This window comes from Enhydra lutris, unplaced genomic scaffold (genome assembly GCF_002288905.1).
Source record: "Enhydra lutris kenyoni isolate GAN:26980312 unplaced genomic scaffold, ASM228890v2 scaffoldscaffold81, whole genome shotgun sequence".
In the NCBI taxonomy this organism is placed as follows: domain Eukaryota; kingdom Metazoa; phylum Chordata; class Mammalia; order Carnivora; family Mustelidae; genus Enhydra; species Enhydra lutris.
In genome coordinates this window covers 3,593,667-3,663,990 of record NW_019154165.1, presented here as the reverse complement: position 1 = coordinate 3,663,990, position 70,324 = coordinate 3,593,667, and the positions used below count along the sequence as shown (strand labels likewise).

Below are 70,324 nucleotides of genomic sequence, written 5' to 3'. Positions count from 1 at the left end.
TCTCAGCTCTCTGTCTCTGGGAGGTTGGTTCTATCTTGTTTCCCAACCGCAATTACCAAAAGAGCCAATGCAAAAAGCCTTTTAGAAAAAAATCTCCCACCCTTCCTCCATGCTCCTCTGTTTTGATTCTTAAATTCCACATATGAGTGAGATCATCTGATAATTGTCTTTCTCAGACTGACTTATTTTGCTTAGCCTAATACCCACTAGTTCCATCCATGTTGTTGCAAATGGCAAGAGTTCATTTTTGACAGCTGAGTAGTAGTCCATTGTATATATTAAAACAAGATGAAATCAGAAAGGGAGACAAACCAGAAGAGACTCTTAACCATAGGAAACAAACCGTGGGTTGCTGGAGTGGGGAGATGGGGTCATTGGGTGATGGGCATTAAGGAGGGCATGTGATGTAATGAGCACTGGGTGTTATATGCAACTGATGAATCACTGACCTCTACCTCTTAAACTAATTACGCATTATATGTTAATTAATTGAATGTAAAAAAAAAAATTAAAAAAAAGAAAAAAGAAAATGAAAAAGCCTTCCAGAACCCCTTAGGTCCTTTCCAGTTCTGGTGTTTGCATCTAGGAACATGATTAGTTCACAGGTAGTCAGCAGGGTAAAAGTGTGGATCATCTGGATGCCAAAGGAACATGGTCCTACAAAGAAACAGTGCTGGTCACCTCTGGAGCTTCCACAAGCACACACAACCACGTGTTACACGCATCTATGTGCACACACACACAGCATCTTTACCAAAAATCTTAGTTTTGCAGAGTAACAGCTCCTTTAAAACACAAAAATGTACTCCTGTCTCTTGCCTCTCAAAGGGGACTATATGTCCCCTTGGGCCAGGGATAAGCAGAGCCTCTTCCTGGAAGATGCATCCAAGACCATCTGCTTGGAATGGCTCATTCTCCTTAAAAGATCCAGGTTGGAGGGAGCATTACTTTTATATTAAAACAAGCACAGATATATGTTATGGAATAGCATGCAAAATTCACATGAATTTGTGAGCTAAAAGTGGAGACTTCAAAGGAAGTTTATGCCTGTGGCTGACTACATGGGCTTCTCCATCTCCTTGGGGCCAGGTGCAGAATGGGTCTTTTTCAGTTCAACCATTTGGTATTTGGGTGCAAAAGTTTGAGAAGCACTCACTGGAATGGTGGGTTTCCTGAAAGTGGAAACTTCATTTCGCCTCTCTCTGTATCTTCATGCCCAATACAGAGCAAGCCACAGACAGGGTGTGTTCAAGAACTATTTGCTTCATCTTTCCATCTACCCATCAGCCCATTCGTCCTTGTCAAGGAACAAGCAAAAAAAAAAAAAAAAAAAAAAAGATAGCCTTAAAGTGGTGGAAATAACTCAGTTTCTGGAGAATCCAGACAGCTCTGGGTTGGATTCTGACTCTGTCACTTATTAGCTATGTAATGACCTCTCTGAGCCTCGGTTTTAAAATGAGGATCGAAATACCCATCTCCTGGGTTGTTATAGGAACGAAGTGTGGTAGTGGGTGTAATAGTGCTCTATGAGGCTCCCAGGCAATATGCAAATCATAGTGATTAGGATTATAAAATGACCACCATGCCTAGCCCAGGGAGGGGAGAGATGTTTTCTGAAGCCCAGAAGTCTGATTTGAGATTAAGAAGACAGGATTTGAGGCCTCAGGAATGAGTCCCTGGGCCTCTGGGATGGGGAGGGTGGATGTTGAAACATGGCTCTAGAGCCCCACCCGCCCCCTTCAGGGAAGCAGTGTGCAGGCCAGAGGGCAACTTCTTCCACTGGAGTGACGGAAGGGTCAGATGTACCGGATAGACCTCAGCTCTCCAAAGGCCAGATGCGCTTGTTTCTCATGCCTGCCAAAGAGCTCCTAGGTGGCCCAGCTCACAGCAATGGTCATTTGTCAGTAGGGGCTAAAGTATAACCAGGCACGATGAATTGACTACTAACAAATTCTGTGACCTTGGGCAAGTCTTCTTCAACATTAAAATGAGGAGATTGGAGAGGGTGGAGTTCGAAGGCCCTCGATGGCCTACACACAGTGGTTATGTGACCTCTAACTGAAAAGGTGTTTGACTTTCATTCTCAAAAAAAAAAAAAGAAGTTATCAATCTGATCACCTGATAGTTTGATACTGGACCCCAGTTTAAAAAAAAAAAAAAAGAAAGTGAAAAGTGCTGTGGGGAGGTCTTGCTGGAACCTTTTTCTGTTTCTAAAGCTGCTGGTCCTTCTGCCTGTGTCAGGCTGAACTGGCACTCTAGGATAGCAGCCCAGGTGAGGGGTGAGTGGATAAAGCAGGTGTTTCCCAAGCCCTGGGCTCTGACCCAGGTACCCCACAATGTAAAATGAGGAAAGGGAAGAAAACAGGAAATCCTGTCCACTATACGCACCTAATTGTTCAGGAAGAATGCCTTCTAAGCCGGCGTGTTGTCTCAGAAGTCAGCAACAGCTGCTGAGCTGTAAAGCTGACTGCTGTGGTCTCTGGGATTCTGGGACTCCCCACCCCCATCTCAGCCTGTTTAGAGCTTTGCCATAATTCCAAGTTCATTTCAAATACTGTTCCCCGCCCCCCCTTCAAATCCCTAGCATACTGTGTGTGTGTCTTCTAGCATGGATCATATTCTGCCTCACATTGGAGCTATTTCCTTTCACATGTGGATAAGAAATAAAATACATTCCCCAAGGAAAGATTTCAACCTGTAATCTAGATACAAAATGGAGAACCCTAGTCCTATAAACCCTCACTCCCACTTTCCAGAACTAACCACTGTTTGGAGGTTTCCTCGCAGCTTCACAGAAAGCTCCTATTGTTGAAGTGACTGAAAAGGCCAGAGCCTGATGCTTTGGACAGAGTGCTGGCTCTGAAGACTAAACACTTGGTTTGTGCCTCAGCTCTCCATTTGCTGATCAGATAAGCTTGGGTAAATTCGGTCTCCTCTTGAGTCTGTCTTCCACTATGTGAAATGGGATAACAATTCATCTCCTGCTATCTCCCAGGACTGTTGTAAAGACCAAATGAGACAAAAGAAATAAAAGCATTTTGGGAAACTATAAGGGGTGCTCTATTTCTCTCCATGCTTGTGTCTGCAGCTTGAATGTAAGCACCTTGAGCACAGAAGTCTTTGTCACTCTGGGGCTGGCTTTCCATTGCCCTTAGCCCAGATGACTTGTCTATAACATGCAGGTAGTGAATAATGGGAGATAGGGAACTGAATCCTGGAGGATGTGCTATACCTAGATGGGTTGGTGCTTTGTTCCTATCCTGCTTCCGGGCACATAGTTCTTGACCTTCCTTTAGAGATCAACCCAGCCGAGAGGACCATTATTTTGTAAAGTTTACTTGGCTTTACTTTGAAAATCCTGCAACTGTTATTTCCAGCCTCTACCTCCCTCAGCTCCCAGTTCCTCAGATTCTGGCCCAGCTAAAGCTTTTGGAGTTCCGTGTGTGTGTGTGTGTGTGTGTGTGTGTGTGTAGATATAGATACAAATATAGGTGAGTGATAGAGAGAGCTAAGAAGATTCAATTCTTTATTTTTTACGACTTTTAAAATTTTTTTAAAGATTTTATTTATTTATTTGACAGAGAGAGGCAGTGAGAGAGAGAATAAAAGCAGAGGGAGTGGGGGAGGGAGAAGCAGGCTTCCTGCTGAGCAGAGGAGCCCAACTTCAGGCTTCATCCCAGGACCCAGGGATCATGACCTGAGCTCAAAGGCAGAAGCTTAACAGACTGAGCCACCCAGGCTCCCCAAGAAGATTCAATTTTTTAAATGGACCGCCTGTAAATGGTTAGAAACAAGAGATGGAAAGCTCCTCAGGTGTCATTTAGTCCAATCACTAACCTGTAACCTCTATGAAAACTGAGGCCCAGAAAATGGAGGGATTTTCCTAGGAGGCTAGTGGCTCTGACAGCCAAGTTACAGAGGAAAAAGGGAAGGCTCTGGGCTGAGGGCACTCAAGTTAGGGAACTGGTCTGGAGAGAGTGTGTGGGGCCCAAAAAGAGATGAATGTGGGCAGGGGGTGGGGCATCAATCAGGGGAAGCAGATGGGACCATCTGCAAAATTCCCCTGTAAAGTGGAAATATAAGAAACATGAGGGGCGTGGTTTAGCAAGTTATTAGGAGTCTGGCTGAGCAAGGAGAAGGAGGAGAAAGGGAGAGAAAAATAGAGTCAGAAGGGGGTGGGGAAGGAGAAGAAGGAAGCCTAAACCAGGCAGATGGAAAATATTTAGCGTAGTAGGCTCAGTAAGGGCTGAACATAGCATGTCAGTAGTGTTTTGTGGTGTATGGAACATCTAGCTACCTTCTAAGTTCCCACCAGCTCGGCTGCCTGACTTCTTTTAGAGTCTCAACATGCAAACTAGTCCTTATTTTCTTAGCGGATGCAGGAGTTTCCCATGGCACTGCTTGCAGAAATGGTCCCACACTGTAGGTGTGGCCTCAGATGTGGCAGGTGAGGGCACTACATGTACAGCCTGGACCAGTCATCAGAGCAGGACTGCACCAGCTCTGGGGCTGCAATCCCATTTTAGGCACACAGTCACATTGTGAGGTGAACTCAGCCCATTTTTCCAGATGAGGGGTAACACCATTTGCCAGTGAAAATTATAACCAAAAGAACAATACAGATAGCTACGTATGTATTGAGAACCCATAGTTCATCATAGCTGATGAACAATGAGGGCCCCAGAAGCCCCACCGCCTGTATTCTAATGCCCAATGTGCCTCTCATCCGTGGTGTGAGCTTGGAAAATTTGCTTAACCTCTCTGCCTCAGTGTCCTTTTCTGTAAAGTGAGGATAATGATAATGCCTTCTTGAGAAGATTTGTAAGGATTAGGTGAGTTGACCCAGGTACAGCTTTGGCACAATTCCTGGCACCTAGTTTTCTGCAAATGAGGGTTACAGTTGACATCCTCATTATGGCTGGGCATGGTGCTAAGTGTTTTACTTATATCATGGTGTATAATGGTCACTCGGGAGGTAACTGAGGCCCAGGTGCAGGAGGAACATATCAAGTCCACTGGCCTTTAAATTTTCCTTAGAGGCAGACTCTTTTCCCTGGCCCAGACTGAATTCTGTGTAGAACTCTGATATATAGAATAGATTAAAAAAGCAGCACGGCTCTGACTGATGCAGTCGGGTAGGGGTGGGAGTTAGAGCCTCCACCCTCAACCTTCCCATGTTTTCCCCTCCCCCAACATCCCCAAGGCTGGCCTTGAGGGTCTTCTCTGGTCACTGTGAGGAACAATCTGCAAGCCCACCGATGTAGTCCATCCCACCTTGTTATACTCAGATGAAGATATCATGAACCCTGAAAGGGTGGCACAGCTAGCCAAAGGCATAGGGGGGCACAGGTGGCCCCACTGGGCATGGAGCAAATAATTTAGTTGAGGAGAAAAGCCTCCTTGGTTAAGCTAGAACACAGAGACTGCTAGGCCTGGGCAGAGAAGGTGAGCAGTCGGGAATGGGAGGCTGAGCCAGAGGCCTTGCCCCTGAGTTCTGGGTGTGAGCAGACCCTGGGAACCCTCATATCCTATGGGAGCCACCCTAGATCTCAAGACAATAAGACAGCACCCTACCATCATGGGACCTCTCACAGGCTTTGGGGATCTGTTTGGCAAGGTGCATAGTCCCCTGTCCCTGAGGTCTCTAGTCTGTGGGATGCATCTGCCATGGGGCTAACTTTTACCATTCCAGCTGGACTCTTGGCCTTAGCAAGGCATTTTTATAAGGCTCCTTTGCCTCCAGGAGTCTGGGAAGGCAGCCTGGCTTCCAATGCACTGATGTCAGGGAAGCTCGGGGAATGGCCCGATGCTCCGCCCCTCTTACAGCTGTGCGTGCGGGTGCCCGTCTGTATTCAAGGTGTGATGCTCCTGAATCTAAGAACCTGTGTGTTGCCAACTTTTATTTCCAGACTTCAGCACGGGTTACCTGAGGACACCACATGGAGGAGAAATTACAGAATTTCCTCCCAGAGAACCTTGGGACTTCTCTGGAAATCCCTTCTTCTGACCTAATCTCTTGAGCAACTCAGGCCCCATGAGAGCTCTGGAAGACTGAATCTTCCAGAGGCAAAAACTGGAGGGCAAAGCCTGAGGGAGGGGCCCTGAGTCATTTGCCCTCCCTGGATAGGCCTCAAGATCTTCATCTGGACCACGAAGGAGTGGAGCAGATGTGCTCTGTGGGCCCACCAGCTCCAGGCTGGTCTTCTGTGGAAGCCCCCCCCCCCCACACACACTTGTTTGCTTCCTCATGTGCTGGTCTAGAATCCCCGGGGAACCCACCAGGCAGTAAATGCATAAATAAATCTTGCTCCCTGCCATGGTTTGCTGGCCCTTTGGACCATTCATAAGAAGGCATGGATGCAGGAGGCAGATTAACGATCCCTGACTCGAAGACTACTCCTCTGACATAAAGGCAAGGCCGGCTGCTAAATGGACAGAGCCCTCAACCCCTGAGCCATAGTGCAAGATATGCATTACCATGGGGCTGGTGGTGCACCCCGCCAGAGGATGGGAAGAGGAGGAGAGGACTCTGTGAGTTTTGACCAGGATAAATGTGTAGGTACTAAGGCTGGGGAGTGGGGGTGGGAGGGTGGCCGGGGGTGGACCCAGATAAAGGCAGAAAGAATCGTTGAAGTTTCAAATCTGCAGCCTACATGATTCAAGGGCAGGAAGAAAGACACGAAGCAGGGTGAAGGGCTAAGGGGCAATCCTGTCACTCATAAAGGCATATCACTGACACTTGCACTTTTGATCCCCATAACATTTTAGGGAGGTAGGTGTTATTGTCTCCATATAACAAGTGAGGAAACTGAGCCCAGAGAGGTGATATAACATGTCATCAAGTGTTCAGGCTGGCATTCAGGGGAGCCCAAGGGTCTCAGTTGGTTAAGCTTCTGCCATTGGCTCAGGTCATGATCCCGGGGTTCTGGGCTTGAGCCCCGTGTGCATCAGGCTCCCTGCTCACCGAAGAGTCTGCTTCTTCCTCTCCTTGTGCCTCTCCCCCTGCTCATGCACTTTCTCTCTCTTTCTCTCCCTCCCTCCCCCTCTCTCATGCTCTCAAATGAATAAAATCTTTAAAAAAAAAAGCAGCTGTTTTCAAACCCAAGGGTGCTTTGAGAGTTGCAAAGCAGAGTTGCTTCCCATCCAGCAACCTGCTAAGACTTGGCCTCAGGGGCCTGGGAATTATCTTTCCCATTTTACAAAGGCCTGGAAAAGGTTGATGGTCATACCGGAGTCATACTGAAGCAGGGCGAGAGAGGGGAGAGGCTGAGGCTCAGGTCCCTCACCTACCTGCCTTCAACTGGAAAACTGCAGAAAGCTGCTAGAAGCAGTCCTCCTACTGTCATTTTCTCCACGTCTGGTCATGTTTCCCTTACAGAGGCCCTCAGATCCATTATCTCAAGTTTTGTTTGCAGGGCAGAAAAAATTATTTCCATTTTCTAAGTTCGGTAACTTGCCAAAGGTCACAGAGCTACTGAGTGGTGGAACCAGGACTTGAGACCAGAGCTGTGCCCAGACTCCCCTCTGCTTTCCCACAAAGTGCATTTGGCCAGCAAGAGACAGACAGAGATATGTTCACTGAAGCATAATGTCTGAGACCCAAAGCAGCAAACTGGGGTGACAATTCAGCCCTTTGCACTTTTCCATCTGAACCTCTGAAGTGCCAAGGCAGTCCTGGGGCCTCTGAGGGAGAAACACAGAATCCAGTGAGCTCAGCTCTCCAGAGCAGACCCCAGAGTGCCAGCTTCTGTGGTATACTCAATGCCCTGTCAGCCCAAAGTCAGTCCAACCACACAAATGGCAGGATGGTGGACGGGCGTGAGGGGGAGGGGGGCAGTTCTCTCTTCCCGTCTCCCTACCCGTGGTTGCATTTCATGCTCCGTCACCTTTACACTCCTCTATCCCGGTGACATTGGGGAAAGAAAACCCCAAATGTCTCAGCCAGCATTTGATTTGGTCAATGCCGCTTTGGGGCCAGTCACTCATTCATCCTCTCAACTGTCATCAGTCCTTTAGCCAATATCCCCTAAGTGCCAACTCAGTGCCAAACTCCTTCCTGAGCAGCGGATATGCCGTAAGTAATAAAACACAGTCCTGGCCCTCAGAGAATTCACACTCTTATTGGAAAGGATAACTGACCTCAATATAGAATGACTGCTGAATAAACTGAGCTGTGGGAACACCCAGGTAGGGAAGGGCCTACGGTATTCACAGGAAGGGCTGCAGGAATATGTAGGACTTTGCCAGGTGCAGGAGATAGGGCAAATACCTTAGCCTCTTTGTGCCTCAGTTATCTCATCTGTAGAATGGGAGAGTAACTACCTGCAGGGTTTCTGTAAGAGTCCATGAGTGAAAATGTGTAAACAGCTGACAGCAGGACCAGGCACACAGAAAGCACCAATATAAGTGTTTGTTAAAAAAAAAAAAAAGAGAGGGGGGGGGGGGGCAAAAAAAAAAAAAGAAGAATGAGCATTCTTGTGAGAGAGAAGATCCCATGTAACAAACACATCTGGAGGGGTAATGAAGTAGAGAGTATTCTGGGAATGCTTGCTGATTTGGCTGGGTGAGCTTGGGTGGCAGTTTGAATGTCAATATCAGAGGCACGGACTTGTCCCCTGTAGCTGAGTGGCAGCCATTTCCAAAGCTGGATCTTTGCCACGGAGAGTGGCAGAGGAGTCCTATGTGAATCGTTAGCACTCCGTCTATCAGCCCAGTAGGTGCTAGGTCCGAGAGACTGCCACAGGCCAGAGCGCAGTCAGTTGCCACACATGAGAGGAGGACAAGCCCTGTGCTTGGCCCCAGACCCTGGTTCAGCATCATCCGGGACAGGGTGGCTAGGTAGGGGAGAGGCTATGTATCTGCCCTCAAGGAGCTGCTCCTCTAATGGGAATGTGTCTTGCTTCTGCCAAGAATCAACTCAATCATCCTGGTGGCAAGTGGCGGAGATGGGTGGGGAAGAGAGGCTCTGTTGTGGCCCAAAAGGCCATCCACAGAGCGGTGACAAGCCAAGGCTGTCAGTCTGTAGGAGTTTAAAGCCTAGGGGTTACTTACTTACAAGCTGTGTGACCTGGGGCTCATTGCTTAACCCCTCTGTGCTGTGGTTTTCCCACTAGAAAATAAGGGCAATAATAATCATTTTCCCTCCTTGTAGAATTGTCACGATGATTAAGTCATATGTGGAAAGTGCTCAGAATGTTGGTTCATATAATAAGCTCTTCATTAATGTCAGCTCTTCTCAGTGACGAAGGGCCCACCATGTGCCAGGTGTGTGGTACCCATGGGGTAAAAGGCAGTTGCCTGGAGCACACAAATGCACAGGACCGCTGAAGTGTCAACTTTCCTCAAAGGCTTAAAGGAGAAAAGCCCCTTTTTTCTAAGAAAACAACATGGATGTGCACCAGAGTTAACCAGGAAATTCAAGTAGATGTTTAAGATAAGACCGGGGACTTCAAAGACATCCTCTGCATGGAGCCAAAGCTTCCGGTTATGTCTTTGGCTCCCCCAGCGTTTCTAGGCATTCTTCCCCCTGAGCTGTTAGGATTGTTGGGTATAAAAATTCTAGCCACACAGACGCATGTGAGCTCACAGGACTTCAACGAATGATCATTCTCCGGGATAATTCCGTCATGATACAGGTGAAAACTGAGGATCAGGGTTCAAATTCTGACATCATCACTTATTAGCTGCGGGAACCTAGCAAGTCACGTTACCTTGGTCATCCCTCAGTTTCTCCATCTGTGCAAAGAGGGTGATGACAATCGTAACAGTAACCTACTTTAGAGGGTTGTGGTAAAAATTAAATAGACGAATACCCAAAAGACACCTGGAACCAGGCTGGGTATGTAGTTAGTGCTCAGTACATGATAGCTTTTACTAAATCTGTTCTCACATTCCGTCCCACAACACTGGCAGGTAGACGTCTTCCCGTCCATTTCTTCAAGGAGGAAATTGAAGCCGGAAGTGGTTAGGTCACATGCCCCCCTCCTCTCTGCTCCAGAAGGCATTCCTGCTGCGGGGAGAAGGTGGGAATAAATGAGCTCTGAGGTCCTTTCCAGTTCCAAGTTTCTATGACTCAAGGAAAACTTTGGAGTCCCTTTCATACCACTGTTCCGGCTGGGGCTAAAGCAGCAGAACACAGGAAACGGGAGGGACTAGCCAGGGAGGGAGATGCCTTAGCAGGGTAGGAAACGGCTGCTGCCGCCCTTCCTTCAAGGCCACTGCTCCGAGAGGCTGTGTCCTGCACTCCCGCCCCACAAGAGAGCAAAAGGGAAACTCCTGTGCTTGGAGGAAGCTGACTGGGGCCTCCTTTTCCTCAGAGGGGAACTTGGCCCCTGGGGCAGAGGCAGTGCCAGGACTTCGAGAAACTCAGAAGTCAAAGGCTTAGAAGTACCAAGCTGGGCACAGACGGGGGCCTCCCTGTGGCTGCTTCTCCTGGCTGAGCTCGTCCAGAATGGGAATTGCCAATAGGCCAGAGGGTTCTGGGGGAGAGGAATGAGTTCCCCACTGATTTAGGATCGAATGGGAGAAAAAAATTCTATCAAGGAACAGGGCCTAGTAGAAGGAGGAGTAGATGTGAGATCTCTCTTGACTGTGAAAGAGACTCACTGTGTGATTTTGGGCAAGTTTTCTTCCCCAGGGGGGAAGAATACGTTCATTCAATACTTTGTGAACCCCTACTGTGTGCCAACACTGCCCTGGGGCAAAGGGAGACTGGTGTGGAGATCAACATGTTCATTTCTCATTCCTTTCCAGCTCTGACATGGCATCTATGAAAAGTGAGTGCAAATCTCATGCAAATAAGCACATACCAAGTCACAAACTCCTCTTCTGTTTCCTAGCCTGTCCCTCACAAATGGCGTTGCTTGGCCCTAGCCTAGCGGCACAAGGTATGGAGATGGGAAAGGGAAGAAGCTGTGACCTTCACCTGCGTATCCCTTTATCATTATTCTGATTGAGTCATGGGATTATTATCCTCATGTTACAGACAAGGAAAGGGAGGCTCAGAGAGGCACACGGGTTTCGCCCAGTTAGTGCAGAGCCACTATAAGATCTTGCCTTCTTGTTGGCCACCACAAGAAGTGGAGCAGAAATAGCCAGGTCTGTGAGCTACTACATCATAAACAAAGGCGGACAGAACTCCCCACCATCCCCAAATCAGGGCATGCAAATTTGCCTGCCCTGGGTGGGTGGAGGTGGGGGTAAGGGAAAGAGTCATGGAATTTAGGGTCCTGGTCCAGGTTTTCTTCGTGGCAGATCCTCAGCACTGATATCTTTGAGAATAGAAGTTAATCTTTCTTTAGAGCCTCGAAAGAGCGCTGCAACAGAGATAATTGTCCCACTGAGATGATGACCAAGTCATTTGCATTTTAGGGCGTCAGTTTTGCTTTCTCTAAAGCAAGAGAGCCTATAAGAAAGGAATGTTTCTGCTCCTAAGGTCCAGGATATTCTGGGTGCTAGCAGGATTTCAGGGCATCCTTGTTGGAACCTAGGGTCCTGTTGCTCTGGTCAGACAGACAGAAAATGGGGCTGGGAGGGTGGTAAGAAGCAGGGCGTGGAGGGGGCTGAGGAGCGAGTGAGTCAGTCAGTCCACCAAGTGGGCTAGAGCCACTGTTCCCCTCTCCATCCGGCTATTGCACAAGGTCTTCTGCCACGTAACGTGGTCGGCGAGGTGTGGGGGAGACGGGAGGTGGAGCGGCAAACCTAGTGATGAGATTTGGGGGAGGCGGGAGGTGGAGGGGCTGACCCTCACTATCTTGCACTGGCAGAGGACAGCAAAAAGGACTGGGATCGGTGGTGAGATACCCCTCAAATTAGGGGCCAGTATGGGAAAGGCCAGACGCCAACCCGGGAGAGGAGACCTGATTGCGAGGCGCGAGGCAGCGTGGCAGAGCTCAATAAATAACTTGAGGCCAGTGGAGGCTAGAGGAAGGGGGGTTTTCTGTTCAAGGTGGGGGCGTGGAACTTTCTAGTCGTCGCTGAGGGGGCGGGGCAACCTGGGCAGTCATTCCCTCAGCCCCTCCCTACCTCCACTCGGCGCAGTCCTCGCCCCAGGCTCAGTGCGGGGGCGACCACCCGAGGGACCAGCGCTCCGCTTGGGAGTCGCCCGGTGGACTCATGGCTGAAGCCCCGGGCAGGGGGCCCAGCTTGCGGCTCCCAAAGCCCCGGACGAGGATGCCGTGGAAGCCGCGGGGTGCGAAGGGCGCTCGGTGGGACCCGCCGCACTGGAAGCCAGGTGAACAGAGCTGGGCGGACCCCTGTGGGAGGTCAGGGCTAGGCTTGCAACTCGCTGGGAGCCTTGGCGCTGCCCTCTGGCTAGGCAGAACTCCAGTCCCCCTCGCCTCCGAATCTTTGGTTCCAGTCCCGCTTTCATCTATTTAGTTCTGCGTCTGTTTGTCTGAATCCCATCCCGGGCTGGCACTCTCCTTTTTTCAGACCTAGCGTCCCCGCGCTCCTGCTTTCTTCTAATTCTTAGGCAGTTCTTGCTGTTTCTCAAGGTGCCCCCATACTTTTATCCCAGCTGTCCATCGGGCTGCGTCCCTACCTGCCTCTCTCCCTCTGCCTTTATCCGCTACTCCAAAAAGAGCAACATTTTAGTTGTTAACACATAGTAGGGATTTAATGAATTGTATGTCCCTTATCACTAGTCCTCCAGCACTTTCTTTGTCCCCGCCACTGGCGTCACACTTCCACCCTCCTGTCTGTCTTCCTGTCCCACTATATGTCTGACTTGCTTATGTTTTGACTTCATCCCTTCATCCCTCTGTGCTTCTATCCCTCTTTTTGTCTCTGGATTCTTGGGTCTCACTACCTACCCAGTAGCTCCACACAGCCCCTGTCACTCCAGGGGACCCTTACTGCCTCACTCTGTCCCCTAGTTGCATGACGTGGGCCAGCCAACCTGGCAGCACCTTGATTGCCTAAAAGCTCCATCCCAAGGCCTGTTTCCACTCCAGCGGGTCTCCCAGTCTACCTGGCACTTTGTCTTTTTAAAAATTGAAAAAAGTACATATTTTTCTGAGCTGTAAAAAAAACTCCAGGCTCTGCTGCTTCCTTTTCCCCCAGTAAGTTCTCCCTTGCTCCTGCCCAAATGGCAGGGAGGAAATAGCAAACTGGGTTGGCTTTCTCAACACGGGTTTGTCATGGAACATGAACACTCTTGAAGGACAGGGCCCGCAGAAATCCTTAGAGCAGACTCTCTGATTGTACATATGTGGAGCCCAAGGCCCAGAGAGGGCAAGATTCTCAGCCAGGTCACACAGCTCCTCAGTGGTAAAAGGAGGGTAGAAGCCAGAGTTGCAGTGTCCTGGGCCCTGATCCAAGAGCCTTGATGGGGCCCAGGAGCCACTTTCCTGGTGCTTCCTGTGGGGTCTGTTGATCCAGAGATACCAAGTGTGCAACGTGGGGGCCTTGCTGTCCCCTCTCTCCCTGTCCTCTGGGACCTGATCTGGCTGCCCACTTGCCTGGGTTGGGTATTCTTTATCTGGGGACCACTGTTGCCCTTCCAGTGGTGTCGGAGCTCCATAAGGCAGAGACCCTGGCTGTTGGACCTACCTGCTTTGTTTTCTCCTCCCACCCACCCCACCCCAATGCCTGGGTGCCCATGTTGACTGATGCATTGATACATATGTACAGGGAATATATATATATTCTTCATATGGGAATACACATATTCCTTCAGCCAGGAATGCCTGGCTGAAGATCAGCTCAGAATTTTTATTTAGTGAGTATGCGTGTTTGTGTGTTGGGGTGTGTGTGGAGGGGGTAGCTATGCTTGGAGAAGAGCACATTGAGAGGGGCTTCAAGAGCTCAGAGCCTTAGATGAGTGGCCCTTGAGCATCACCATACATCCTATGCCTTCTCTGATGTCACCCACAGGCCTCTGCAGGCTATTCTTCAGGGGAAATAGACAAGGTGGGTGGCCCAGGGATCGTTCTGTCTGCTTGAATTGAGAATACCAAGCCCTGGAGGCTGGTAATCACAGGGTTGGACTGGGCCAGACTCTGGGCAGGCCTGTGAAAGTGAATCCCCTCTCCCCCACCAGCCACCCTCCAACTTCATAGACACCATATCTGGTTGCAGCATGATGTCAGACCACAGTGCGTTGATGGAACAGCCTGTTGGGTAGGAAGGAAGAGCCCACTCATCCTCCTCCATTTCCTCCTCATCCTTTCTGTTTTGTCCCAGGAGCTGCTTCCCTTGAGGGAAAAGTGGCTAGGTCCCAGGCAAGGGGGCAGGATCCTGAGCTCTGTTCAGAGGCCGTGGGTGTCCATTGCTTCCAGGTGAGCTGGAGGCAGTGCTGGAGGCAGGGATCAGGTCTCTAGACTTCTGGGCTCATTCGGCCCCAGCATCTGCCCTGCCTCTTTCTCTCCCTTTTATCTCAGCCTTCTCCTCCTTCCTTTTTCTCACTTTCCTCAACTTTTCCTCCTCATCCTCAGAGGACTCTTACACCCCCAAGTACTTCCAGTCCTCTGCAAAAGCTCCAGAGATGTTGGGTTTCTGGGATCCTCACCCCTCCACAGGAACGAACACACAGAGAAGCTCACAGAAGCAGGGAATGTTATGGAAAGAAGGTCCCCGGGGCATCTGGGTGGCTCAGCTGGTTAAGCATCTGACTGTCAATTTTGCTCAGGTCACCATCTCAGGGGTGTGAGATTGAGCCCCTCATTGGGCTCTAGACCCTCTGCCCCTCCCCCTGCCCTTCCCTCCCCCTCTCTCAAAAAGAAGAAAATAAAAGAAAGAAAGCACCCGAGAAACCAGGACCCAGCTCTGTTTTTCCAGATGAGGAAACTGAGCCTGGCCAGGAAGGAGTGAGCTCAAGGGCTGAAACTAAGTCAGGCAGAGGGGAATGTTGTTGAGGGGGCACCAGGAGGGTTCCTCTGGTCTCAGCTGCTTGTGGGTGTGCCTGAGGATGGAGTGGGGCAGGGAGAAAGCTTCGTGTTAGAAGTTGACTTGCTTTCACTCATCTCACTGCACGATGACTATCCTCTGAAGGGCAGGAATGAGGCGGGGGGTGGGGTGGGTGTGGACATCCTGCTCTGGGTATCTGTGGCAGGTTCACCAAGGGCTTAGCCCCTCTATTTGTTGGAGAGGAGGCAGGCAGACCTCCCTGAGGGAATGGAGGGGTGCTCCATTTGCTTGCAGCAGAAAACCTCTGGCCTCTTTGAGACTGGTCAGTAAAGCCAAGTCAGGGGCCCATCCTGGATGTGAAATGGTGCCTACCACACTGTCATGGCTCAGTTGGGTTTGTTGCGTGGATGCTGGGGGCTGGCTTTCCAGCTGCTGTCCCTTTGCCTAGTATCTGTTGGAATGATGCGGGCAGGCTCTTGGGTGTCTGGGGAATAGTGGGAGGCAGAGACTGAGGGGGCCTGGGTTCTCCCTTTCCAGCTGCTTAGTCCAAGTGCTTGGAGGTTCATCATGAGCTGCCCCATACATTCCTTTCAATAGTTCCAGGAGGCAGGTGAGAGGGAATAAATGCATCTGAGTCCTAGCTTGGAGCTGGGGGGAGGAGATGTCCTGAGAGAGTAAGCTATCCCTGAAACTCCCCTGGCCTGTGCCTGTACTCCAGCTTTCCTCACAGCCAGCCCAGGGCTCCCAGCCCAGCACGGAGCTCCCCCTTTCAGGGTACTCTCCGGTGTGGGGTGGGCACAGCCATAGTGATCTCCTGGGCTGTGGGCTGAGAGGTGGTCTTTGTGCTCTTCCCAGGACTTAGCTCCATCCCCACTCCCACTTAGCAATGCACAGTGGAGTTCCTGTTACCCCTCACCTTTTCAAGACCCTCCCACTACCAATCCCTTTCTTCCTACATTGGCACTACTCTGGCTGCCCGTCTTGGTGCAAATGCCCCTGCCATGGCATGGCATTTTTTTTTTTAATGAGCTGTAACTGTCTCATGTTGTGGGGATCTGAGCAGTAGCCCCCTTTCATGAAGCTGGGCGGGGGCCCCCAAGACTTTGAAGAGCAGGCCTTTACCGTCCCAGGCTTGACTGGAGGCCTTTCAGACCTCAGACTGGAGGTCTGAGGAAATATGTGTGCAGGTGTGAGGGTATCCGTGGTCCTGTGCTGCCCGGGGCTGGTCCAAGTGTAATTCGTTTCCCCCTCATGGTTCCTACCTGCCTTCTTTCTTCTCAGCTGGGTTCCCTGGGAATTATTTGCTGCTGCTGCTGCTGCTTTAGCTCCATGGAAAAAGGTAGTGGAAGCACCTGTTCAATCACCCTCAGCTGTTCCAGAGTGGAGCTAAGGGTCTGCCTGCCACAGTCTGAAGGATCTCCATTCCTAGGCAGTAAGGGCTCTAGGGGGCATTAGAAGTCCAGATAGACACTTATTGGAACCCATGTGTCTTGGAGTGTGGCTCACAGTCACGGCATCTGGAGTTTCTCTCTGCCACCTCCTAGAAGAAATGAGCTGGTTGGCCTTGGAAAAAAGCTGAGCTGCCCAACACCTTGCTTGGCCGTCCCTTCACATGCCACCACCCTTTACAGCCCACCCTCACATCCATTGTCTTAATTTTGCCTGATAGGGGTTATGCTCTATCCTCATTTTACAGGTGAAAATCCTGATGGTTGGAGTGGCACAATGACTTCCCCTCCTTGACACAGCCAGAAAGTGGTAGAACTGGGAGTAGTATCCAGCACTTTCTCTTTATTGCTTAGTACCTCTGTCACTGTATCTAACACTTAGGAGCACTTATTGTGAGCTAGCCACCATTCTAAGTACGATTTAGCTCAGAGGATCCGCTTAACAACCATATAAAGTCCGGACTGTGATTATCAGCCACACTTTACAGGTGAGGAAACTGAGACACAGAAAGGTGGAAAATAATTTGCTTGAGGTCACATGGCTAATGAGTAGCAGAGTTGGGCTTTGGGCTTTGTGCTTGGGCTGTCTGGCTCCAGATTCCATCATACGGCTCTTTGTATGACACAACTGGGCTTGGATAGTGATAGAGGGAAGCCCCATGTCTAGGGCATGGAAATGCATACAATCACCCCAAGGCTTTTCCACCTGCCCTCAGTCTGCCCTCATGCACTCTACATTTCCCTGCTTAATGGCTGAGCTGGCATCCAAGGTAGCAGCGGCAGCAGCAGCATCACCCTAAGATATCCAGGCAGTAGTGGGGGCTTGTGGGAAAACGGACACCTGGGACCTAAAGGCTCCAGTTATCACCAGAGCCATTCAAGATGCAACCCAGGAGACCGTGAAGAGGTACCATTTCCTCATCTGTACCAGGCCCCATTACTGTATATCTGCTCCACACAAGACTCTGACTTAGGTCAGGGCCTGGGGGTAGATCAGAGAGCAAGGATTGAAGGCAACGAGCTATCTCCTTCTGAAGAGACTGAGTTCTTGCCTTTCTAAAGCTCATGGGTTAAGAGAAAGAGATCAAGAAAGACCCAAAGAAATAGCCTAGATATTTCTTGGCTATTTTATTTTATTTTATTATTATTATTTTTTTGCTTGGTCATTTTAAAATGTCACAGTGTGCATAGAAAATATGAGAATTGTAGATTTTCCTGACTATTGTGTTCACTTAGTCATTCAAAAGATGTTTTTATTGAGTACCTACTCTATGCCAGGCACTGTGAAGTTCTTGTTCCACTTATTTATAGCAATTGCTATAAATGTATTTTTACTTCTGTAGTTTTTCCTTGTTTAATTGTCTGGTTTGATTACTTTTTTTAAAGACACTACTGGGTGTCTCAGAATCCATCATCTCTGAGTCACTTAAATATATCTACTAAAAGGTGATTGGGGTTTGGTCATTATTTATGTGATTGCAATTTCTTCATGGTTGGTTGTCCCTTGAATATCTTCCAACATTACTGAGAAACTACTGTGGACACTGCTTGGTGCTATGTGGTGGATGGAATTGGCTCTGACATGGCTTCCTCCCCATAGGGAAGCTATAAAGATACTGCAGGACCCACACTTTTTATAGCCTTTTTGCATTTTTCAGAAGCAAGATAAATTTGGCCCCAACTCAGGACCTTAGGGATGTTCACAAATATAACAGCCCAGCCTCAGGAAGGAGGTCATCTACCTTCCCACCCATTACAGACGTTCCTGACTCTGGGTAGGATTTTGTTTCCAGAAGTGAGTTCTGGAGTCTCATCTACAGGTCTCATCTACATCCCAGACCCACAGGGACCTGACTCATCTTGAACAAAGTGCCAGCTCCCGTCTTGCCATTGAGAGGAAAGAAGGGGTGCACCCTGGGCATAGCCTTGCTTCAGCATTTCTCCTCTGATTCTCATCAGGGCCACTAGGGAAGGAAGGTGGGAGAATTCCAATTTGTCTGCAGACCAAGACAGGAGGGGGGACACTTGTGGCTATGCCTGTCTTTGCCATTGCCTGGGTGACCTTAACAAAGTTGTTGTCCTAATAAACATGAATTTTTGCTCTCATCTGTGTTGGGTACTCTAGCAAAGAAATTAGATGGATGTGGCCCCTGCTTTCCAGGAACTTCAGCTTCATTTCTCCCGTCTGTTAGGTATGGAGAAAATAACCCATGGATCTGATGGGTTAGCTTGAGTGAGTCATGTCTTCTCAGTTTCTGTATCTGTAAATGTGGAGGAGGGCAGCTGGATGGCACATTGTCTTGAGTACTCCCAGTCCCCACTAATAGGAGTCCTCAATTCGACAATAAAGTCATGGTTGTGAACTTGTAACCCTCGTGAGGAAACACAAGAGAGAAATCAAATCTTAACACTATTTCTCATAGAATTGAAATCAGCTTTCTGATGTCACACTCTTGCGAGCCCTCGCCTGTCATGATTAATGCATATGCCCCAAGTTGTCCATGCATTTCTCCCCGGAGGTAGAGTTTGGACTTGAGGCAGAGAGCTGGGGGTAGGCGGGAAGTTGCAGAATGCTGGGGCCTGAGCAAGGTGGGAATGGCAACTTCCTGCTCAAGTATTCAATGTCCAAGTTTCCCTCTTGGTTGTCCCTACTAATCGAGATCTCACTGAAGTCTTCGGAATGTCCCATAAATTACCCGCAGCAAGCCACTGAACCTTGACGTGCACAGGCACATGTATTTAAATTCCCCAGACCGTGCCAGGCACATTCAGAGCCTAATAAATAGTCTGTGCGCCTGGCCAGCCACTCGCTCCTTCACCCTCCGTTGCTAGCTCCGGCTGTGACTTCTCCCCGCCTACCCCGCTTCCCACCAGCGGTGGGACCTGAGGAAGAGGCAGCGGTGCGGTTATTGGAGGAGCTGGAAGGCAGCGCCCCGCCCACCACAATTTGGGCGACTTTCTGGGGAGTCCGGTGGGCCGGACTGCGCCCTCATTGGTCGAGAGGCCCGTAGGTGGGCGGGGCGTCCCTACCGCCCAACTTGCCGTTGTTCCCTCCCAACCTGAGCCGAAAGTGGCCTCTGGTTGACAACAGCTAAGCAGCCGCTGCAGCTGCTCCTCTGGCTGGCACCATTACCCCCGCCCGACCCCAGGCTCCGCGCGTGCCCCAGCCGGGAGCAGTCCTTCCTGCACTCACTTCCTGCCCACTGGCCGCCGTGTCAGGGTCTCGAACCCCAAATGGTGGACGCGGCCTCCAGGTAGGAGTTGGGGTGAAGTCAGGCAAAAGTCCGGACCCACGGGGCCTCCCTGGGCCCCCAGGACTGGCCTAGTCTCGGGAGCGCTCTGGCCCGCCCCCGCTCTTAGCGGTTCCGCGAGGCAGCGCACTCAGGAGACACAGAGGAAGCAAGCCGACCCACTTTCGCCCCCCGGGATTTGGGGTCTGAGTCGCCGAAATTGGGGGACCCCCTGAGCCCGCTGGCAGCGCTTCTCCCCACGGAAGCCCCGCCAGTCGGGTGGTAGAAGGAGACTTTTCACCGTTATCCCGGGCCTGGCGGGAGTCTGGAGCCCTAGCTCTGGGGCTTTGGAGGGGGACTTGAACAGGGCAGGGGTGGCGGCCCTTCGGGCTCTGTGCCACCTCGCCTACCCTTTTCCTTCCTCTGCTTTTGAGGGCATTTCCAGGAATCCCCGGTAGGGCCCTGTGGGCTTTCCCCTTGGCCATTGTCCTCCCTTCTGAGAAACGCTCATACTTTCCTGGTATTAAGGTGGCTGTGGGGGACCAAGTGAAAACCTTTGGATAAGTCACATCTTTCACGGCTCCGTGGCCCCATGAAGTCCCAAGTGGGTTTGGATTCTGGAAGCTCTGAGGAAAGGCTTCCTTTTAGTGGAAGTTTTTGGGATTTCCAAATTAGGTAGTCTGGGGTTCTCTCCATTTCTCTTCTCCCAAGACTCTTTAAAGTGGAGCACTGAATTAGGACTCAGGAATCTGGGGTTCATCCACTAATTCATGTGACCTTAGGTGAGTCATGCTACTTCTGCGGGCGGAAGTGTTTTCAACAGCGCTCAACCTGAGGTCATGGGCTGGATTTCAGTGTCTAAAGGGCCAGTGTTTTCCATGACATTTTGACTTGTCCCACGGGTCCAAGCTCCTCACTGGTATAGGTAGGTAAAAGGTTGTCTTGGAGATGCTTGGGGGGACAGGAACTATACAGATGGAAAGCTCTGTGGTGATTGTGCAGGCAAACCAGCAGGAAGGGTGAGTAGGACAGCAGCCAGATTCAAGGTGGGGAGGAGTGGGGCCAACTCAGAGCCTGGGACCCCAGAGGTTGGGCTGGAAAAGCCTGGCTTTCTCTGTCCCCCTTGGAGCCCCGAGGTCTGCCCACCTAGGAGGAGAGGGTGATGAGTCACACCCCGGGCTATTTTCAAACCCTGACTCCTACTGTGAGACCTGTTCCCGCCCCCACTCTGAGGGTTGCTCTATCCACCCACCATCTTTTCTTACTGCTCTCTGAATTTTCCCCTCATTTCCATCTGCCTGGAATAAAGGAGAGACAATTTCTATCTGGGGGTGGAAAGGCAGACAGCCCAAGGGCATAGAGAAAGAGGCATGGCTGCAAGTGGTTTATGAATGGAAGATGGAGCAAGTGGGTAAGAGTGTGATGGGACTGATGGTGTTGGGGTTTGGGTTTTTTTTTTTACCCTAAAGCTGTAGCTACCGTATCACTGGGCATTCTGGGTTTGGAGCTCATTTCTGGGATTTGATGTCTAGTTTTGTTCCCGATTTGGGGTTTGGCATTTCTGCTCCCTGGACCTCTGTCATTAGGGCTAGTAAACACCACATGGACAGAATCCATTTGCCCTCTTCGCTGGCCTTATGTCCACCTCTTAAGCAACTCTTTGAGAAGAATGCTCAACCTCCTGTGCGTCTGCGGCTCCCCTCCCCCACCAGGAGAGGAGACAGGGTTGAGAGATAGCTGGAGGTGCTTAGAGCAAGAAGGGGAGCAGAAGGTGCACAAAGGGGCTGTGTATCTTGTGTGAGTGCTGGAGAGTGGGGCATGAGTTGAGCAGGGTGGATGGAAGAGCCTTCTTAATTAAAGCACACCTCGGGAGTTTGAGCACAGGAGCAAAGAGAGTGCCACAAAGAGGCCTGAACTTTGATCTTCTCTGCCTTCTTGAAGTTTTAAAGTTCCACCCTTAGGGCTAGGGATTGGAGAGGGAGCAGAGTGCCCCCTGGATCCAGCTACAGGGATACCAGCAGCAACACAAAAACTAGAAGGTTCCACGGGAGCAGAGGATGGTTTCTGTAATCTGGATGCTGTTGCAGCTGCTGGTGCCTTTCTGCTAGGACACTCTTGGAGTTCACTGTTCTGGAATGTTCAGGTTCAGTGGATATCAGGCTTAACAAATGCAGACTGTGCCCTCACTTTTTTGGAGAAGGTGGGGCAAGGGGTCTTTGGCTGGAAGAAGGAATTGCCTCTAGCTTGAATAAAAGAGAACTTTTTCTTTGGACTCTAAGTTTGGGTAATATCGAGTGTCTTGGCCCTGGGCCCAGGCCCTGGGGAGGCCATTATCAGATAAAATAGAGATAAATGATCTCAAAAATCCAAGGGCTTTAGGATGGGAAGTGTGAGCTCCCCCACTCTGCAGCCCTAAACAAAGTAGTGGAGAATAGGCCTGGGCACATAATTGTTGGTGTCAACTGTGTACTAAGGCTCTCTTCATCTGTGACCCATGGCCTTGGTTCGTGTGTATGGGAGGAGAGGGGGATTCATCCCAGAATCGGTCTGTTGAAGGTCTGAAATGCTGTGTTTGTGTGTGAGTCTTCTCTGGCCCAGCCCTCTACTCTGGGAACTCACATGTCACTGACTGCTGTCCCTGTTTACCCCCAACCCTCAGGGTGCTGGTATGGGTAAATGGACGTTAAATTCCTCAGGAATCCAGGGTGGTGTGGGGCAAAGCACAAGGGACTGAAAGCTGGACATACGGGAGGTTTAAATCTGGGCCCTGCTGCTCCATTTGTGACTTCCCCGGCTCTTGGTTTCTCCCCACTGTTTCCACTTCATTGGATTAGATGAGAGGATCCATGGCTAAGTGCTTTGTAAACTACCAAAGACCATACAAATTATTAGTCATTAAGTTCAGGCTTGGCTAGGTCTTGGAGGACACAGAGTGTAACCCCCACCTTCAGGGAATTGACCATCTAGTTTGGGCGTTAGTGGCATAAATCATGCGTGGCAAACGAAGCCTTTACCTCAGTGAGGACTTTTCAAAAAAAAATATTATGAAGGCTTTCAAACATATATAAAAATAGAGGAAATTAGTGTAGTAAGAGCCCATTAGCCCATGGGTATAATCCTGCCTATTAATACCTCCATCTGCTTCACCTTCTTTCTTGTTATTTTGAAACAAATCCCAGACATCTTATCAATTTATCTATAAATAGTGCAATATATAGATCTCTAAAAGATAAGGCTTTCAAAAAAAAAAAAGCTACTGTACCATTAGCACATACAGAACAGCCTCTTAATATCATCAGATATCCTGACAGTGTTCATCTTTCCAGCTGTCTAGGAGGGCTGTTTTGCCTGGGGAGGCCTGACTAGAGAGCCTGCTTGTTGCTTTTGACTGAGGGGAAGGTGACTGACAGAGGCGAAGCAGTGACATTTGAGCTGAACCTTTGAAGAGAGGCCTAGGCAAAGTTAGAGCTGGAGCAATTAGGGAGTCCTGGCCCCTCGTTTTATAGCACTAGCCCCAGTCCCTGGGACTGCCGCTCCCGAGGCTGACTGGGGGAAGCTTCTTGTGGAAACTTTGTGCCTTGCTCCTCTAGCAGTAAATGGGGTGAACTTTCCCACTTGCCTCCCCAGTTCCAGGGCCACCCAGGACCTTGAGGTCAGCAGGCCTGGGAGAATTCCTGGGAGGCTCCTCTCCTCCTGGCCCCTCCCCTGACCCCTGAGGCCACTTTGGAGCAAAACAGGATGCATTCAGGATGAGCGTCTTTCCCAGCTTGTCATCTAATCACCAAGGCCCAGCTTGGAGCTTCCTCTCTCATTCATGATAAAAACCTCACTGTCTCCCTTTTCCCTCCACCTCAGTGAGGGTGTGCTGACTTCCTCCACATCCGGGCCAGCCCTCCTCCACCCTCCTGTGGAGCTGAGGGAGAAGTCCTCCCTCATTCAGGCCTCTTTTCCGACTGCTCCAGAGCAGGCTGTGAGAGGGCCGGGAGACCCCATGAGCGCTCTCCCTGGCTGCAGCCTTCTGCTCTTGGGCCGTCCTTGGGAAAGGAGTGGCTCCTTTCCAACAAGCCTGGGGTCCTGCCACTGTCTGGTTAATGATTGAGCCACATAATAACCACCTTGAAAAGTCACCTCTGGGGGATGGCCATTAACCAACTCCCTGTCCACCCCAGGCCTTAAGGGGGATCCCCTCTTAACACTCACCTCCCTCAAGGGGACACTAACAAACATTCCTTCACGGGAACTTCCCGGGGCCAATTAAACTTCTGGTCCTCTGTTTTTGCTTGGGCAAACAAGTTCATTTGGGTGGTTATTGAGAGGGTCAGGGAATTGATAGGGATTCGGATGGGCAGTGGGGTAAGGGGGGTCTTTAGGCATGAATCAGAAGGGTCTGGGGGTCTTTCCAGGAGTCCCTCACCCCCTCAGGTCAATTTGAAAGAGCGAGAAATACCCACGCAAAGGATCTGCCATTAGTGGGGCTGTGTGCATGTCTGTTTTCAGTCCAGCTGTGGGTCCCTCATCCACACTAGGCAGGGACATGAGCCGTCAGTCATGCTGCTGCTGCTCCTGCTGTAAGGCTGAGGCCTCCATGGTAGAAGAGGAGACCTCCCTCCAAGAGCCAGCATCTTGACGAACAGTGGGAATTGGGAAGGGTCAGGTTGGGTCCCATTTGGAAAGCTCCGGACCCCAAGCAGTTTTCTGCAGTTTCAGTGAGAAGAGACGGAACCAGCATTTAGGGAACCATGGGGGCCTCCAAGTCAGGAAGCTTGCCCTCTGGTTGTGCCTCTCTGTAGCTACCTCAGCATGAGTGACTGTTACTTTCTCTGGGACTCAGTTTTCACAGGTGGTGTGCACTCAGTGGTCTCTCAGGTTCCATTCCAGCTGTAATATTATGCATTCCCAGGTAAAATGTTTTGCTTGTCCACAAGGCAAAGGTCAGTTGGCTTTAAATTCTGCCAGGGCCGGTTACTAAATTGTGCCAGTTGGCTGGTCAGTTTGAGCTGACCAGGCCTTGAACTGCCACAGCTCGGGTTTTGCTCGAGCATGGGCTTTTGTGCAGTTGCTCTCCAGTCCCCTCCCCATGTGTGTGTGTGTGTGTGTGTGTGTGTGTGTGTGTGTGTGTGTGTGTACGTCCCAAGGGGCTACCCTCTGACCCATTCAGCTACAGGTTAATGAGTGACCTGCTGGCCCTGGTTAGCAGCTGAAGGTGCTCCTGGGATCCCAGGTCTCTGAGGGAAGCGGCTCAGGGCTTAGCCAGCCCCACCCACCTTTATGCTTTCTCCCACAATACCCCAGAGGTAGGGAGCCAACCTAGCTCTGGGGAGAAGGGTCTTTAGAGGACACTCGGTCCAACTCTCCTTACGAACCTAGATCTTCCCACCAGGGATTTGTGCAGCTCTTGTGCCCCCATCTTTAGTACCTGGGAGCTCAAGGTTTCAAAGCAATTGCTTTCATTCCTGGAATGTCCAAAAGCATTTGCTTATGTCGAACTGCACACCATATCCCTGTGGCTTCTACAACCCTGGATCCCAGCTCTGCCTCCTGGGACCATCTAGCCAGGGGCCGTTCTCTCTGACTTCCAGAGGTCTGAGGATGGAACCCAAGTCCCCTCGCTTCTTCTGTAGGCCAAATAGCTTCAGTTCCTCCAAAGACTTCTCAAGGGACTTGGGACCAGTCCTCTTCCCAGCCTCATTACTGTCTTTTGCACGTGCTACTGTTCGTGGCCCTGGGAATGGGAAATGGGGCTCTGGAAGCCCCTCACTCTCCTCTGTTTACTTCTAGTCTGAACTTTCTTTTTAAGATTTTATATATTTATTTGAGAGAGAGAGGGAGAACACAGGCAGGGGGAGCAGCAGACAAAGGGAGAGGGAGAAGCAGACTCCCCACTGAGCAAGGAGCCAGATGTGGGACTGGATCCCAGGACCCTGGGATCATGACCTGAGCCGAAGGCAGATGCTTAACAACTGAGCCACCCAGGAGCCCCTAGTCTGAACTTTCCTACAAGACTTCTCCATTATCTTTTTCTGATGGCTCCAGCAGTTGCCTTCTGAACCCCCAGGGTCCTGGATCCAAACAGCTCCTGCAGCTCTCTGATTTGTTTGTCAGTTAGGTCTGGCTGGCCTTTTTCCTGGTGCCCTCATTGCAGAAGGCAAGCCTGTGAGAGGAGGTGCTCACTTCTGATGAGCTGACTGCAGTGTATTCTGTGCGGCCTGTCAGTATATCCTGTTTTCCTGCCACTTACTTTCTTCCCTTGAGCTGGTTAAGGTCGGGGGGAAGGGGGTGTTTTGAGGAGCATCAAAGCCGGAAATGAGCATGAGCCATGCCCACACTGGGGCGTAGAAGGGTGAATCAGATGGGGAGAAACACCAACTCAGCCATTCCTCCTCTGCAGTTGATGATGAAGACCACGATGAGTATTCCTGTTTCCATTTCCAAGGTACTTTCACTTCTACAATTCCACCCTTTTCTCAGAGTGGCCCTGGTAAGAGAAGCAGTGTGATCATCCCAGGTGCCCACCTGGAGCCCAGATGGGGGACAGGCTTGGTGTCTGAGGAGGGAGGATTCAGAGCCCAGGTCTCCTGATGCTCAGCCCTCAATACTTCCCCCAAACCACACCCGGCAGCTGGGGCTGACTCCGCCACTTCCTCACCACGGAGGAACCTCTGCCCAGGCTGAAACTCTGTTCTCATGGTGGAGGGAGCAATCTCCAGGGGAGGTGGCCAAGGATTTCCTGTCTTTTATCTGGGCTGGCCAAAGGCTGGCCTGTCTGAGGTGTGAGACACGCACTCACAGCCAGCTTTTCTGCTCCGGGCCAAGGTCACATCAGGCTGGGGCTATGAGCAGGCAGCTTGGGAAGTGCTTCGCCACAGACCTCTGCCCTGAGCAGCCCTCACCTGAGCAGGGCCTTCTAAATGGCAAAACCAAGAGGGGCATGTGGGAAAGGGGCCAGAATGGAGATGAAGTGAAAGGCATGCAGAGCTGTACATCCAGAGTTTGGGCAGGAAAGTGTGTCATGGTGGGGAGCAGGGGCTCTGGGATAAACAGCACTGGGTGACTTTGGGCCAATCACTTAACCTCTGGGAGCCTCCATTTTGTCAGCTGTAAAATGGAGCTATAGGTACTTACCTCATGGGGTTATTGAGTTGTAAATCCAATAATATGAACAGGATTCTCATTATTGTTGTTGTTTAGTGGCACTTTCTGCCACCTTATCTCTTTGCTGTTTTTCACTGACCTGGGGCTGTGCTGCACCCAAACATGTGGCCCCCGAGGCCTTAGGTCTTCTCTGGGCTTCTCTGTCCCTCAGATTCCACTTCCTCACAAAAAACATTCCTGGGCCACACTCACCTGTAGGGAGGGATCCTTTTGGCCTCCTCGAGTGAGGAGTGACATTTATGATCACGCTAACAACAATAATAATAGTAAACTCTTCTAAATTCTTGACACCTTTGATCTTAATTAGCTCCCATGGTAATTCTGTAAGGTAGGTACTGCTATCTTCCTCCACATTTTACATATGAAGAAGTAGACAGGGAGAGGCTAAAAGAAGAACAGACTCAAGGTCACATGGCTAGGGAATGATGGAACTGGAATCAGGACCCAGGCGGGCTGAGTCTACCACCCACACCCTTAGTGTGCCATGCCTCTCCTTCTCCCTTTTTGGGGTGGCCAGCCAGGAGGCCAGAGCTCAGGCTTGGGTCTCCCTTCCACCCCTGACTGCTTATTTTACCCACCAGTGATCAGTCTTTCCTGGGCAGACAGTCCCTACATCCTTGCCTGCCCCCTCCCCAGCAAGGCAGACAGATGGAGGGGAGAGAAAATCAAAGGGCTGGGTATCGAGGCTCTAAGCAGAGCTGCACAGTGGGGGCGGGTATACAGGAGGAAGCTGGGGAGGTGGTTCTGACAGCGGCAGGCCTGCCTGATTAGCACCTTCCAGGACTAAGGGTGGAGGACAGGGTGCTGGGTGGCATCAGGGAAGAGACACTATAATGAGCTCTCCTGACAACCAGAGTTCATTATTTAGAAGGTGTGGGTGGTTAGGGGTAGGTGGGAGGCTGGCTGAATTAACTTGCTTGACCCCTCCAGCTGGTGTGACCCATGCTGGTATTGGGCATGTGGAAGGGTAAGCTTTTGTCTAGAAGCTCTACCCTCCCCACAATGTTCCCACCTCAGGGCCCTTGGGGGGCTACAGACTTCCTTCCCATAGGCTGTACCTGCTGTCAGCTCCATCGCTTTAGAGCTCATTCTCTGTGATCTTGCCTCCAAATAGAGGCCAGAGAGTGCTTCAGAGGATAGCCCACCTTAGCATCTGCTTCCCTGGGAAGTATGGGCCTGATGGCAGCTCTGGCCCGGTACTCCAGGAGAGTTTGGCTTTTGTTCAGTTTCAGACCTTGGTGCCTAGCACGGGGCCTGGCTCTGAGTAGGAGTGGATTTGGAGGGGAGAGCCTAGGCAGACAACACGGGAACAGATCAACAGGTTGGTTGTGGGCATTTAGGCACGCTCCTGGTCCTCGTCCATAGTCCAGTGGAAGCCACTTGACCTCCTCTAGCCTCAGTTTTCCCATTTGTGCAGTAGGTCTGCTTCGGACAGGGCTGTCATGGGGACCACAAGAGATGTGGGATGGTCAGGTGTTTTCTCCACTGATGGGAAGTTACTTCAGGCTAAGGGTTCATACTGCACAACTCCTGGCCTATGTTTCTTGTGTCCAGAGCCAAGACAACTTCTATTTAATGAGTATTCTAACTTGGTGGACTTGGAGGACTCTGGATCTAGACTGCCTGGATTTGCACCTTGACCCACCACTTCCTAGTTGCTGATTTAGGGCAAGTTACTCAATATCCCCGGGCCTTAGTTTTCTCATCTGTCAAATAGAAACCCCCCGCAGGGTTGTTGTCAAGATTCAGTGAAATAAACCATATAAGAAGTACCTATGCCGGGGACCCAGCAATGACTTGGAACCCTTTGCTTGTTGTTATTATCTCATTTTATACTTGCAAAAACCTCCTGTCGTCAGGGATATAATCATGTCACTATTTTACAGCTAAGGACACCGAAGCCCAGAGAAGCTAAGTCTTGCCCAATGGGATCTGTGTAAAGTTCTTAGCTTGGGGCTTGGCATATATTAAGTGTTCAGTAAATATTAGTGTTTAATCTTAATTATTGTTAATAATGACATTCGGTATCCTAAGTATTATTATTAGTAAGGAACACAACAGCTAAGAAGTAGCAGAGCCAAGACTAAAAGCCACAGTCACTAGCCTGTTAGTCTTCCAACTGCACCCGAAAACCTCTATTTCTAGATATTACACAGTTATTAGGTTGCCATTTAGATTCTCCTTCCCTTCACCCCAGGTGGCCTAAGCATGCACATGGCCACCCCCTGCCCACAAAGCTAAGCACCCCCCCTCCTTTCTGCCCAGAATCACAGCCCTCCCTTTGGCTGCAGAGCTCAGGGGAGGCTTGTATCCATTGGCTTCTAGAGGGGGCACAGACCCCGTGAAGAGGCTACTTCTCTCGGGCCCATTTTCTTTCTGTAAGAGACAATTTTTTTTTTCTGGATCTCAGGGTGGGGCCAGGCTCCTTCAAGGCATTTCCTGCCTGGGAGTTTATATTTGGCCTCAGCAAAAGGAAAAGGAAGTAGGCAAGGGGGGTAGGATGTAGAAGTGGAGACACAGGGTCAAGATGGGTGAGCGCCAAGACTTTGCAGGCCAAGAGAGGAAGCAGGAGACGGTGTATGTCCCTTGCCCTGTGGGCTTGGGGGCCCTCACAGGAGCTTGGGATGGAAGAGCTGAGGGTTCCTTGGGGCCAGAATGTCTTTGCCCCTAGGCAGAGATTATTTTCACTTCTTACACCTCTGGGCCTTGGTTCTTGGCCCCATGGTTTCTGCCCTGGGGCAAGGTGTTCTACTGGTCATTTAGTTGGCTGAGTTGCAAGCCGTGTCTCCTCAGTTCTGTGTCTTTGCTGTAGTGATACCAGAGGAATGGGTGGAGGCAGAGGCCCGCACACTGTTTAGTTGGAAAGCAGGACTTCCTGTCTAGGTGTTGCCAGAACATTCTGTAGCCCTTACCACAATGCAGTGGGAATACTGAGACCGATAGGACCCAGTGCCGTGGGACTTCAGTTGAATGGGGCAGACAGTCTCATGTGCAGCTGAGAAGGTAATGGAAATGCGTAGGGGGTGGAGGTCACTTAATTTAAGTGACCCGTTAGTTGGTAGGGGATTAGTGAGAGGTCAGGGAAGGAAGATCTCATGGGACGTTTGACTTCCATCTTGATGAATACTGGGAGTTTGCAGCTTCGAGTCAGGCTGGGTCTAGGGTGCTGAAGGCCTCACGTGCCAGGTGGAAAGCAGTCTGGTTGTTGCCCTGGGCTGTGGGCAGTGGGGAGCCTGCAAGGCAGAGTAGGAGAGTGGCCAGGTCAGAACTGGGCTCTTGTAAGAAGAAGATGGCAGGACAACCTATTGATAGGAGAGACTAGAGGCTGGGAACTTGGAGGCTTAAGTGATCCAGGCATGCCAACCTAGAGCACAATCAGGCGTGGGAAACCATGACCACTTGATGGAAAAGTCGATAGAACTTAGTGACTAAATACACGAGTTGAGAGAGGACAGACTTATGAAAACACCTGTCCTTTCTTGTAACCATGACCTTGTCAGAGCACTTGGGACTGGGTTGGGGGCAGGGTTCCCTGAGGGCAAGAAAGCTAATGGAGTGACTGCCCCTGAGCAGGTGGCAGCTTTGACCTTCACTGTCATAGGAAAGCCCTGGGCTGGGTCAGAATGTCCACTGCCTGCTTTAACCCTGCTGTACCCAGTGACAGCCTGGGACACCACAGACTGGACTCTGGTCTCAAACTTTTAAGCAGCCCTGGGAGGCCAGAGGCCTGGTTTTGGTCCCAGGACCCTCCTGTGCCTCCCTCACTTAAAGCTGTACACCAGATCTCAGACTACAGCTCCGTTGGGGAGAGGGGCGCAGTTGGGGATTTCTTGTATAACTTCCATGTTTTTAAAAACTCTCAACTCAAACTGCCACCCGTCCCTGGCTGACCTGAGCCTGCCTGCAAGGGATCAACTGTGTCCGCAGACAAGGTACCTCCACTGAATCATGCATCCAGTCTTTGCCTCATCCCTCAGGACATCTTCAAGGAGTGGGTGCCTGAGGCCCCCAGGTAAGGTGGAGGCCGACCTTGGGGTCACAATTCAGGACTGGAGTCAGCCTTTCTTTCATTGTGGGGATTGTCCTGGAGCCAATATATTTCTAGACATTGCCAAAGGTCCCCCAGGGCATAACATTGTCCCTGGGTGAGACTCCCTGAGGTCCTGTGGCTTTGGTGCAGACGTGGAGCATTAAGGAGAGAGGGGTATTTGAATGGAGAGCCGCACGTGTCAAACTGCCACTAGTCAGCCGGAAGATGCAGTGGATTCACCATGCTGCCACCCAGCCGCATGGTACTGTCCCTTCCTGGGCTGTGTGTGTCGGTGGTGCTGCAGTTCTGACGGGGAGACTCCCTTGCATGGGCTTGGGTGCTTGGTATCCAGCTGCAGCTCTGGCTAAGATTGACACAGCATCCCAACAGGTGCAGCAGGGGCCCCATGTCCTGCCTGCGACCTAACAGGCTTGAGGCCAGCCAGTGGCTAGCACAGCCAAGCTGGCTGCTTAAAATCCAGCAGCCTTTCCTGTGCCCCCACCTCCTGTGGGGTTTGGGATGTGGGATGAGAGCTATTTTGGTCTTGCCCCTTTCCCTCCCTTTGCCCCCCTCGCCCATTAGAATCAAGTAAGAACTGTCATTCCTGCTATGAGCAGCAGTAGCGGGGAGACGAGTGTACCCAGTGTCCCGCGCGGGACAGGGTACTGCAGACACCCCCCCCCCCCACCGAATGTCCCATTCAAGGTCAGGAAGCGAAGTCTTGGCAGTCTAAAAGTCATGGCAGCTGTTAGTATGAGCCCTTGTGAGAGCTCCTCTCCCTCTGTCCCTCGGTGGGTGGGGGATAGCCAGACAGTCACCTGTTGCAGCATTTGTGCAAATTTGAATGGAGCCCCACCTCTGAGGGATCCAGGGCTCAAGGCTGGGTGGGCACCCTTCTTGTGGCCTAGGCTCCTTAGCTTATATCCTTACAGGAGGGTGAAATGAGCTGCTAATAAGCATTTGAGGCCAAACGAGATCCAAGCCCCCTGCCAGAAAGATAACATCTCTTCCTTAGGCAGGATCCCTTTCTGGGAGTAAGGGTGGGCAAAGGAGGAGGGCTTTGCAACTCCCAAGAGAAGTGAGCCAAAAAGCCGTTTGCCAAGACCTAGCATTTCCCAACTATAGTAATGGGGCCGGGGCAGGGGGTGTGGTGGGGGGCTTCTGCCTACCTGGAATACCAGCTTGACCTTACAAAGTCCACCTCGGAAACTTGGGTTGTCACACAGACAGCAACATCCCAGGTCTTTCTCTACTCCCTCAGAATGCTGGCTTTTCCTCCTGTGCTCACTAAAGTTGGGAGAGACCATGCTGATCCCAGACCTTGTTTGGAAGACACTCGTCCTACAGTGAGGGCCAATGAAGGAGATGTTTTTCCAAACAGAAAGCAAAGTAAGGTAAAGGAAATTGGCATATTTGCTGAAAGTTTCCTTATGGAGTAGGACAGCTAACTGTTTGATTAAATTACCTTCACAGACACCCACAGACTCGCCCTCCCCTGTCCCACCACATGCATTTGTATTACCACTCATTGCTCTCTTGCTCCTTGTCTGGGGCCTGGAGAGAACGTGGACCAGTGATTAGAATGGGCCTGAGTCTGGCCTCTGGCTAGAATCTTCCCAGAGACCTATGCTGTGGCTTTTTGGTTGACTATGTTTGTTCAGGGCAGTGGTGCTCTGTCTTGCCTGCACTCAAGAATCATATGGAAAACTCTCAAAAACAAATGAAAACTTTCCCAGAGATTCTAATTTAATTGGTAATGACTGAGACCCAGACATGGGAATTTTTGAAAAGAGTTTGTATATTTATTTGAGAGAGAGAGCGAGCGCACACACACATGCACATGCATGTGCTTGTGAGCATGAGTGGCGGGGAGGGGCAGAGGGAGAAGCAGACTCCCCACTGATCAGGGAATCCCAACGATGATGATGATGATGGCATCACCACTGCCTCGGATCATGCCCTGAGCCTAACCGAGGGAGCCACCCAACCAACCCTCAGGTCCTGGAATTTTTAAAAACTCTCAGATTATAATGTGTGGTCTGAGATGAGAGGTTACTATTTTGGTGGTAACAAGGATCCTGTTGACTGGGGCCTCTGTGACATCCACCCATTGCTTGTCCTGGGTCCTGAGTCTTACCCGGTACCTATGCCTGGAGCTGGGTTTTGGGTTGGGAAAGAGTAGGCAGAAGTGGGGTCTGAGCAGCTCTCTCACAGCCCACTGAGTGACCACAAAGTGGAAGGACTCAAGTCCCCTGAGTGTGGCATGAAGAGGGTGGGGTTGGTGATATTGGCTGGGTGAGGCCCAACCTCCCTCAACTTAGTTGGCAATTGCTTTTTCTTCCCCTCCTAGCTCATGCTCACTTTTTTACAAGTAGGACAAATTCTGAACTGAGGCTCACCGACTGTGAATGTGTGCATACCAAGGTCAAGGAGTCTTTTTTTAAGTTTTTATTTAAATTCCACTTAGTTAACATACAAGGTAATAATAGTTTCGGGGGGGGCAAATTCAAGTAGTCTTAACAAAAATTTTGCTCTCTAATGATAACTTTCATACAGCCACTTTCAAAACCAGGCAAACCTGACCCATTCCATGCAATAACCATGGAGGTAGGCAGGAAAGCTTTTGGTCATCACTACCTAGTTCAAAATCCAAAGCTTAGGGAAGGAAGCAAGTTGGCTAAAGTGACTTAGGCAGCGAGTAGGGGAGCTGGCTTGATGGGAAAAAGCTCTTTCTTCAAGTCACTTATCTATCATCTTGGAGCATGATTGCATTTCCTCCGTGGGAGATGTTGCTCGCCCTTTCCTGAGTGCGTAAGCTACCCTTGTTCATGCAGCATTTCTTGGGAACAGAAATGCTTTTCTCCTCATTCTGTCCTTCTCAAAATAGAAGAGAGCTCTGTGCTAAGAGGCTCCTGGTACATGGCCTGTGTAAGTGTAGGTGTAGATCCTGTCATTGACCTCTAAAACCTTCTCCTGCTGTTCAGCCATTTTCCTTTGACACTCCCTCCAGGAAACCTGTGGGCATGGCCTTGCGACCTGATTTGACTCTGGAGCTTTTGAGTATGCCCCTTGCTCTGATTCTTATGGCTCAGATCACCTGGGACCATCCCCAGGTTGAGATTCTGAGCCCAAATCTCTGTGGAATCCAGCTTGTGCCAGCTGAGTGCCATTCCTGACCTGTCCCTGCACATCATCCTAGCCTTGGCCAGAGCACAGCCTGCAGAATATAGCAGTTGAAAACTGCTCAAATCTGTGCATCTGGACACAGAAGCAGGACAAGGGGACACAGACATTCCTTCATCACTCGCCTTGGCCTGCCCGGTGTCACTCTCCCTGCCAGGCACAGAAGGCAATTCTGAGTTTGGAACACCTGGGCCCTAACCTCAGGGGAGTGGACTCTGCTGGGGGTGAGTGGTCACTTCCGGTCCCAGCCTGGGCAGGCTGGGGCGGGTGGGAGGAGTGAACGCAAAGTACTTTAGCTCAGTCCTTAATCACCAAGACATATGTCTCTGACTGCTTCATCTGGGAGGGAGCCTCAGGGCCTCCCAGACCTCTGTGAGGTGGTGTAATGCTGGGAGGCAGTGTCCCTGACATCCTGTTGGGTAATAACCCATTACATTCTCCAGATTCCTGCCAGGGAGTACTTGCTGGGGATTCAGTCCATAGCCCTGCTTCAAACTCCTTGGCTCCTTTGTCTTTTGGAGCTATTGTGGCCTCTTTGAAACATCTGCCTCCTAACTAACCTCACTTCTCAGAGCCATTTGGCTGTAATTTTGACAGTAATATGGATGCAGCCACTTTACAGACCCAAAAGGAAATGCCAGCTGGGCCTCTTTCTTCTGTTTGTTCTTTTTCCTTCAGACCCTTCATTTAGTGGCAAGTGTTTATACTATGCGTCAGGGGTTTTTGGTTATTGTTTTTTTTCTCCCTCTTTAGTATTTTACTTAATGCTCTCAGTAGCTTTTCCAAGTAGACTCTATTACCTCCATTTTACAGAGGGGGAAACTGAGTCTTACAGAGGTTAAATAACTTGCCCAAAGTCAGAGGGCTCACGACTGGTAGCACCAGGATTTCAATTCAGTCTTGTAACTCTACTCTATCAGAAGGGTGGAAAAAATTGAGGGGACATGGAGTTGGTTCCTTTGAGTGTAAGCCCTTGGTTTACCTGACATTTGAGGGCAGGTGGCATAACTCCATGGAAAAGAGAACTGGACAGGAAATGAAAAGATCAGGGTTGTACATGAACAGATATTTCTCCAAAGAAAAATCCGGATGGCCAGCAGGTGCATGAAAAGATGCTCATCATCACTTACCATCAGGGAAATGCAAACCGAAACTGTAAGGAGATACCATGTCACACCTGCCAGGATGGCTAAAATCAACAACACAAGAAACGCCGGTTGTTGGTGAGGATGTGGAGAAAGGAGAACCCTCTTGCACTGTCGGTGGGAAAGCAAACTGGTGCAGCCACTCTCGAAAACAGTATGGACGTTCCTCAAGAGTTCAAAAGAGAACTACCCTATGACCGAGCAATCACACTACTGAGTATTTACCCAACGGGTACAAAAACACTAGATGAAAAAGGATACATGCAACCCTATGTCTATAATAGGATTATTTACAATACGGAAGCTATGGAAGCGACCCAAGTGTGATGAATGGATAAAGAAAATATGGTGTGTGTGTATACACACACACACAGTGGAATACTACCTAGCCATAAATGAGAATGAAATCTTGCCATTTGCAACACCATCGATGGAGCTAGGGGGCTTATGCTAAGTGAAATAAGTCAGAGAAAGACAATTTAGGAAACAAAACAAATGAGCAAAGGGAAAAAGAGAGATCAAGCAAGCAAGAAACAGACTCTCAACCATAAGAACAAACTGATGGTTACTGGAGGGGAGGTGGCTGGGGGGATGGCTGTAATCAGTAATGGCAATTAAGGAGGGCACTTGTAATGAGCACTGGGTGATGCATGGAAGTATTGAATCATCGTATTGTACACTTGAAACTAAAATAACACTGTATGTTAAGTAATGAATTTAAATAAAAAAGAAGGGACACCTGGGTGGCTCAGTGGGCTAAGCCTTTGCCTTCGGCTCAGGTCATGATCTCAGGGTCCTGGGATTGAGCCCCGCATTGGGCTCTCTGCTCAGCGGGGAGCCTGCTTCCCCCTCCTCCTCTTCCTGCCTCTCTGCCTACTTGTGATATCTCTCTCTCTCTCACTCTCTCTCTCTCTCTGTCAAATAAATACATAACTAATCTTTGAAAAAAAAAAGAAAAAGAAAAGATGAAGGTTATAGTCTTAACCGTGACACATAAATGTGGGAGTTAGAAAAGCCCCTTGGGCCTCAATATGCCCCATACTATAGCTTTTTTAAAGTGCTGATTTGAGGGCATCCGGAGGGCTCAGTCAGTTAAGCATCTGCCTTCAGCTCAGGTCCTGATCCCAGGATCCTGGGATCACGCTCCGCATAAGGCTCCCTGCTTAGTGGGGAGTCCACTTCTCCCTCTCCTCTGCCTGCTGCTCTGCTCTCTCTCTAGATCTCTCAAAGAAATAAATAAAATCTTTTTAAAAAAAGTGTTGATTTGGAGAATCTCACCACAGAACAATTAAATCAGCCTCTGAGGATGGGGACCCAGGAAATTGGTATTTTTTTAAGCTTCCTAGCTGATTGTAATGTGCATCCAAGGGTGAGAATCCTTGAGCTAGGTAATATAGGCCAGTGCTTCTCAGACTTTAATGTGCATGCAGATCAACTCAGGATCTAGTTAAATAAATGTCAATTCTGATTCGGTAGGTCTGGGACTCTGCATTTCTAACCAGGTTCCCAGCGATACTGATGGCTGCTGATCCAGGGATCACACGTAGAATAGCAGGAGGCTTGAGGGCTCTAGGTAGCAGTGAAAGAACTTGGTACTCACTCGTGTGACCTTGTTTCCTTCCCAACAACCCGGGCTAGAGCCACTGCCTAACACGAGAGGAGCAGACGGCTCGCCACTCTCCTGTGGGCTCTGCCTCCATGGCTTGGGTAGATGGTGCAGGTATTTGAGATGTACACTTAATTATTGCACTCTCCCACCTCCTTCAGGCTTAGGAAGGAGCCCAGGAGTCACGGACAGGCTGGTGCTTCTCTCCTTCCTTTTGCTCTTTGTTCTGCCGCTAACCACAAAGGACTGAGTGGACTTTGAAGGTGTGTCCTTGCCATGCAGGCCTATCCCTGGGGTTGACAGCTCTGCCTGGGGTGGCCATCCCAAACACGTGGTCCATTAGGGGTGACTGTTTCCTTCTGTGCTTGCCTTTCTGGAAACTCCTAGCAGATCCCTCCTTCGGGACCTTCTCTTTGTCCTGATGATGGGATAGCAGAGCTGGCTGCTGGCAGGGGCTCTGAGGATGGATAAGGGCCTTCTCCTGGGGCTGTGGTAGGATCAGAAGACAGGGAGGTGGTTACGGCAACTGGCTCAGCTGTCCTTACAGCAAAACCATGTCCCTGAAATGCTTCCTGGGCTGAGGCAAAGTCCCTTCCAGCAGCTCTTAGCACAGTTCTCCCAGACTGCCTCTTGTCTAGAGACCTGAGTCCTCTCCCAGGCCTTCATTGCCCCCTGCCAGAGGGTCTGGGGGACTGTTGGCTGAGCTCTGTGGGAACAAATGCCTTCCAGGACCTCTCAGAAGTCCTGATGACCCTTAGATCTTTGTCATAGATTAGAAGGTTGCAGTAACAAAAAACACGTGCATGTGCACAGTTTCGGGTGCATGCACAGACTGAGGGGCCTGTCCGTGTCCATGTACAGGAGCGCCATCCCACATTGATCTTCATGGATCATGGACCTGAGAAGACTTGGCTGCAGCTGTGAGCAGAGGGAGATGCTGGGGGTGGCCCTCACTCTAGGAAACGCACAGATGTTCATCCCCACCACACTCCTGTTTGCCCCCAAAGCTGTCAGGGGCTCCAGAGCCTTCTCCCCTCCCCCCTCAAATCCCCATCAGTGTGTGACCCTTGAGAAGCCTGTTGTTTTTTCTAACCAGCTTCCACCTTTCTGTCCTCTTCCCTCCCTTGGCTCCCCACCCGGCATTCTCTCAAGTACTGTTTTGTCTTTTAACTTCCCGGTCCCAGCTGCTAGGGCCTCATCCTGGATTTCCCTGCAGGAAAGCCCTGGAAAGCAAGAGCTATCCCAGTCTCAGAGAAACCTCACCAGTCTCTTTGGAGTCCCCTGGTCGTGGGTGCTAAGGACCAGGGCTTTGCTGATGGTGTTCAGCCCACCCGACCTCCTTTAGTCCAGGTGCATGTCTCTGTTGAGGCTAGTAGGGGTGCTGGGCCTTCCCAGTGCAGAGGTAGGAAGCTAATCCCACCACTGCCCTCTAAGATTCCCACAGGTCCGCACTGCGTCATCAGGACAATCAGCACTGGATTATATCACATAGGCCTAACCACTGGGGAGAGCTGGAGCAGTCCCGGGAGGCTCCCAGGGGAGGGAGGGCTAGAAATCGATGATGGTATGTGGCCAGGGCGGGTGAGCACTGGGAAGGCTGCTGGATCAGAAGGGTAGGAGCCCTGAGGAGGAGTCAGACTGAGTTTGAACTCTGGCCCCAGCACTGCTACCTTGGTCAACTGTGAAACTATGGAGGAATCCCTTCCTTCCTGAGCCTGTCTAGAGAGCCATAGAATAGAGAGAGTACAACCCTCTTCATGGCATGTTGTGTGTGCTAAGTGAGATTCGGTTCTCAAAGTGCTGGGGAATGTTACATAGAATAATGGTGGGAAAGAGAAGGCTAATCCTTGAACATTTTGTATCCCTAGCTGGACTAGGATGGCCTCCCCAGGGCCATGGAAGGGGGACAGCTTCCCGAAGAAAGGAAAGGTGAAGACATAGCCATGGCTTCTTCCCCCAGCAGTACTCCTTGACTTCCTCCTTTCCTGGGAGTTGCTGCTGGTGGGTTCTATTCTTGAGCAGGTGTGGAAGAGGGAGAGGAGTAGTGGGATAGGCAGAGAGTGAGGCTCAAGAAGGGTGTGCCAGGACATACAGAGGGTTGGGTGTGGGAAACTGAAAGTAAATCCAAGCAGCGAATATGCCAGCCCTCACCATGCTCTCCTTGCCATTTCTGGATCATGAGAACTCGAGGTGAGGCAGCGTACACCCAGGGTGGCTCCATGCCAGCACCCAGCTAACCCCATTTCTCGGCCTATTTCTGACCCTCTGTTCCGTTTTAGAAGCTGAGGCCAAGAGAGCATGCAAGTGGCTCCGAGCGACAGGATTCCCTCAGTATGCGCAGCTTTTTGAAGGTAAGGCTGCTCTGTTGCTCCCCTTTCCCTACCCCCAAACCTTGCCTTATCCCTCTCGTTTTTTGTTTGTAAAATGAGGCCAATCAGATCCTTTCTCCAACCACACAAGAAGCTGTGAACATTGGTCCTGCTCCTGTCACGACCCCATCATCTCCGGTGGGTCTGATTGGCTCTCCTAAGCCCTGGTGTCACCACTATGTTCAAGTACATTGTCTCAACCAGGGAGCCCCTGCACTATACTGCTTCTGAGGGTGCCATTTGCAGATGCAACCCAGGGTTCAGCCTCCGCATGGCCTCAATTTCTCAGTTTCCCTTCATTCTTCTGTTTTTCTTTAGAGTTGTTTATATTTGTTGTTTCTACTTTCCCTCTTCTTCCCACACTTCCCACTGTACCCTGCCTTCACTCCCACTTTGCCTACAAAACAATCCTTGTCCAGGTCACTGTGGACTTGCACATGATCAAATTCAGTGATCCCTCCCCAGTCTTAATCTCATAAGAGCTTTCAGTGCAGTTGGCCACTCACTTCAGCTTCTGGAACACTTGCTTCAGCTTCTGGAACACTCGCTTCTCTTGGCTGCCTCTCTCTAGCTGCCACTGTAAGTCTTCTTATAACAGACTCTGCTTTCTCTAACTGGTGTCTCAATGTTGGGGTATCCCAGAGCTCAATCTTGGCCCCTTTTTCTTCTCCACCTTTCTTTCCCAGGTGATCCTTCTCCAAGTACCATGTATCTTCTGGTGCTTCCCAAATACTTCCGTTAGACCTCATTCCTGAGCTCCAGATTCATCTAGCCAACCACCAATTCAGTATCTCATCTGCCTGATAGGCATCTCAAATGGAGCAGGTCTCAATTCTATCTCCTGAGGGCACTACCGTGCACTCAAGCCCCACAGCCAGGAATCACCACTGAGTCCTCTTTCTCCTTCACCCTCCATTTCTCCTCCAGCTGGTCACTTTCACCTTCCACACTATGTCTCGAATCAGTCCACTTCCTACCACCTCTGCTGCCACCTCCTTTGTAACCCACCATCACTGCTCGCCTGCCTTAGAGCACCAGCCTCCTTCCTGTGTCCCCCTCCTCTCACCTCTCATCAGCCCATGGCAGCCAGAGGGACCCAGTGAGCCTTGGGCCTCACTCTGTCATTTCTCTGCTGCTTTCCTGGCACACTCAGAATGAGGGTAAGCTCACATGCTTTATTCTGGCCAGCAAGACTATGTCACCCAACTTCTGTCTAGTCCCCTTCCATTTGCTCACTACATCCCAGGCTCCTTCCTACCACTCCTTCACACCTTCCCTTCCTCAGAGCCTTAATGTTAGTCCTGCCTGAAATCCTCTTCCCAGGCTCTTGGCCCAGCCAGCCCCCTCTTATTCTGCAGGACTCGGCTCAGAAGTCATCTCTCTATGAGTGCCCCTGACCCCGCCAGCCTTCCTTGGCCCTGTTACCCTGGCTAATGTCTTTTTGTGGCATTTAGAACTGTCTTATCTTGTTCCACACACGGTCTCTCCATGAAGGCAGGGATCATTTTTATCTCATTCACCGTTTTATCCCCAGTACCTGGCACCAAGTAGGTGCTCAAATAATGTCAGTTAAATGAGAAAATGGGTTTCTTTTGGCAGTCAGGCAGAGAGGTGTGGGATTTCCTGGATGCGTTGTCCTCCGACCCTACTCCTTCCTCTCTCCCCTCCCCTTCCTACATCCCAGGGAGTGGGCTCCCCTGTTTGGAAAAGTAGGAGGAAATGAGGTATTGTTTGGCTGCACATTGTCCTCTCTGTCCTCACTCTCTCCATGCTCCCACTTCACCTTGGGCCTGGAAAGAGGTTCCCTGTCTGAGTAGCCCAGGATTCAAAGGGGACTGGGGGCGGGGGGCGAGCTTGGCTCTTGACGGTCACCCAAGTCCTCGGGCCTGCCGTCTCCCAGGGACCTGCTTATTGCCGGGTCCTCTCATCCAGCTCAACCCTCCTTTCCCTCAACCCTGGACTTGCCTCCGATGGTCAACCCCAAGCTCCCTGGGCCTCTCCTTTACTCCAGGCTTGCTCCTTCTGCTTTGCTTTTTGCCTTCCGGCCTCCTCTCTTCCCTGGCCTCCCCTTTCCTCCTCAAGGGTTGCTGGCACTGAGTTTCTGACCTACTACCCATGATTCATCTTGGCTTTTTTTCCGCCATACAGAAGGTCTGTTTCCTCTGGATATTGGCTCTGTGAAGAAGGACCACGGTTTTCTGGACGAGGACTCTTTGGGGGCCCTGTGCAGGTAGGGGGCGCTGAGGGCCAGGCCTGAGAAGTCAGGGCTTGGCTTGTGGGCTTCCCTGGGAAAGAATCAGTCCCCGGCCCTTCCACCAGAGGAGGAGCCCAGCCTGTAACAAAGCTTCTCTGCAGCAGTCATACTGCTCACGGTCTTCTGTGTCCGTGACTCCTCGCCACACAGGCACTCGAGCCAGAGAGCCAAGATCTGGCCTTGATTCATTTTCTCCCTTCAGTTCCATTCCCCAGACATTCCTCTGCTTTGTCCCCACTCTGCTTACACTGGTTTGGGCCGTGTTTCAGGCCAAACCACAACCTTTTGGATCCGGTCTGTAGCCTACTAACTGGCCTTCCTGCCATTCAACCTCCTCACCCTGATCCAGTCTCTCTCTCTATGGCTCCCAGTTTCAGCTTCCAAGCAGGTGCCCCTCCGCTTGGTGTGTGCAGCTGCCTACAGAGGAAAGTGAAGCTTTTTAAACACAGGCAGCTTTGCAATCGGGCTCTGACCAACCATATCAGCCTCAGCCTCTCTGTCACACCAGCACTGGTCTGTTTACTGACTGTTTTCCTCTCTACCTTGTCACAGCCTCTTGTGGAAGCCTGGGATAGAAGTTCCCAGTTTTTTTTTTTTTCCCTTTTTCTCCTTCCGAATCCCATCCCCCTTCGAGGAAGTTCCTTGTCCCACCCTCTGTATGCCTGCTGTACCTCCGTATATACTGTTCTTAAACTTGCCCCATCTCTGTCGTGGTTTATTGTGCATATATGAGCTCCCAGAGAACAGAAGCCATAATCTCCCTAGCACTGTGTCTGGCACTGAAAGCTTCCTGAACACCGGGTCTTTGGAGATGTTCTGATGGCTCAGGCATATAAAGTAGTGGATGGCATCTTGGGACTGTCTTGGTAGATCATGCCCTGCAGGCTTTGGTTGGGACCCTTTGGTGAGTGCTGCTTTTTTTCCTTACAGGAGGCTGATGACCTTGAACAATTGTGCCTCGATGAAACTGGAAGTTCACTTTCAAAGCAAGCAGGTGAGTCATGGCAAGGGTGGGGCCTGGGGCCTTGTGGCACCATGGGGGATCCCAGGATATATGCAGACCACTTGCAAAAGTAGCTCCAGGATCCTGGGACTCTGGGGTGTACAGAGCGGTGCCTTGGTCTAGCTTGGGAGTGAAGTATAAGGGACTCTATGATCCTGCTGTGTTTTGGCAGTCTGGGTTTTGGAGTCTGGGTTTTGGAGTCTGAGAACAAGTACCCTGGCCCGTGGCCTCACACACCCGCCTCGGCACCCCTCTCCCCACTGAGTTTACTCATAAATTGATCCAGTGATGGCCCTTCCTCAGGGCCATCTGCTCGTCTGCTTTGTGATGGCAAGAAATCCTTGCCTAGGGAGCAGAGACAGAATAATGTGGTAGAAAAATCATAGCCTATATGATCTGAGGAGTCAAGATCCCCAGCCATGTCCCCATGAGGTCTTATACCCCTGAGCCTCATTTTCCCCATCTCTGCACTGAACTGGAGGGGAGCATTAATAGCCTCAAGGGGCCTTTCTGACTCTACCAATCTGTGACTGCAGAGATGGAGAGGATCCTCAGTCCATATGTAGCCCTGATGACCTCGTCCTTCTGTAGGGTCCGGTTTCATAGGTTTCTTCTGGGTCTTTCTCCACCAGAGGTCTGGAGCCAGGAGGTTCAGCTAAGCTGGATTGGGAAGCAGGAAACCCCTGGAACCTGGTCCCAGCTCTGCCACCAATAGCTCAGTGGCCTTGAGCAAGCCTCTCCCCTCTCTGGGCCTTGATTTCACCATATTGCAAAGGAAAGAATTAGAAAGTCTAAAATCCCCTTCCAGTTCTGGCATGCCATAGTTCTAATCTAAGACCATAGCCTAGAGGCTTGGAGAGCTGCTGAGGACAAGAGGTCAAGACACCTGGATTCTAACCCTGGCTCTCTCACTGACTCACAGCATGCTACTGTATGACCTTGGGCAAGTGGCTTCTCATTTGTCGGTCAGGGTTTCCCCGTCTTATTCTGTTGCTTCCAGAGCCAACTCCCCACCTAGCACATGTCCTCTATCAGAAGGCGGGGCCCTTTACCTCAAAGTCCCCCAAGAGTTTGGAGGCAGAGTGTTGGGGGTACCAACAAAGGCTTGGGGACCGGACTTCTCTGACCTGACCTGACCCCATGGCTCCATCCCCAGAATGAAGACTCAGAAGAAGAAGAGCAGTGTACCATCAGCAACCACTGGGCTGTCCAGCAAGAAAGTAAATTCTGGTCCCACAGAGGGTCCTCTGACCTGCTGGCCCCCCCGAGCCCTGGCCTGCCGGGGACCTCCAGCTGTGAGAGTGTCCTCACAGAGCTCAGCGCCACTTCCCTGCCAGCCATCACTGTGGGCCTATCACTGGAGCCAGAGGACCTACCCTCACCCTGCCATGTCCCCAGCCCAAGTAACCAGCTCCTCCTTAGCCCCACCCAGGGCCAAGAGGGTCCCCGGGACAAAGCCAAGAAGCACCGTTCTCGTAGCTTCCTTAAGCACCTTGAATCTCTCAGGTGGAAGGAAAAGGGTCGTGGTCAGCAAGCAGAGCCTGAGCGTGGCCCAGCCACTTTAGAGAAGACCAGCAAACCCTCCTCTTTCTGCAGTCGCCGCAGCTTCCTCTCTGCCGGATTCTACAAGGCCAAGAACAGGGTGGCCACCTCAGCTGGTGATGGTGGCGCTGCAACCCCGAGGGCCTGGGAGGCCTGGCCTGTGGCCGCATTTCGGCATCCACAGCAGGTGCACCAGGGTGCCTGCCTTGTGCACGTGCCCAGGGACCACAAACCAGGCACATTCCCTCGCTCCCTGTCCATTGAGAGCCTGTTTCCTGAGGATGGACACCACCTGGCAGATTGGCAGCCAGGGAGGCCCCAGGGCTGTGAAGGGCGTCGGGGCTCCTGTGGCTCCACAGGCAGCCATGCCAGCGTCTATGATAACATGCCCGAGCTGTACCCAGCGGAGCCTGTCCTGGCTGGCGCTGAAGCCGAGGAGGAGGAGGAGGGCAGCAGCAGCTATGCCCACCTAGACGACATTCTCCAGCACGTGTGGGGGCTGCAGCAACGGGTGGAACTCTGGTCTCAGGCCATCTACCCAGACCTGCGGACTAGAGAGAAGGAAGAGGAGGAAGAGGAGGAAGAAGAGGAGGAAGTCACTTCATCCATAGAGATGGCCACGGTTGAGGTCGAAGGGCAAGCTGAGGCTCTGGCCCAGGTGGAGGCTCCGGCCTGCCAAGGGTCCTCGGCCCTGGGCCAGGCTGATGTCCAGCCAGTAGTCCCAGCTCAGATTCAGGTTAGGGCTGAGGCTGAGCCCCTGGCACAGGCACAGGCTGAGGCCGATACTGAGGCCCCGGGTCCAGCCCAAGATAATGGTCAGGAGGCGAATTCAGGTGGGGAACCCACCTCAGCTTCCAGCCTGTCTATGGAAGAAGGACACTCAGTTGCTGACACCGTGGCCTCCTCCAGTGAACTGGACAGTAGTGGACCCTCCGTGAATGAGCCCGAGGCCAGAGGCTCACCAGCTGGACTTTGGGCATCAGCACCACGTGAACGACGAGATTCAGGCGTTGGGGCCTCGCTTACTAGACCCTGCAGGTGGGAGTTTTGAGCAGGGGTGGGGACAGAGGACTCTGTCATGTCTCTCTGTCTCTCCCCATCCCCGTCCCCCCTCCTCCTTCTCTTCCTTTCCCTCTCTCCCTCATACAACTCTCCCTCAAGCCAGTATGTTAGTCCTGAGGCCCAGGGGCAGGGTCTGCCTTCCCTCCAGGTTAAGTTCAGGGCCTGCCTCTGCTGTGATTTTGAGCAAATTCTAGCTCCTCTTCGGGCCTTGCTTTCTCCATGTGCCAATCAAAGGTATTAGAGAAGATGGTCTCTCATCCCCAGCTTTGCCACCTTGGGTTCTCGGAGCAGTCCCTCTGCTGCAGTCTTGGAAGCAGGGTAATGGTGCTGCTTGTTGGCCCTAGATGGGCCTCAGCTCTGGGCTACCCACCCCAACGGCATCTTGGCCACCAGACAGCCCTGGAAACTGGCGTTCAGTTTTTCACCCTGGGGCCCAGTAGCTGTGCTGACAGTGGTCGTATCTCCCCGCATTTGCTTTCTTTGGGGGAGAATAAAGGGACCAGAAGAGTGCAAACTTTCCTAAGATTTATCCACACCTGTTCCCTTGGCCTTCTCGGCCCACCTCCTATCTTTTATCAGGAAGCTCCGCTGGCATAGCTTCCAGAACTCCCACCGGCCCAGCCTCAACTCAGAGTCCTTGGAGATCAACCGCCAGTTCGCCGGCCAGATCCACCTCCTGCACAAGGGCTCACTGCTGCGGCTCACCGCCTTCATGGAGAAGTACACTGTGCCCCACAAGCCAGGATGGGTCTGGTGAGCACTCCTGGGCCACAGCGGGTTGGTGGGGAGCTTCTCGCCCAGGTCCCAACTCCCTCCCTGTTCCCAATCCAGGACCCTGGGAGGGTCAGCCCCCAGAAGGTGGGTGCAAGTAAGAGGGGCCCAGAAGCCAGTAACGGTATGTTGTGCCAGGCAGCTGGAGGGGCTGAGGCCCGAGAGGCCAGCATGGCTTGTACATGTGTCTGTGGGGGGGCGGTGCTCCTGGGATGTGTGTGCATGTGTGTGCTGTGTGCAAGGAGGAGTGGGGGTAGGGGACCGTAGGTCCTCGAGCCGCACCTCCTCCATCCTAGCCTCCAGGCTGCCACCAGTGAGATTGTCCTGAAAGGCAGCTTTGGTTGCTGCTCTCCTGATAAACACCCTGCGTGCGCCCGTCTCCCTCCTCCCTCCCCCACAACCACCGCTGGAGCCAAAGAAGGTCCAGCTTCCTTCCTATCATGACCCTTTCATGTTCTGGCCCTGTCCCAGCTGTTGGGTTCCTTAGCCCGCTGCCCTAAGGCAATGCCACCAGGTAGGCCACTGGGGTCATTGCTCTTCCCTCAATATGCCATACTCTTTTTTTTCCCTGCTTCTTTGCCTTTGTCCATGCTGTTCTCTCTGCCTGGAATACCTTTTCCCCATTTCTTCTCTGGGACAACACCTACCTGTCCCTCAAGAGCCTGCTGAATGCCCACATCCTCCCTGAAGGCTTCTCTGATCCACTAGGTACAGTTCCCCTTCCTCGTAGGTCTTCTCCTAAGTTCTTGCTTGCTCCACCCCCGACCACATAGAGTGTCCCTGCCTGTCGATGCAGTTATCCCCCCAAGCAGCCTGAGAGCTCCCTGTGTTCCTCTAGGGCCGGGCCCTGAGCAGGTGCCCAGGGAGTGTTGGCCCTGGGGACACGGTGTATTTCTTACCCCACCCCCCCATCCCTGCCCGAGCCCCCTGAGACTGCAGAGTCTCCAGGCTGCGTCTGGACCGGGCCCACAGCTCTCAGTGGACCTCTTGTTACTGCCCCAAACAGGTCAGTGCCCAAGTTCATGAAAAGGAACAAGAGCCCGGACTACCGGGGCCAGCACGTGTTTGGGGTGCCGCCTCTTGTGCATGTGCAGCGCACAGGCCAGCCGCTGCCGCAGAGCATCCAGCAAGCCATGCGCTACTTGCGTAGCCAGTGCCTGGACCAGGTGAGCCCTACTGGGGGACCTGCAGGGAGACAGCCCTAGGGAAGAAATCCAAGGCCAAGGAACTGGGTGGGGGGACTGCTGGGGACTTTCTAGCCCACGAGAGACCTTTCTGGGCTTTCCTGAGCTGAAGCTCCCCTCTGCCTGGCTCTCTGCCCACTTCTTTCTGGCCCAAGCACTGTAGACCCCATCTGTGGAAGCCTGCCTTAGCCTAGGTCCTTTTCCTGCTCATTCCCGCTACAGCCATCTTTCTCCTTAACCCTGAGGCTGTAACAGCCCTTCTCTTTGGTGTTGCCATTTTCCAGGCAGGAAGCCTGGTAGGCTTGGAAGTCTCTGGGGTGGACGACACTCCTGACACCCAGCCTGGGCCTGGCCTCATCATAATCTTCCTCCCCACCCACCCCTGCCCTGCACGTCTCTCTCCCTTCCTTTCCTGCATGGGCCAGGTGGGCATATTCCGCAAGTCGGGGGTGAAGTCCAGGATCCAGAACCTGCGCCAAATGAATGAGATGTCCCCAGACAATGTTTGCTACGAGGGCCAGTCGGCTTATGATGTGGCTGACTTGCTGAAGCAGTATTTCCGGGACCTACCAGAGCCTATCTTCACCAGCAAGCTCACCACCACTTTCCTGCAGATCTACCAGCGTGAGTCACCTGCACTTGTCCCCAGAAGCCTGCCCCATTCTTGAGCTCCCTGAATCCCGGGGCTTGTGAGAGATAAACCCCATGAGCTCGTTGGATGATCTGCTATCTGGAGTTGGAAAGGCCCTCCCTCCGTTGAAGGGAGACCACATTCTTTAAAAAAAAAAAAAAAGGATTTTATTTATTTATTTGACAGAGAGAGAGAGAGAGATGGTGAGAGAGGGAACATAAGCAGTGGGAGCTGGAGAGGGAGAAGGAGGCTCTCCGCTGAGCAGGGAGCCCGATGCAGGGCTTGATCCCAGGACCCGCAGATCATGACCTGAGCCGAAGGCAGATGCTTAATGAATGAGCCACCCAGGTGCCCCGGGAGACCACATTCTATTCCCCAAACCCATTATACAGAAAGATGGTCTAAATCCCCGAGGAAAGACAGGGGCTTCCCTAAATGTACATTGTCCATTAGAGTGGGGTTTGATCTAGGACCCAGAGACCTCCCAGAGCCCATCTTTACCTTTTCCTCTCACTGACTTCCTTTGGGACTGCTGTGCCCTCTGCATTCCTAGAAGCAGGAGATTTGTTGCCAGAAGCTTTAGGGGAGTAAGAAAGCCCTTCTGCCATTCCTTTCTCACAGTCCTCCCCAAAGATCAGTGGTTGGCAGCAGCGCAGGCCGCCACCTTGCTGCTCCCTGATGAGAACCGAGAGGTCCTACAGACCCTGCTCTATTTCCTAAGTGACATTGCCTCTGCTGAGGAAAACCAGATGACAGCCGGCAACCTAGCCGTGTGCCTGGCACCCTCCATCTTCCATCTCAACGTCTCCAAGAAGGATAACCCCTCACCCAGGTGAAAAAGGGCAGAATGTGGTAGGGCCCGGTGTGAGGTGGGGGCTGGAGGGTTTGGCTCCCTTTGATGGCAGGCCCTCTAGGGCTGGCCCTGCAGTTCCCAGGCATTACCACAAGGGGTCAGCCTGACTCTTCAGGGGCCTGGGACTGCATGGATGTTTTCAAAGCAGGTCCTTCCAAAGGGGCGCAGGTTATTTTGGGTGGGGGGGGGGGGGGGGGCTTGAACCCAGCAGGTCATCCATATTGTCTTGTGCCAATGCACCATCCTCTCCTCCCCTGACCTCCAGGATCAGGAGCAAACGCAGCCTGGTTGGCCGGCCAGGCCCTAGGGACCTGAGTGAGAACATGGCTGCCACCCAGGGCCTATCACACATGATCAGTGACTGCAAGAAACTTTTCCAAGTGAGTAACCCTAGGCCCAGATCAGGGGAACCACCAGAACAGAGCTTCACACCCCCGGTCAGGGGCAGGGCCCAGCTTGACACGTACCCCCTCAACTTCCCACTCCTGTCCTATGAGGTTTTTCATCTACCTCACTCCTACAGCCAGACCTCTCTAGTGTCCCTGAACATGGACCTTAGAGATCCCGTGGGTTCTGGGATGGATGGGCCCCGAACCTTCCGTTGCTGCCCATGGCCCCAGTGTGTGTGTGTTCTCCCAGGTCCCCCAGGACATGGTGCTGCAACTGTGTGGCTCCTATAGTGCAGCCGAGCTCAGCCCTCCTGGGCCAGCCCTGGCTGAGCTGCGGCGGGCCCAAGCTGCAGGTGTGAGCCTGAGCCTCTACATGGAGGAGAGCATCCAGGAGCTGCTCCGAGATGCTGCTGAGCGCTTCAAGGGCTGGATGAATATGCCAGGGCCCCAGCACACGGAGCTGGCTTGCAGGAAGGTGAGGAACGCACTGCCCATGGCTGCCACAGAGCGGGTAGCGTGGGCAGTGCAGGCAGGGAGGTCAAGAGGCCCCAGGGAGGGAGCCACCCTGCCAGTCTCAACGTGCCTTGGCTTGACCTTGGAAGATGTCAGCTGGCAGAGTTGAGGACCTTAAGGAACCGGGACCCTGATGAGACCAGGGGCTCTCTGTTGGGCCTCATGGGCCAGAATTCCTGTACCAAAGCCCCACTGCAGACATTTCACTCTTTGCAGAGCCTCGCCTCCCATATCTTTCTGCACTATGGCCGTGCTGAGCCCCTCACACTTGCACCTTTGTGCTTCCGCCCCTGCCGTCCTGCTGCTTGGGCTGACCTGGCCCGAGCATTACCTGTCCCAAGCCACAGGAAGTCTTGATTTGATATGCCCTCTCCTTCATTCAGAGCCTCCTGTCATGTCCCAAACTGGAGATGACTTCTCTGTCCTTCTCTTGGCACTAGCCATCTTCTTTCTTGAATTGCAATGACAAGTAAGACTGCAAGCCCAAGGTTTGCTCTGTTTGCGCCAGTCATAGTGAAACTTTCCTTATGGGATGGGGATGAGAGACTCTGGTTGCTGTGCCCTTGGCCTCCTGCCTGGGCTCGATGGTGAGTTCCTTCAGGACGATCACCATCTTCTCTTCCTGTTCACCTCCAGGAATTCCAAGCCCGGTGTCCCTTTCATGGTAGAGCCTGGTAGGCCCCAGAGGATGTGTGTCTCGACATCTCTCTGTGCTTTTGACTAGGTGGAGAAGCAGACGTCCAGAAAGGACTGAGAGGACAGGGCACACAGGGACAGCCTGTCTGGATGTGGCTAGGGCTAGCAGAGCCCCTCTGCAAGACTTCCATTTTCAGGAGATAAAATGAGGACAGCCTGGTTGGAACCAGGGAATGGGGGTGCAGAGTGGGTGTTCTCTGGCTCTGACGGCTGTCCCCCGTCCCCACTCCCATGGCTCACAGGCACCAGACGGGCACCCCCTGCGTGTGTGGAAGGCGTCCACTGAGGTGGCGGCCCCTCCAGCCGTGGTGCTACACCGTGTTCTGCGGGAGAGGGCCCTCTGGGATGAGGACCTGCTGCGAGCCCAGGTGTTGGAAGCCTTGATGCCAGGCGTAGAACTGTACCACTATGTCACCGACAGCATGGCGCCCCATCCCTGCCGTGACTTTGTGGTGCTCCGGTGAGGGGTTCTGGCTGGCAGCCTGCTACGCGTGCGGGACCAGGGAGGTGGACCGGGAATGGATGCCGGGAACCTGACTGTGCGTGTCCCTTCCCTGCAGGATGTGGCGCTCTGACCTGCCCCGTGGTGGCTGCCTGCTAGTCTCCCAGTCCCTGGATCCTGAGCAACCGGTGCCAGAGTCAGGGGTGCGGGCCATGATGCTCACTTCCCAGTACCTCATGGAGCCTTGTGGCCTGGGTCGCTCCCGGCTCACTCACATCTGCCGTGCTGATCTCAGGTACTGGGTCCCCTGCAGCCCTGGCACTCTCCCCACCTCTGTCCCATGCCGTCTGTCCTGGGGGGCTGAGGACAAGTCCTTTCTTCCTTCCTCTGGGCAAGGGCTCCAGGCCATAACCCATGGCTCATGCTGGCCTGCTTCTACCTCCACAGGGGCCGTTCTCCTGACTGGTACAACAAAGTCTTTGGGCACCTATGTGCCATGGAAGTGGCAAAGATCCGGGACTCCTTCCCCACCCTGCAGGCAGCTGGCCCTGAGACAAAGTTATGAGCCTCACCCCCTACCTGGCCCCTTGGCACCAAGGGAGGAAGCGGGTAAGGGGAGGAGAGCAGCCCTCATGTGTTGCTTCCAGGGGCAGAGCCGGGCCCTTGCCGATCTGGCAGCCTGCTGTCCCCTTGGCTGCCTGAAGCTCCTCCACACGTATAAGGGAGGGGAAGAGAATTTCAAGTGTCCCGTCTCTACTCCACCTGCACCCACGAGCCTGTGTTCTGTCCTCCTAAGAGGGAGGAGTCATTTTCCAAAGAAGACGACTGCTGCGACACTCCTGGCCCACAGAACAAGGCACCATCCATCTGAAACCTTGCCAGCTCCCCCACCTGCAGGGGGAAGGAGATAGACAGCAGGGTGTGCGTCCAGGTCTCTGCCGCTCAGAGAGGCCAAGCCATCCTTTCGGGTGCTCAGTTCCCTTTGAGGTTGGCAGGAGGCTCTAATCCTGCCTTTGGGCCTAATATTTGGCTCTGAACTGGCTTTTTCAGAGAAAGGGAATTAGAGAGGGTGAGCACAGGGCAGCCCAATCACTGTGAACTGTTTTATTTGTGTAAATACGATACTGATTTTTACGAGGCTGATTTAAAGAGTGGGCACTAGCAGTAGGCAACAGGATGGTTTGGGGGCAGCCTGGGATATGGGAGTGGGGGTGAGAGGGGGCTCCCTTTCTCAGGTCTCAGGAGACCAGTGAACCAATCTTCCTGGCTTGGGCCCCCTACTTTATCTGCCACTCGCCGGTGTCCTGTGCAGCCTTTGGTCACATACTCTTATGTTTGGAGAGCAAATGGGCTCAATCCCACTACACAGGCCCAGCAAAAGCAGACAGTAGTGAAGAGACACATATCTGTGTCCGTGTCCCTTCTCCTGCTCCTCCTGCCTATGGTAACAGGCTGACACAAGAGCCCCGTCATCAAGCAGAGACCTGGTCCCTGCTTTAGGCAGCTGGCCCTCCAGATGGAAGGGCCGAGTGTCACCTCAGCCAGCTGCGGCTTGATCCCACCCAGCAGCCATCTTGGCTTATGTGGAATTCCAAATGACGTTCAAATGCCAACAGGTGCTTCATTTTTCTTTCAGCTCAGTAAACTGGAGTGGGATGGGTTCCAGCTAATGCGGTAATTTTTAAGCCTATTTTATTTGTACCTATAAATACTGTACAGTCAGAATATATATGTATGTATTTGTGTATATATATAGATAGATAGATAGATACATATATATGCACATCTATATATGCACACATACTCTATTGTGAGTATATTATAATCTGTGGGTGCGACCAGGGGTCGGGAAAGCCTGACAGGGCATTTAAGATGAGGGAGGCTGAAGGCAGGAACCATGTGACCCCTCAGCAGAACAATAAAGCGTTACTAGAGATGGACTTTGGTTGTGTGGCTGTCTTCCCTGAGATGATGGGTTAGGGACCAAGCGCAGGTTACAACTGTGGGCTTTGTGTTAGTGTCAGAAATTGTGAACATTACCGGTGTAGGATTTGGGGGCAGGCCACGGTAGGATTGGGGAGGGCCTCAGTTCTTCTCTTTGGGAGGTGATTTGGGGGTGGGGAATGTGGGACTCCCAGAAGCCAGGGTGTGGGCAGAAGCCACAGACCCCCTCCTATCCCTTGATCTGGCCAGGGTCCCCAATCTGTGTGGCACAGAAGCATGACCTCAGGCATCCTGACAGTAGCTCTAGGGAGAAATGCCCCTGGCTATGCTTTCCTTCCTTCACCTGCTACCCACAGCCCAGGCTTCAGGATGAAGAGTGAAAAAACCCAGCCCCTGCCAGCTTGGAGACCATGTTTTCCCCATAAAGCAGCCTAAGAGAGGTCAGAGTGCCTGAAGGCAGCCTCTGGTCTGGCTCCAGGGGCCAGCAAAGCCCAGGGGGCTAGAAAGGCCCCCTCATTTTTATTTCCCCGCAGGAAAGGGGTATCTTGGCCCCACTGCTGTGGCCATAAAGTTCCCAAGCTCCTAGGGGCTGCTAGAGAGGAAGTATAGGCAACGCGATCCAATCTATGTTTGTACCCATTGAGTGCTGCTGGGTCGCCTGGGGCAAACAGGTCCAGCTGCTCTCCCTCTAGCTGAAGCTCAGCCTCCTCGTGGGGCAAGCAGGCCAGTGACAGCTTGGCACAAGCTTGGCTCAGTAAAAGTGTTGTGTTGAGCCTGCCCTGCTCTGCCTGGACAGGTTGGGGCATCTGTCAAGTCCCACTTCTCTGTTACCTTTCATTCTCTTCTCTTGGGTTCGGCTGTCCCTACATGCCTTTGGCCTGTCTTCATTGCTGCCACCTGGGGATCTCAGCTAGCCTCAGGAGGGAGTGAGGTGGAACAGAGGTCCCATCAGCCCTTTGCCTATGGGAGAATAGTGGAGGTACCCCTCATGTCAGTATGGGAGATGGCTCAAGCCGTGATGGTGTTAAGGGACACTAAGGGGAAGCTCCAGCCAGTAGTTTGAGGCAGACAAGAGCAGCCAGGGGACCTTCTGACCTTTAAGCACCACCTGACCTGGTCACGGAAGGAGGCTGTGGCAATGGTACAGAGCGTAGGGTTGAGCATGCTGTCACTGGGTGACGGTCACAAGGAGACAAAGAGTTGTGTATGAGGGGGATTCTTGGAAGAGCCAGAGAATTCCTCCCACCTTCCAGCTCTGGACCCATGCCCCGCACCAACTTCCCAAGGTGGTTCCCCATATCTGGCATTCTGGGAGAGTTAGTGGCAAGTAAGGGAGCTTCTCTGGGCCTTAGTGTCGTTCCCCTCCATAAAGCAGCCTCTCTGCTGGGCCCACTGTGCAGTCAACAAATGGACCACTGTGGCCTATGGGTGCGGTGATGATGGGGCCTCTCAGTTCCATGCACATGGGAAACACTGCCTGTGACCATTTCTAGCCCTCAGTCATGTACCTCAGCCTGCTCTAACTTGATCTCTTCCTTTCCCCAACGCTAGATGATTCTCCCCTTCAAATTCCCAACCCTGTTTCCTGTATTCTCTCCTCCTGTGTTTCCCCTGATGCAGCTCCTCAAAGAAGCCAGGCAGCCGGCAAGTCTCACGTGGAAACTGGACAATGTATCTCAGAGCTTCGGTCTGTTAGCTTTGAGTCCCCGGTGCCTTGTTGCCAGAGTGGCGGAGAATAGATGGTAGACCCAGGTTCACACTGAGCTGCGTCATTTCCTGGCTGTGATCTTCAGTGACACATTTAACCTTTCTGATTTCTTTTTCCTCACAGAAGATAAGGCTGATAATTACTTACATACTGCAATGTTGTCATTAGGGTTGAATGAGTCAATGGCCATGACTGTGACCGCACAGTGCATAGCACACATGGACGTGAATAAATGGTAGACACGAATAAATGGTAGTCGCCTCTACCCAGCCTCTTACCTGCCTCCCCTTTGCCAGGCAGCCTCTGTGCTAAGGGCCTGGGCTTGGGTGGATGGGCAGGTGTGCGGATTATGTTCTGCTTGGCATCGAGGTCCTATATACCTCCTTGGCTCTCCGACCTCCATAGCCTCAGCTGCCCCCATGCTGGACACACCCACCTCCTCATCAGGTGCAAAACATCCCAGTGGCCTTTTTGTATCCTAAGTACTGATTGCTTTTTCATTCCACTTCCTCCTTGAGAACTTGGCTCCCTGGACCTATCTTCCCTCTGGAAGCCCTCCTTTCTCCATTCAAGGAGAGCTCTTCCCACTTCTTTGACCACAGCTCATGACCCTCTTCCCTTGCCCCTTTCACTTCTCTTCTCCCTCTGGCCCACCTCAACCTTGGTCATTCCCCTGAGTTCTTCCTTTTCCTCCTCTCTGCCTCATCTTGCTCATCAGGGACCTGACTGGTGACCATGGTTTCAGTTTACACTTCGGGGCAGATATTCCCTGTCCCTCCAAGAGCCCCATCACTTCCTTGAGCTCAGGCCAATATTTTCCACTGTGTGAGTGGGCCTGTCTACCTGCAGGCCCCTCCAGCATATCAGTCTCACCAGGCCCAAGCCAAACTCCTCATCTTCCCACATGTAATCTGCTCCCTACTGCCTGCCCTACCTCTGTTGACAATGTTGTCATCCTCGCCCCAATCTCTAAATCAGCCAGAACTCTGCCTTCCCTCTCCCCTTCCCCCATGACCAATGCATATAGGTATCCATCCATCAATCCGAGCACTCATACATTCTGCCATTCAACAAGTAGTTGCAGAAAGTCTGGCATATATGGCAGCCTGGAGGTACAGAGAATGCAGCAGTGACCACAAGCCCCACAAGGTTTCCACAAGCCTCTAGCACACATCCTAGTAGATGGACAAGTGGAGGGAGGTAGGTGATAAACACACGCACAAGCTAACATCAGCTATGATAAGAGTGATGAAGGCAGTCAAGCTGGGGAAGGCAGTGGTGACTGAGCCCTTACCTCCACAGGATGATAAGGGAAGGCCTCTCTGAGGAGGTGATGTGTAAGCTAAGACCTGAGGAAGGAGAAGGAATCAGCCACGCAAAGTTCGAAGAAGGGGAGGAGCTCTGGACAGAGGAAATAGCAAATGCAATGGACCTGGGGTGGAGGCAAAGTTGGCATTTTCTGAGGGTGAGCATGGCTAGCATGCAGGAGCAAGGGGAGGGTAGAAGGAGACGGCATGGGAGAGTGGAGTAGAGGTCTGGATCATGTGGGTCTAAAAGGGGAGCTAGCCACATGCTGCCAGATCTACCTCCACCGTGCCTCCTGCATCTAGCTTCTACCCAGTGTCCAAGGCACACTACTCACATTGCACGCCTTTCCACCCAGACATTAGCACGAGGCACTCACCTCACTTCTCTCTTCTCCCACCCCTTTTCACCTACATTTAGAACCAGGTGAATCATTCAAAAGTCAAAAAGTCAAGTATCATCTATGTTTTTCAGGGTCACATTCGGGACCCAGGATGTGGCCTTGACTTTTCCACCAAGTTTCTTCTTTTCACTTCCCTTCTTCAGCCACATGCCTGACATGCTCCTTTTGTTACCTCTGCCATGAGCAGACATAGAACTGTCATGGACTGGGAGGACACAGGTTCAAGTCTCAGCTCTGCCACTTCACAGCTGTGGGGCTGTGGGCAAGTTATTTAATCTTTTGGGAGCCCAGTTTCCCCACACATTAAATGAGGCTTGGGGAGATGTGCAGATTACTTAACAACCTAGGTCAATTATTACAAAAAGCTAGTACCCCCAAACTTTATCAGTTTGGCAATGCCCATTGTGGGTATATCCCCACCGTGAAGTTGTCCCTGAAGCTTCCAGCAAGGTTTCTTCACTCCCTCTTCCAAGTCATCATTGCCCTTTGTATCTATTTCCAAGCTTCTTTCTCGCTTATGTCTCCTCTTATGATTGTTCTTTGGGTACCAATCACATGACCCTCATTAACCTGGGAGCCCCCGGGATCAGGATCACAGTGAGGTTCATCTCTGAGTCCTTCATGGTATCCAGCCCAGAGAGGCAGGGAGGCTTGGTGGAGGGCATCTGAAGACACACAGAGGTGGGTTCAAATCCTGGCTCTGCCACTTCTTAGCAGTGTGATCTTGAGCAAGCCGCTTCGCGCTCTGAACCTCAGCTTTCTCATCTGCAAAATGAATGTTGAGAGGAGCCCAGGCACCTAGCACAGGTGCCTAGTACATTGACAGGCATAAAGGGAGTGTTTCATCACCGTTGACTATGTTGGCTTGTTCACTCCAAGCCTTTGCTCTACAAGGTTCCCTCTATTTGGCTTGCTCTCCTTTATCTCACACCCTTCCAGCCTCAGCCAGCCTTTTCTAACCAACCCACCTCTGAGCTCCTGAAGCATTTTTTGAGTGGATGACTCAAGCAGCACTTTTCATCACACAAATCCTCAAATGGACAAGCCTGTCTCTTTGCCTAGGCTAGGACGTCAAGGACAGGAGCCAAGTGAGAGTCATCTCTGTGGCCCCAGGGTCCAAAACAGGGTCTTAGGGAGGGTGTGCTGAATGCACTTACGTATTTGTGTGTAGCAGCAGGGAGACATGAGAGAGCATGAGGCACGGAGTGTGCAGTGCACTGGAGCCCAAAGAAGCATGGTAGAGTGGGTGAGAACTGCACCAAACCCTTCCACTGCCTAAGAGGGGATGTATGGATACAGATCTGAGTGTCTACTTTATAGCATTTCCCCCTTACAGGATGTCCTTTCAACCTCAGAAGTCTCCTGTGAGGTATTAGCACCCCCTTTTCCTGGATAGAGATTTCAGAGTCTGAGAAACAAGGAGACCTGCCCTGGAGCACATAGCAAGTAAGGGACTGAAAGGGGACTTCTGCCCAGATTCCTGAGCCTGTGTTCTTTCCACTGGAGCCCAGTGCAAAGGGAGAGGACACTCCCACCTCCCACTGCTGGCTTCAGTGTGCGTATGGTGGGGGCGGAGCGGGGGGACAGTGGGGAGAGAACTGGGAGTGGTAGTTACGAGAGCTGTTGAACAAAGGAGGAAATGTGTTTGAGGAATGCTGGCTGAAGGGCAGTCTGGCCAGGAGAGAGGGAAGAGGACCAGGGATGGTAGAAGGCATAGTGAGGTAGAGGCTGCCCTCCTCTGCCCCTAGCCCACCCTCACAGCCTGCTGAGAGATGGCCTGCTTTGCTCTGCCCTGCCTCCTGGATCCCTGCAGAGCTCCTGAGGGCCCTAGGGTCGCCTTGGGCAGCTGCCATAACTCTAAGACGAGAGGATGGTGCTTCAGCCAATGGGAAGGGCCTGGGACTGAGCAGAGTCCAGGGCTGCATGTGGACTTTCCTGGGCCTTTCCTCCATAAACAATGCTTAAACTTCTATTTTACGACTGCATTGGTATAAAGGTAAACATTATTTGGGCTGCACTGTTCATTATACATATGCCATTATTATACCCCTTTTTTCTTCTGATGTTAAAATCAATGAAGAAAAAGACTTTTCATGGGCGCTCAATGCCAGGCCTAATATACGCCTAACGATAAAGTGGTCCTGGCAGAGGGCAACACGGAGCCCATATTAAAGTTAAAACGTCGCCACTCCAGGGGAGCAAGGCACTCAGTCCTGGACCGCTGGATGCCGGACCCTACACTTCGGGTGATCTAGCCTGTGCGACTGGTAGGGACATTTCCTGTTTCTCTTGTTGGAGTGTAGATGCCCCTTCTCATTTTCTAACTCCCCCCAGCTATGCTTCCTAGTTCAGGGAAGCAAGCAGGTTTCTATCAGGGCCTCTAACTGTCTTCTATGGCCTTGGACAAGTGTTTTGCTGCCAAATGAGAGCAATATAGCTCAGGGCTTGTGACTGGGAGGCAGAGGTCCCAGGGTTCCCAGCCTTCTTTCTTCTGAATCATTAGCTGAATCAGTGGGTACAGCTTATCCATGGACACCATGGACACCTTGTTCAGGTCACCAAAAAATGCTGGCATAAACAAATGTAGAATAAATGGCTGTGTCCTGGTCTGTGACAGCTTTATGTGGGTGGGGGGGGGGAAGGGGAGGTGAGGGGAGGGTGAAATGGGGGGCAAGGGGACAGAGTGGTAAGAAGGGAGGCAGGGCCCACCCAGGGCCTATGCAAAGGAGGAGGAACCACAGAAATGAAAAGCAGCTTCTCTCTCTCTCCCATGTCATTGACACAGCTCGCATTCCTGTTTTCTTATTACTCACAAAACCCTGAAGGTGGGTATAATTTTGATCCCCATTTTAGAGGTGCAAAAACTAAGGCTCAGCGAGGTGAAGGAAGGTACTTGGCCAATGTTACATTCAGCTAGTTGGTACTGGGAGCTACATTTGAACAAATTGGGTCTGTATGACTCAGTGTTGGGTGGGTGGGAAAAGATTAGTCAGTGAGGTGCGTGGGGAGAGTGAGTGAGGCAGGAGTGCCATTTCTTGTGGTTTCACTTGTCTGGGGCGGGGGAGCAGGTCAGTCTCCTTACTGCCTCCGGTAAAGTGTACTCGACTTGCTTCTGAAAGATCTTCAGGTGGGTATCAGCATTAGGGTAGCTATTAATTATTTATTTATTCATTTATTCCATGCCTACTCTATGCCAAGCACTGCTTACACTGTTTACACATCTTTCCTTTCCTGATGCTTAGTGTGCAATTATGATGCCAAACGGTGTTGAGCCCTTTATATGCATGAGCTCATTCCCTTTGCACAACAATCCTATGATTAATAGCCCCACTTTATGGACAAGAACACCTGCAACCCTGAGAGGGGAATGGACCTACCTGAGGTCACAGAGCTAGCAAGTGAAGGAAACTGAATTTGAAGCTTGGGCTGTCAAACTCTAAAGACCAAAGAAAGGCTGTGGTTGGGCACAGCAGTGGGCCTTAGACTCAGTGGCACAGTGAGGAGGCTGAAAATGGAGCCCAGCTGGAGAAGAAGCAATACATGACGGAGACATGATTCACCCAAAAGGTGGTAACAAGTGGTTTCCCCGTCCACGGAGGAAAGAGAAGAAGTAGGTTTGGGGGACAACCGGAGACCCTGGGGGCTGGATGGTAGGAGCACGTCCTCATTCTGTGGATCACTAACACCACTTACCTGGCAGCATCTTACCTGGAGACGAGGCTGTCTAAATTGGCTCCCACAAGGCCTGGAATTTGATCCAGAATTTGGGGAGGACATGCAAGAATTAGCCAGCAAACAGGAGGGCTGAGTTCCTTTCTGGAGACCAGCTCCCAGGGATAGGCAGGAGAAACAGAAATAGGCCTGAGCCCCAAGCACCACCTGCCCCCTCCCTGGCCAGGTTTGAGTCAGGCTGCATATTTGATTATTTACACCAGAGTGGCAAACTTACTTCCTACTCTGAGGCTTAGAGGCCCAGCCTCTCAGAAGGCTGTGCAGCCCCCAACCTCCAACAAGATGGAGAGCTGGAGGACAGTGCACAGTGTGGTAGCATCATTGAACTAGGTGAACCACCATCGGAGGCCTTAGGTCACTGGGGGTGGCATGGTGATGAAGGGCAGCAGGAGAGCATTGTCAAACACCTTCACACTACATAGGCTGCTTTGCTCTGAATTCCACAGGAGGCTCATGTGCTGAAGGCTTAAAGACTCATTTTTCAGGCCAGGGAAACTGAGACTCAGGGAGTGCTGGAATGTGAGAGGAAACATGGGAGATATGCCAAGGGGTGCAGGCTTAGAGGAGGCAAGATTGCATTCTAATGGAGTCATGCTGGGGGAGCATCATTTTAAAGTAGCACTTAAGAGAAGCTAGAAGAGGAGGGTGATTTGGGGAGGATGGGAGGAGGAAATCCCACGGAGGAGAAAAGAGTGTGACCCAGAGTTGGTAGGTGGGAGAACACAGGTCCCGCCTAGTGAACTTGAGGATCTGAGCTGGCAGGTAAGAGCAGTGGAAGCAGAGAAAGAAGGCAGACAGGTCTGGAGAAGAGGCTCCCCAGAGAGCTACTTTGAATTGAATTCCCTAGGGCCTAGGCCACAGGGAGCCATTGAAAGTTTTTGAGCAGTGGAGGAGTGTAATGAAAACTGTGCTTAAGGAAGATAAACCTGGCAGCATAGTGAGGTGAGGTTAGAAGGGGAGCAGGAAACCCAAGGAGGAAACTCTTTCTAAGACTCCTGGAAAGAGAAGTTAAAGGTCATGAACTGAGAGCCAAGAGGCATCAGTTCTAGAGGCCATATAGCCACTGAGTCATAGTCCCTCTTCTCTCGCCTCAGGGTTCTGATCTGCACAGTGATTTGGGCTTTGTTTCTCCAAGGGTCCTACAGTCAAGACCTCCTATAGCTCTAACTTGCCAAGTTCCCTCCAACAACTCCTGGCAGAACAACTCAAAACCTTGGCTAGTCCTACCACATGGGCCACAAGACTGAAAAGGTGAAGGTGCCTGAGGGCTGGTTAAGCAGGGTAGGTGTTACAGGCAAGTGTGTGGAGAATGGAGTCACTTACAGCACAAGTGCTGGCTCCTGGAGCTCTGGCTTTTAGCCCCAAGCAGGCAATGGGCTTGGCAGGAAGAGGGCCTCAGAGAGGTATGGGAAGCACTGGAGCTGGTCTAGTTCACCACCCACACCACAGCCTTCCCAGGAAAGGGAGGCAGAACCAGAGTAGCTGCATTCAGCCTAACCCAGTGGTTCTCAACTGAAAACCATTTTTCTTCCCAGAGGACATTTGACAATGTCTGGAAATGTTTTTCGTCAACCCAGCTAGGGGACAGTGAGGAGAAATGTGGTAGTGGCACACACTAAATGCCATGTAGAGGCTCAGGATGCTGCTTTTCAGGACATAGGACAGACTCCACAACAAAGAATCTCCCTACACAAAATGTCAGTAGTACCAAGGTTGAGAAATGCTGGCCTAAACCAAATCCTTCCAGTTGCAATTGGGGTTAACTAGCCAAGGCCATTGGTACCGAAGTCTGTAAATCCAGAAAATCAAGGTTGAGAAGATAAAGGAAGATGAAAGGAAGGGCTGTGGGGAGCTGACTGTAAACCACCCAACCCTATTCCCAGAGCTCTGAAGCAAGGGGTCCTCACAGCCAGTTCAGCTTGGGTCTCTAGGTACAGAGATGAAGTGGGCATGGAGCTGAGAGAATTGTGCAGCAGGAGGCTAGAAGGTGACAAGCAAGTAGACAGGACTTAGTGCTTACCAGGGACTCAGGACTCTGCCAGAAACCCAGGAAGACACAATGCCTAAGAGTCACCTCTCACAAGAACACAGGCAACAACCTCTTCGACCTCAGCTGCCGCAACTTCTTCCTAGAAACATCACCAAAGGCAAGGGAAGCAAGAGCAAAGATGAACTCTTGGGACTTCATCAAGATCAGAAGGTTTTGCACAGCAAAGGAAACAGTCAACAAAATCAACAGACAACTGACAGAATGGGAGAAGATATTCACAAATGACATATCAGATAAAGGGCTACTATCCAAAATCTATAAAGAACTTAGCAAACTCAACACCCAAAGAACAAATAATCCAATCAAGAAATGGGCAGAAGACGTGAACAGACATTTCTGCAAAGAAGACATCCAAATGGCCAACAGAAACATGAAAAAGGGCTCACCATCACTCGGCATCAGGGAAATACAAATCAAAACCACAGTGAGATACCACCTCACACCAGTCAGAATGCCTAAAATTAACCAGTCAGGAAATGACAGATGTTGGTGAGGACCTAGAGAAAGGGGAAACCCTCCTATATTGTTGGTGGGAATGCAAGCTGCTGCAGCCACTCTGGAAAACAGTATGGAGGTTTCTCAAAAAGTTGAAAATAGAGCTACCCTATGACCCAGCAATCACACTACTGGGTATTTATCCTAAAGATACAGTTGTAGTGATTCAAAAGGGCAAGTGCACCCCAATGTTTACAGCAGCAATGTCCACAATAGCCAAACTATGGAAAGAACCTAGATGTCCATCAACAAATGAATGGATAAAGAAGATGTGGTATATATATACAATGGAATACTATGCAGCAAACAAACTCTTGCCATTTGCAATGATATGGATGGAACTAGATGGTACTATTTTAAGCAAAATAAGTCAATCAGAGAAAGACAGTTATCATATGCTCTCTCTGATATGAGGAATTTGAGAGGCAGGGTGGGGGGTTATGGGAGGAAGGGAGGGAAAAAATGAAACAAGATAGGACTGGGGAGAGAGACAAACCATAAGAGACTCTTAATTTCAGGAAACAAACTGAGGGTTGCTGGGGGGTGGAGGGGAGGGGTAGGGTGGTTGAGTGATGGACATTGGGTAGGGTATGTGCTATGGTGAGTGCTGTGAATTGTGTAAGACTAATAATTCACAGACCTGGGCCCCTGAAGCAAATAACACATTATATGTCAATTAAAAAAAAGTCACCTCTCACAGGTACACGGCCTTTGACACCCAACTAAGCATTGTTCTGTCCATGGGTTCCTACAAGCTTCATAGGCACTCCATGGGACTGACAGGATGAAGATTCTTCTCTCTGCTCTCGGGGAGTAGAAAAAACACAGCTCTGAGAATCAGGAGGCATGGAGTCTGTCACAGCTCTGTGACTTCTGAACTATGTGACCTTGAGCAAGACCCTCTCACACTCAGACTTTCCTCCAAGCCCACGCAGTTTAAGTGGAGACATGGTCTAAGGACCTAAACCAGGGTCTGTCTTCCATAACCCCACCTCTTCTAGGGGATGAGGTGGGGACTTCTGGGCTTCTGTTCCCTGGGAAGAAGCTCCTGCCCCTCTCCTGGTTGCAGGTAGGTCTATGCATACACACACATGCTTCCAGACATGTGTACTAGACACGCATGCTCATGTGTGCACACGTACAGTTACCAGACTCTTTGCTCCCTGGCTGGAGCAAATGTGGGGGAAAAAGGAGAACAGGATTAAGAATTTACAGAAAGTTGAGTTCCTTACAAAGAACTCAGCTCCAAAATGTACCCAGGAGCAGCTGGGTGAGGTTAATGCTATTGAACATCCTGCAAGAGGCAAGCCTCAGCAAGTGGGTACAGCAGGTGGGCACAGCCCAGGCAGGAGGCCTATGTCAAAGATGGGGTACAGACAGAGGTGTGGTCTCTGATGAGCTTTTCCCTGAATTCCAGGAAAGTGTCCTGGAATTGCCCTGATGGTGGGGCCAAGAATTTGTTGAACATCTGAGGTTAAGTCCCCTTCCAAGGGTGGGCCTTGCCAGGCCCTCAGCCTTGCTTTGTTCTGGTTCATCCAAACACCAGGGATGACTGCCCATAACCAAGGCATGAACTGGTCTCACTGTCTTACTGTTCATGGGATGCTGAGGCTATGCAGTCAAGGTGAAAGGTGCCACCCAGGGAAGAGACCAGTACATGATTTGAGGTCATTGAGAATAGACAAGATGCTCACCAGGCTCAAGTGGCATAACTCTTACTTACCACAAGAGAGGAGAAAGTGTAGGGGCACCTGGGTGGCTCAGTTGGTTGAGCATCTGCCTTCAGCTCAGGTCATGATCCTGGAGTCCTGGGATCGAGTCCAACACCAGGCTTCCTGCTCAGTGGGGAGACTGCTTCTCCCTCTGCTCCTCACCCTGCTTGTGCTCTCTCTCACTCTCTGTCTCAAATAAAAAATAAAAATAAAAATCTTTAAAAAAAAAAAAGGCAAGGAGAAAGTGCACAACATCCAGCCCCTTGTGGAGTCTTGGATCCCCATGCCAGAGAATGTTTTACAGCTGGCAGCATGACTGCAGGTGCCCCACTTCATTCTTTGGTGGAAGGACTCGGTCCTACCCACTGTGGGGTTTGAAATACAGAAAGCTGAGGACATGCCTGAGAGCCACTAATGGGGGGAGCTTAAGCAGAACACATGAGTATGCAATGAGCCCAAAATAGGCAGAGATAGTCCCTCACAAGGCTAGAAGCCCAGTACAATGTTCTAGGCCCAAGACCCATTGGAGGCAGGGTTGGGGTGGAAGACTACAGGAGACTGCCTTTCCCAACACTCACTGAGCCTTTCTTGACTCCTTCCTTCTCCTTCTCACTCTCATAAGATGCCACTCACAGACACTTCAGGGAAAGGTCCTGAAAGAGCAAGGGAGGGGGTGCCACAAGGGTCCCAAAAGAGCTGAGTCAAGGACAAGAGCAGGACGGCATGGAGCTTACCTGGGCAGTGGGTATACTCATGGGTCAAGGAGGACTGGCTTGAGTAAAACAACAAGCATCAAAGAGTAAATCTAATGTAAGTGAGAAATACATGGTAAATTCCTAGTTGGCCATGAAAGACACAGACCTTTTTCTCTGGTGAGTCTTCCCATGGAAGATTAACTTTTCTAAAAGTTACTTTTGCCCTACGAGGTATATTACTGCTTCCTTAACAACAACAGCTTCTTCAAAGGGGCCAGTCAGCTCACAAAATGCCCAGAGTTGCCAAGGGAACAAGTGAGAGTGGTAATGGTTCTCTCAGTCTTTAGGCCAAGAATGAGGACTAAAGTTTTGGTCACCTTTGTTAAGGAAGGACTTGGTAAGGTCTGGGACAGAAAGCAGTAACAGATGTCCCTTCAGACCTGATCAGTGATCCTTAGGATCAGAGACAAGTGTAATCTTTGGGTACAAAGTCACTTATAACTGGGGACTGAACACACTTCCCTTTCTTCTCACCTCTGCCAAAGGCTAATAACCAGTGGCCAGTTGACATAGGCTCTAAACATACCGAGGCCACCTCAAATTCAAGTTTCTCTCTGGACTGGGCTCCTAATCTCCCCTCTTACCCAGCCAAACAGTTGAACATTTCCATCTTTTTCTAGCTCCAGCCAAACAGTTGAACATTTCCATCTTTCTCTAGCTCCCAAAATCTCAGTCCCATCCGAAATCCCTAACCACTAAGCTCCAACCAGGAAACCTGGCACTCACAGCTTTCTCAGTTCTGACAAACATTTGAAAGCCTTGGGAGTGATAGGGTGGATTCAGTTGTCTAAAGGAAAATGTTAGACAAAGAAAGGTGCTACAGTACCTTATGATATCCAATGCTCTTGTACCCAGAGAAGCCCAGGGCTCAAGGGAGGAACCAGATCCCCAATGTGTTGTCCTGGCCCCACTGACTCTCCCAGATTCCCGCATTTCTATCCGGGCCTGCCAGATATCTCATTCCCTTTCTTCTAGCAAAATACGACGGGTTTCCCTAAGTCACGCAGGACCTGCAGTGGGGGCCTGCACTGAGGAGGGCGAATGGGCTTTGCAGGAACGTGGTCTACCTTCACCAAAAATTGGTTTGATTATCTGCAGCAACTAGCAATAAATGGCAGCTCCATCTTTCCAGTTGCTCCAGACAAAAGCCTCTCTTTCTTGCATGCCCCACATTCAATCTAGGTTCTGTTGGTTCTCCTTTCAAAATCCACCCAGAAACTTCCCGCTGCCTACCACACCCACTGACCCCACCCTAGTCCTTGTTAATATCATCTCTCCCCTGGGTGATTGCCGGAGCCTCTCAACTGGCCTTCCTATTTCCACCCTAGCCTCCTACAATTCACTCTCAATATAGAAACCAGAAAGACCCTTTGCTCAAAATTCCAATGTCTTCCAATTTGCTCAAGTCTTTGCGATGGTCTACAAGGCCCTGCCCAAGTTTGCCCCTTGTTACCTCTCTAACCACATATTCTATTACTTCCCCTCATTTTATTTGCACTGGCTACACTTGCTCTCCCCTGTCAGGCCTACTCCTGCCTTGGTGTCTTTACATTGGTGTCCTTATATCCCCAGATATCGGCATACTTTTCTATCTTACCTCCTTAGAGTTCTTACTCAGATGTCAGTGAAGCTTTCTGTGACCACTTATTTGAGATGGAATTGTATACCCCCATCCTTGGCCCAATACTCTCTATGTCATTTTTCTGCTTTACTTTTCTGACATACTATGTCATTGATGAATTTCATATATTGTCTGTCCTTCCCCACTCAGCAGAAGCCCCACTAAGGACAGAGATGTTCAATAGGTTTGGTCTCTTCTTTATCACCAGAATCAGGACAATAGCTAGTACACACTCAGTGAACAAGCACTGAATGAATTAGCAGTGAAACCCTTCAAGTGAAGTTGGGAAACACTACCCTTCTTCAGTTGGATTGGTGCCCAGGTGGAAGCATCTTCAACATGGGTTGTGAGTCCCACAGAGCAAGGACTATGCCCACCTGATACAGGACTGCCACTTTGTATGTCCCCTGTGTTTGATCAATGAACAGATCTAGGGCAAATTGATAGGTAGATATGATGGGACTAAATACTGGTTTCTCCTCTTTGGTAATATGTTTGCATTTCAAAGGAGTCCTCTCAAAACACAATGCTTCAACCCCAAGGGTGGAAACTCGGGCTTTGCAGCCACCTCAGAGAGTCACTTTTGGAAAGAGTGAGGTTTTCATTTCAGCCCCCAAGCTCATATCTCTTGGCCTACATTCAATTATTTAACAAAGATTCCTTGAGTACTTTTTTTTTTTAAGATTTTATTTATTTGACAGAGAGAGAGAACAAACGGGGAATGGCAGGCAGAGGGAGATGGAGAAGCAGACTCTCCACTGAGCAAGGAGCCCAATGCGGGGCTCAATCCCAGGACCCTAGGATCATGACCTGACCCGAAGGCAGACGCTTAACCAACTGAGCCATCCAGGCATCCTTCTTGATTGCTTATTTTATATCAGGTTCTAGGAAGGCCAGGGCTCTGCCCACAAGGAAGTCTACTGAAACCCTACCTTTGGACTTTCTAGTGTCTTTCTTTTCCTCACTTCCAAACTCTGAGCCTCAGAAGGAAGGAGAGGGAAATGGACCCAGAGAAGTAAGAGATGCATCACCTGTGTGGAGGCCAGGATGCCCCAGTGCCCTTCTGTGGAGATGGGGGAATCCTCAGGCCCTTCCTCCCATTGAGGCACTACAGCAGCTTGGGGGCAGGGCCCCAGTGGAGTAGAACCTGACACTGACACATGCTGCCTTTCAGCCAAGTGGGAGCCACCTGACCAGGGGAATGGCCTTCCTGAGCTTTTCAGCAGATATTTTTTTTCCAAATTAGTGACCACTGCTGAATTAGTAGGACCAACTTGCCCAACGTATCGGCCTTGCTGCTGTGTGTGGGCTATAGCATCACTGGATGCCAATAAGCTAAGAATGATCAGCCATTCTTACTAAAGCAGCATGAAGTATCTTATGTAATGTCTGCTGTTAAATTTCAAGTCTATTAGCTTAAAACAGAACCTGGAGTATTCTGAAGGTTTCCTAACAGAAACTTCTATATAGTTGACACTTGAACATATGGGGATTAGGGCACTGATCTCCCATGTAGTCAAAAATTCCTGTGTAAATTTTGACTCCCCAAAATTTTACTAATAGCCTACTGTTGAGTGGAAGCCTTCCTGATAACATAAATAGTTCATTAACATATTTTGTAAGTTTGTATTATATACTATAAACTGTATTCTTACAATAAAGTAAACTAGTGAAAAGAAAAGGTCATTAAAAATCATAAGGAAGAGAAAATACATTCACAGTATTGTACTGCAAAAAAAAAAAAAAAAAAAAAACCCACATATGGGGCTTCTGGGTAGCTCAGTCCGTTAAGCATCTGCCTTCAGCTCAGGTCATGATCCCAGTGTTCTGGGATCAAGTCCCGTGTTAGGTTCCCTGCTCAGCAAGGAATCTGTGTCTCCTCTGTCCCTCTCTCACTCATTCTCTCAATCTCATTCTCTCTCTCTCCCTCTCAAATAAATAAAACCTTTAAAAAAAAATCCACATATAAGTGGACCCATGCAGTTCAAACCCATGTTGTGCAAGGGCTAACTGTACTTGCTGTTACTCCCTCATTCCCTTTTTCTTTCTATCCTTCTCTTTCTTAAAATTTCTTTCTCCTTCTTTCTCTGCTGTTCTTTCTGTCCCATCTTTCTATCCAGCATTCACTGAGAACTGACAGGCCCTATGCTGGGCTCTGGGCCCAGAGTAGAATAAAGCTGAAACCCTGCCTACAAGGAGCTAAAAATCTCATGCAGGAGACAAATATAGAAATCATTTCAATACATGGCCATTACTGACAAGGCACAGATAAGCACAGCTGGGAGAATGAGTGATGTGTAGTGGGTGGGGGTAGCCATGGTAAGTTTCCTGGAGGAGGCACAAGTATAAGAGTACTCAAAGATAAGTAGGAATTAGTCAGGCAGTGGAAGGGCCAATAAAGGTATCTGAGTTGAGGGGACAGCATTAGTGAACACAAGGGAGCTGGAGGTGCAGGCAGGAACCAGGTCCCAGAGACCTGTCAAGAAAGTGTTTCCCAAACTGTGTTCTGCTGAACACAATGTCCTGTGGGAAAAATAGTAGAGAGGGTTTTGGTGAGCCTCAGTACACATTATCATAGTACAGGTGCTGATCTGTTCTACAATAAAGATACTTGCTTTACTTTGTTGAACCCAGCGTCCTCTTAACTTATTTACCTTTGGATCTCCTTTTGTCACAAGTCCCAGTGATCATCCCTGGCCAAGGAGTTTGAGAAATGTTGCTATAGATATTAGGGAATGAGCAGAGGGTTTCAGTCTGGGAATGATGAGATTGAGCCTGCTTTAGAAAGCTCACTCTGGACACTGAGTGGGTCATGGACTGGAGAGGGGGAGAAGAACTGCAGGGAGATCAGAAGAGACCACTGCAATCACCCAGGCAAAAGAACTGAGAGTCCCATCCATAGCAATGGTGCAGAAGGGATGACAGATAGCACTGAAGCCTGTATCATCTTTGCATTGGGCTCAGTCCATGTGACTTGAAACTTGCTCACAGACTAATACTGAGCCCCCTCAGTCAGCCTAGTCTCACTGTAAGTCTGTCTGCCCTAGTTACCTACCCCCAGTCCCAATTCCTCCAGACTGCCAAGGATACCAGTGTGCTGGCATTTACAAAAGCTGGGTTCCTGGCCTCTTTCTGCCCTAAAACCTTAAAAGGCTGAGATCTCACAAGGCTCATACTCCTCAATTTGATTTCTCCCTAATGGGATTTGCAGCCTGAAGGACCTGGCATCAAGCTCCCTTCTCTTTTATGAGGCATTTTAAGACTTTCCACTAGAGGGACTTTCTTGGGAAGGCTGGCTGGCCTGGTAGAAGCAATGAAAGAGTCGGTGGGGGCTCGGTGTAAAGAGCAGCTCTTCGCCCCATGGATCAGCCCTACTTCTTCCTCATCCCAGTCAAATGCAAATTCAAGATCGCAGATGGAAACAATCTGACAGACTGTTTCTGTGGACAATGGTGACAGGCAACTTTGTCCACATGGACACACACTATGTAACCAAACAAGGCCCCCAGGCCTACAGGTACTTGGGCTGCCCCAAGGGTTCATAAAAGGAAACATGTAGCCAGTGATCCCTATTTACTCACACAGAGGCGTGCTCTCTCTCACACACACACATGCACACATGCACACACAGGTACATGACATTTTGACCTGGTTGCTTTGATGCATCCATTTAGACACCAGGAACATTTTGTTCTGACTGCTTTAATGTGGTGGATTTGATATAAAGATCTTTTTTAAAGGCCTAAAATTAAACGAGTAAACTTTCAGCTTTAAAAAAAATGATTATTATTATCAAATGCTATTTGAAATGTACATCTCAGGGTAGATTCTGCAATTTGGTAATGGTTATACTGTTATACTGTTACTAGTTATACAATATAAAAACGTATAACTTTCACCAGCAATAACCAAAAATGTGAGGGGAAGAGAAGTGAAAGTGTAAAGTTTAGAAGTTCTATTAAAGTTAAGTTGTTATCAGCTTAAAATAGGGTGTTATAATTTTAAGATATTTTATGTAAGCTTCATGATACCCACAAGGGAAAAACCTATAGAAATTACACAAAAGAAAATGATAAAGAAGTCAAAGCATGCTAACACCAAAAGACATCAAAACATTAAAAAAGACAGGAGGGTGCCTGGGTGGCTCAATCGGTTGGGCAACTGCCTTCAGCTCAGGTCGTGATCCTGGAGTCTTGGGATCGAGTCCCATATTGGGCTCCCTGCTCAGCAGGGAGTCTGCTTCTCCGAC

The 70,324-nt window shown here is 50.9% G+C and overlaps 1 protein-coding gene across 2 annotated transcripts; it reads left to right on the top strand.

Moving 5' to 3' along the window:
- The first annotated feature begins 12,167 nt into the window (after positions 1–12,167).
- Positions 12,168–52,104, top strand: LOC111161006 (StAR related lipid transfer domain containing 8). Of its 2 annotated transcripts, none has more exons than XM_022524431.1 (14): positions 12,168–12,232; positions 38,921–38,992; positions 41,159–41,240; positions 42,195–42,258; positions 43,424–44,847; positions 45,451–45,624; positions 46,649–46,808; positions 47,252–47,450; positions 48,079–48,289; positions 48,576–48,690; positions 48,950–49,174; positions 50,151–50,368; positions 50,469–50,645; positions 50,798–52,104. In XM_022524431.1, exons 1-14 carry the CDS (start codon positions 12,172–12,174, stop codon positions 50,913–50,915), a joined length of 3,300 nt encoding a protein of 1,099 aa, XP_022380139.1. In that variant the 5' UTR covers positions 12,168–12,171; the 3' UTR covers positions 50,916–52,104. The 2 variants fall into 2 exon arrangements, with proteins under 2 accessions (XP_022380139.1, XP_022380140.1); XM_022524432.1 differs by lacking the exon at positions 12,168–12,232 and adding an exon at positions 19,533–19,549.
- Positions 52,105–70,324: the final 18,220 nt, after the last annotated feature.

Excerpts from the sequence above, each read along its gene's own strand:
- LOC111161006 (XM_022524431.1), top strand. The coding sequence starts at position 12,172 with ATGCCGTGGAAGCCGCGGGGTGCGAAGGGCGCTCGGTGGGACCCGCCG. Across the intron at positions 45,625-46,648 it reads CACAAGCCAGGATGGGTCTG|GTCAGTGCCCAAGTTCATGA; the intron begins GTGAGCACTCCT and ends TGCCCCAAACAG. Across the intron at positions 48,290-48,575 it reads AAGGATAACCCCTCACCCAG|GATCAGGAGCAAACGCAGCC; the intron begins GTGAAAAAGGGC and ends CCTGACCTCCAG.